We start from the raw sequence: 62,772 nt of genomic DNA on the forward strand, positions 1-62,772 counted from the left end.
TTGGGCTCTGAGGGGCTGCTAAAGGCAATCCATGGGTGAGAGGGGCACCATTACTAATGAAAAGAGTAAGAATAACCCAGAATAAGTCCAGGAGATACTATTATAGCAGAAATTGATAAAGTCTGCTTCTAATATGCTAGGTCTTATTCTTTGAAGCCCACTCAGCCATTTTCTTGGAAATGTTTCTCTTTTTCACTTAATTACATTTTGAAAATGATTATTTCTAACCAGAGCTGTACATTGCAGCTGGTGTTTGCTTCTCTGAGAAAGCACTCCCTAACGCTCCCTTCTTTTGTAAGCATTCTTTATTCCAGAAAGAAGTCACAGTGTGATAGCTTCAGTTCAGTTCAGTTCAGTCGCTCAGTCGTGTCCGACTCTTTGCGACCCCATGAACCGCAGCACGCCAGGCCTCCCTGTCCATCACCAGCTCCCGGAGTTCACCCAAACCCATGTCCATTGAGTCGGTGATGCCATCCAACCATCTCATCCTCTGTCGTCCCCTTCTCCTCCTGCCCCCAATCCTTCCCAGCATTAGGGTCTTTTGCAATGAGTCAACTCTTTGCATGAGGTGGCCAAAGTATTGAAGTTTCAGCTTCAACATGAGTCCTTCCAATGAACACCCAGGACTGATCTCCTTTAGGATGGACTGGTTGGATCTCCTTGCAGTCCAAGGGACTCTCAAGAATCTTCTCCAACACCACAGTTTAAAAGCATCAATTCTTTGGTGCTCAGCTTTCTTCACAGTCCAACTCTCACATCCATACATGACTACTGGAAAAACCATAGCCTTGACTAGACGGACCTTTATTGGCAAAGTAATGTCTCTGCTTTTAAATATGCTATCTAGGTTGGTCATAACTTTCCTTCCAAGGAGTAAGAGTCTTTTGATTTCATGGCTGCAATCACCATCTGCAGTGATTTTGGAGCCCCCCCAAAATAAATCTGACACTGTTTCCACTCTTTCCCCATCTATTTCAATAAACTGTGGAAAATTCTTAAAGAGATGGGAATACCAGGCCCTCTGACCTGTCTCTTGAGAAACCTGTATGCAGGTCAGGAAGAAACAGTTAGAAATGGACATGGAACAACAGACTGGTTCCAAATAGGGAAAGGAGTACGTCAAGGCTGTATATTGTCACCCTGCTTATTTAACTTATATGCAGAGTACATCATGAGAAACACTGGGCTGGAAGAAGCACAAGCTGGAATCAAGATTGCTGGGAGATATATCAATAACCTCAGATATGCAGACGACACCACCCTTATGGCAGAAAGTGAAGAGGAACTAAAAAGCCTCTTGATGAAAGTGAAGGAGGAGAGTGAAAAATCTGGCTTAAAGCTCAACATTCAGAAAACTAAGATCATGGCATCTGGTCCCATCACTTCCTGGGAAATACATGGGGAAACAGTGGCAACAGTGATAGCTTCAAGGTGTACCAAAACCCACCCAAGACTGCCTGATACCACTTTGACCATGAAGAAGTTTTCCAAGAGGAAAAAAGAATGCAAGCTTGCATCTGCCCTACTCCTTACCTGCAGCACTCCCTTCCCCTCCTGAACTATAAGACCCCCTTTCTGTTTTTCCCAAGGGAGGGCACAGTCCTGAGGGCACTAGGCTACTGTGGCCTCCTTTGCCTGGCAAAGAAATAAAAGCTACTCTTTTCTACTTCACTCAAAAGTCTGTCTTTGCATTTCTATTTGGCATTGGAGAACATGATAGCTTATGGTAAATGATGTCGGATTCTTAATCTCCAAAGAAGTTTTAGCTTCGGGACCACCAGGGACCAGCTTGATCACTCAAGGGCTTTTGTGTAGCAAAGTTTTATTAAAGTATGAAAAGGGACAGAGAAAGCTTCTGACATAGACATCAGAAGGGAGAGTGCAGAGAGTGGCCCCCTGCTAGTGTTAGCAAGGGAGTTATATACTTTTTAAATTAGTTATTACAATAAATCAAAAGAATCTCTCCAGGTTGTAAAGATCTTACTATACCCACTCCTGTAATTTACATTTTAAGATGACAGGATTAGCCAGAAGGTTTTCAGGAAGGAGAAACTGTCCTCAAGCAGGATACATTGTTATCATACAATCCTTAGTACAGAGTTTGAACCGAGTTGTTTGTTGTGTAATCATCAGTTCTGGGCTTAAAGGAAAAAACGTTTTATGTGACTAAGGAATGTAGAGAGAAAAAAAAAAAGGTGTTTGTCCTTTCCTACTCCTTGAGAATTCCAGACCCCTATCTCCACTTTGAGAGCCCCAGGCCCCTTTCTCCTCTTTGCAGACTCCAGACTTCTTATCAACCTGCCTAGGAATTGACTCTCTCATTCCCCCCTTTTCTTTTAGGAGAATTATGTTGCCAAGGGAAAGGGGCATCGTTTTCATTCCATAACTACTTCCTGCTGTTGAGGGGCACGGTCCCTAAATTGTTGAGGCAACATATTCTCCTAACCCTTATACTGAGGGTTTCTGATCCAGGGCCTCCAAGTAATAGTTGGAGGAGGCTGTGGCACTGGTAGGAGCCTGGACAATCATTTGTAACTTAAAAGCTTTCAAACAGTTAGAAACATATCCAGTTACACAGTTACAGATGCAGGGAGCAAACAGGAAAAACAGAACAAATAGAATGATTACGATTAAGATTGTTTTCCACCATGGGGAGCTAGTTAACGTTTCCCAAAGTGAGGTGACTGAGGCTTCAGGAGAGTCCATAGCCTGAATCATCTTGTTCATGTGTTCAGTAAAGTGAGTAGCATCAGTACTCATATCTGGTATATATGTACAACACTGGGTATGAATAATGGCTCAAGTCCCTCCTTGTGCAGCCGTCAGAATATCTGAGGCCAATCTGTTTCGAAAAACCACCTTTCTAATTTGTATTTGTTCAGTATTAAGGGCTGAAAGTTAGTCAAAGCATCAGCTGATTGTAACATCTGATCTGTAGTCCCCAGAGAGGAAACGAATATTGTAGCCAGATAATCATACCAGTGAAATACAGCTCTTGCCCAACGAGTTTTTAGGTGTAGCAGATCAGTAGGGTTCTCTGAAAACTGAAGTGAAGTCACTCAGTCGTGTCCGACTCTTTGCAACCCCATGGACTGTAGCCTACCAGGCTCCTCTGTCCATGGGATTTTCCAGGCGAGAGTACTGGAGTGGGTTGCCATTTCCTTCCCTCATGGCTCAGTTGGTAAAGAATCCGCCTGCAATGCAAGAGACCCCGGTTCGATTCCTGAGTCAGGAAGATACCCTGGAGAAGGGAAAGGCTACCCACTCCAGTGTTCTGGCCTGGAGAATTCCATGGACTATACAGTGACTATAGAGATGTGACGTTCACCTTCACTGAAAACTGAAGCCATGAGTAAAAGTTAGACCTAGGGTACATCTTCCTATCCAGCCAGGGGAAGCCACACCCATAAGTAAGAGCCACATATCCAGTAGGTCCCATTTGGAGTAAACCAGTGTGACTGAGGGATCCAATCTCAATCAGTTCCTGGCCAGGCAAAAGGAGGACCTAAGCTAGGATTGGAAAACACAGGAATGGTTGTACTGTATATTTCTTCAGGCAAACATCCCAGTTATTTGCAATCATTATAATTAAGTTGTCGGCTAACTTCTGGGGATGGCTCTATTTTTGCCCCAGCATATGGGAGCATTAGATAGTAGGTGTCCCTTTTTAGATACACAAAAATAAACTCAAAATGGATTAGAGATCTAAATGTAAGACCAGAAACTATAAAACTCCTAGAGGAGAACATAGGCAAAACACTCTCTGACATAAATCACAGCAGGATCCTCTATGACCCACCTCCCAGAATATTGGAAATAAAACCAAAAATAAACAAATGGGACCTAATGAAACTTAAAAGCTTTTGCACAACAAAGGAAACTATAAGTAAGGTGAAAAAACAGCCCTCATATTGGGAGAAAATAATAGCAAATGAAGCAACAGACAAAGGATTAATCTCAAAAATATACGAGCAACTCCTGCAGCTCAATTCCAGAAAAATAAATGACCCAATCAAAAAATGGGCCAAAGAATCTAAACAGACATTTCTCCAAAGAAGACATACAGATGGCTAACAAACACATGAAAAGATGCTCAACATCAGTCATCATCAGAGAAGCGAAAATCAAAACCACAATGAGGTACCATTACACGCCAGTCAGGATGGCTGCTATCCAAAAGTCTACAAGCAATAAATGCTGGAGAGGGTGTGGAGAAAAGGGAACCCTCTTACACTGTTGGTGGGAATGCAAACTAGTACAGCCACTATGGAGAACAGTGTGGAGATTTCTTAAAAAACTGGAAATAGAATTGCCATATGACCCAGGAATACCACTTCTGGGCATACACACTGAGGAAACCAGATCTGAAAGAGACATGTGCACCCCAATGTTCATCGCAGCACTGTTTATAATAGCCAGGACATGGAAGCAACATAGATGCCCATCAGCAGACGAATAGATAAGGAAGCTGTGGTACATATATGCCATGGAATATTACTCAGCCATTAAAAAGAATTCATTTGAATCAGTTCTAATGAGATGGATGAAACTGGAGCCTATTATACAGAGTGAAGTAAGCCAGAAAGATAAACACCAATACAGTATACTAACACATATATATGGAATTTAGAAAGGTGGTAATGATAACCCTATATGCAAAACAGAAAAAGAGACACAGATGTACAGAACAGACTTTTGGACTCTGTGGGAGAAGGCGAGGGTGGGATGTTTCAAAAGAACAGCATGTATATTATCTAGGGTGAAACAGATCACCAGCCCAGGTGGGATGCATGAGACAAGTGCTCGGGCCTGGTGCACTGGGAATACCCAGAAGAATTGGGTGGAGAGGGAGGTGGGAGGGGGGATTGGGATGGGGAATACATGTAACTCCATGGCTGATTCATGTCAATGTATGACAAAACCCACTGAAATGTGAAGTAATTAGCCTCCAACTAATAAAAATAAATGAAAAATAAATAAGTAAAAAAATAAACATTTTCAAAAGGCAAAAAAAAAAAAAAAAAAAAGAACTGCAATCAATATGTCAGCAAATTTGGAAAACTCAGCAGTGGCCACAGGACTGGAAAAGGTCAGTTTTCATTCCAATCCCAAAGAAAGGCAATGCCAAAGAATGTTCAAACTACCACACAGTTGCACTCATCTCAAACACTAGCAAAGTAATGCTAACAATTCTTCAAGCGAGGCTTCAACAGAACATGAGCCTAGAACTTGCAGATGTTCAAGCTGGATTTAGAAGGTAGAGGAGCCAGAGATCAAATTGCCAACATCTGCTGGATCATAAAACAAGCAAGAGAATTCCAGAAAAACACGTATTTCTGCTTTATTGACTATGCTAAAGCTGTTGGCTGTGTGGATCTCAACAAACTGCAGAAAATTCTTTAAGAGATGGGAATACCAGGCCACCTGACCTGCCTCCTGAGAAATCTGTATGCAGGTCAAGAAGCAACAGTTAGAACTGGACATGAAACAACAGACTGGTTCAAACTTGGGAAAGGACATGTGAAAGCTGTATATTGTCATCCTGCTTATTTAACTTCTATGCAATATATGGAATTTAGAAAGATGGTAACAATGACCCTATATGTGAGACAGCAAAAGAGACACAGATGTAAAGAACAGACTGTTGCACTCTTTGGGCGAAGGTGAGGGTGGGATGATTTGAGAGAATAGCATTGAAACATGTTTATTAACATATGTGAACTAGATCGCCAGTCCAGGTTCGATGCATGAGGCAGGGTTCTCAGGTTTGGTACACTGGGATGACCCTGAGAGATGGGATGGGGAAGGGGGTGGGAGGGAGGGTCACGATGGGGAACATACGTACACCCATGGCTGATTCATGTGAATGCATGGCAAAATCACCATGATATTGTAAACTAATTAGCCTCCAAAAAATTATTTAGAAAAAAGAAATTCCCATGAGACAGATGATATCTAAATAAGATTATTTTAAAAACTGCCAACTCTTGCTTCTACAATTTAAAAATTTTTAAATAACTTATTGCAATTGTATAGTAATCTGCATATTGAGCATTTCATATTAAATATCTGTGATAATTTTATAAAATAAGAAAAAAAACTTCTATGCAGAGTACATCATGGGAAATGCCTGGCTGGATGAAGCACAAACTGGAATCAAGATTGCCGGGAGAAATATCAATAACTTCAGATGCACAAATTACACCACCCTTAAGGCAGAAACCAAACAGAAACTAGTGAGCCTCTTTATGAACATGGAAAAGGAGAGTGAAAAAGCTGGCTTAAAATGCAACACTCAGGAAACGAAGATAATGGCATCTGATCCCACCATTTCACGGCAAATACTTGGGGAAACAATGGAAACAGTGAGAAACTTTATTTTCTTGAGCTCCAAAATCACTGCAGATGGTGACTGCAGCTACAAAATTCAAAGGTGCTTGCTCCTTGGAAGAACAGCTATGACAATCCAAGAGAGCATATTAAAAATCAGAGACATTACTTTGCCCACAAAGGTCAATCTAGTCAAAGCTATGGTTTTTCCAGTAGTCATGTATGGATGTGAGAGTTGGACCATAAAGAGAGCTGAGGGGCAGAGAACTGATGCCTTTGAACTGTGGTGTTGGAGAAGACTCTTGAGAGTCCCTTGGACTGCTAGGAGATCCAACCAGTCCATCCTAAAGGAAATGAGTCCTGAATATTCATTGGAAGGACTGATGCTGCAGCTGAAGCTCCAATACTTTGGCCACCTGATGTGAATAACTGACTCATTAGAAAAGACCCTGTTGCTGGGAAAGATGGGAAGGCTGTAGGAGAAGGGGACAACAGTGGATGAGATGATTGGATGGCATCACTGACTCAATGGACATGAGTTTGAGCAAGCCCCAGGACTTGGTGATGGACAGGGAATCCTGGCATGCTGCAGCCCATGGGGTCACAAGGAGTCGAACAGGACTGAGGGACTGAACTGAACTGAACTGAGTTCCAGCTTAGAGCCAGGCCGTGAGGCTAAGGTCGCAGGATGACAGAGAGAAAGAACACCGTCTTCTTTGGTGTTTATATTTCAAGGAGATGGCTCCTAGTCCCAAAACAAAATTATTACTGGGTTGTTTTGCTGACAGAAGGCTCGTTTACCCTTTTAAGATTTACATATGTATCCGAGGGGCAGAGGAAGGGTTTACAAATACCAATTTTCTCAAGGAAATATTCTAAGAAAAGGGAAGGAGGGAAAGGTCTCTTTCTCTTATAGCCACAGGGAAGATTCCCTGTGAGTTTCCTAATCCTGAGTTCCCACAGAGGTGACGCAGATCATCCTTGATAAATGCCAGTATGTGCACTGAGTTGCCTTACAGGAAAGGACCCTGAGCCTGGGCAACCTGCTGCCTAAGAGCAGCCTGGAAACCAGCCTTCAAGTCATTTGCTGTAAGCACAAACCTGAGAAATGCCAGGGAAAGAGCACTCGGGGCCTTGCTTTCCTGTCACACTCAGCAAGATGTGTAGGAGCACAAAAGCCCCATGGAGGAGTGTCCAATAGCCAGGGCCACTGGAGCAACATACATTCCATTGGCGGTAATCCACAGTGAGCCTGCACCCCGTGCTAGTTTTTTCCACTGGCCATACTGGGCCATTGTATTGATGCTTTACTGTCATCATCTACCTGCCACATTTTAGTCCTAATCAAGGCTGTGACTTCTTTGTCCTCCAGGGATTCTCCGCTGTTTCTCTTCAGACACCTGGGAGAGGATAAGGGAGATGCGATGGGGAGTCAATTGCACACTCTGCTGTCATCTCTCTGCACGTGGCAGTCCCTTAGTCGGAGAATTCCCTTTGGTCTTTATCCAGCATTCCTAGAACAAGCATGCAAAACACTGTCCCAGTGAAGTATTAGGTCGTGGAAGCAGCAATGACAGTTCCACTGCCCCATGAACAACGTGGGGGTTAGGGGTACCAACACCCGCTCTGAGTCAAGAATCCAAGTATAACTTTAGACTCTTCCAAAACTTCACTACTAATAGTCTACTGTTGACTGGAAGCCTTACGGTTAACATAAACAGTTGATTAACACATATTTTGTATGTTATATCCATTACCTGGGCACTAGTGGTAAAGAATCCGACTGCCAGGGCAGGAGACAAGCAAGATACGTGGGTTTGATCCTTGGGTGGGGAAGATCCCCTGGAGAAGGAAATGGCAACCCACTCTGGTATTCTAGCCTGGAAAATCCCATGGACAGAGGAGCCTGGCAGGCTACAGTCGATGGGACCACCAAGCGTCAGACACAACTGACAATGCACACTCACTCATGCCTTATATACTGTATTCTTTTTTAAAAAATAATTTTATTTGTTTTGTGTTTGTGGGGGGGGGGAGCTGTGCTAAGTCTTTGTTGCTGCATGGAGGTGTTCTCTAGTTGGGATGAGCCAAGTCCACTCTCTAGTGGCGGGCCTCACCCTTCTCATTGTGGTGGTTTCTGTTGTGGATCACAGCTTCTAGGGTTTGTGGGCTCAGTTGTTGAAGCTCTGAGGCTCTAGAACACTGGCTCAATAGTTGTGGCACACACGGGTTTATTTGCTCCACAACACGTGGGATCTTCTCAGATCATTGATGGCACCAGTCACTCCTGAATTGCCAGGCAGATTCTTTACCACTGAGCCACCAGGGAAGCCCCTAAATACTGTATTCTTAAGGTAAGCCAGAGGAAAAAAATGTTATTAAGAAAAGTCATAAGGAGACACACCTAGTATGGCAGCGGGAGAGATGGTGAAATTTGCAGCCTGCCCCTCTGGGCTTTAGTCCTTGGGCCCCTGTCCCCCCAACCCTTTGGGTGGCCAGCCCATGTTCTGGCAGAGGCCCAAATGGTAGACCTCTACACCACCGTATACAACACAGGCCATGTTGACAAGCTTCAGATGCTTCAGAGGCTGCCCAGCAGCCAGAGCAGGGAGGAGCTGGATGAGCTGATGGGCTAGTTGGCCAGCGGGGGACAGGGGTGGGGGATTAAGGTGGGGACACTGCTTGTCATCACCTCCCATTGCAGCCAGCTAGATGTGGTTGAGTACCCGGAGGACCTGAGCGGTGCCAGCATGGTTGCTGGCAGCTCCATACACTTCAATGAAGAGAGCATCGAGGGTGCGCAGCTGCCGTGGGCCACCTCGGCAGCTGATCACCTGGATGTGGTGCAGAGCCTGCTGCACTGGGGGGCCTTGGTGAGCCACAACAATCACAGCCAGAATGTCTTCACTCCTGCACATGGCAGTGGACACAGACCACAAACGAGGGCCACTTCTAGGTGGGCAGATCCCCCTCCCTCCAGGTGGTCAAGGTACCCTCGACTGTGGGGCTGACCCAGACAGCTGGGACTTTAATAACAACATGCCAGTGCACATCACAAATCAGAACAACTGCCTGGGGATCACGAATTCCCTGACAGAGGCGGGGGCACACATTGATGCCATTAGTACATTCAAGAAGACAGTCTACAAGCTATTACTGCATGAGAAGCTGCTGGCCAAGAGCACCATTCAGCCCTTCAACTATTTGACCCTGTAGTGCATTGCGACTTGCACCCTGGACAAGAACAAGATCCCATACAAGGGCTTCACTCCCTAAGAGCTGGAAGCTTTCATCCAGCTGCAAGGAAACAGCTGTGAGAGGAAAACCCGGGATGGGCAGGGCCCACACCTGTCCTCGCCCTCTCTGGGGAACACTTGTGGTTGTTGGAAACCAGGCAAGAGGGGGCCACCATGGCCCCCTCCCCTCATCAGGGAGAGGGGACAAAAATCAATGAGATGAGGGTGGTAGAAGCTTCCAGACCACGTGCTCAGAGAATTGACTTTCTATGAGTCCCTGCACTCATCCTCCACAAGAAGATGCTCAATCTCCCACACGTCCCGTCTGCCTGAGTTTCAGAGAATCTTGCCTCTGCTCTGGGGCAGAGGGATTGAAGCCATCGTCTTCCTCCCCTACTAGAAACACATGTAGAAGCTGAGAGTTGGGTTCAGCCTCTACCTCTGACCTATCAGACAGGATAGACCCAGCCACCCAGGGCAGTGTTAGAACTGGGGCCCCTGAGAGGGCAAAGTGGGAGAATCCACCTTTCCAGCACATTCTCACCTGCTCCTTCTGCCCTATTGTGGGTCCAACTCTCTGCCCCCAAGCCACCAGCCCCTTGGGTAGCTTTTGTGATCTGGTGTTCTATTTATTTACCTGGGGGAGGGGAGTTAGTGCTCACCAGGTGGCTCTGTGGTAAAGAAGCCACCTTCAAGCAAGAGACACAGGAGATGCAGGTTGGATCTCTGTGTCGGGAAGATCCCCTGGAGAAGGGAATGACCACTCACTCCAGCATTCTTGCCCAGAGAATACCGTGGAGAGAGAAGCTTGGTGGGCTACAGTCCATGGTGTTGCAAAGAGTTAGATGCGAGTGTGCACGCTTAGGCACAGGCAGCTTACGGCTGTGGTGCAGGAAGTTTTGCTGCCCTACACGTTTAAAAAAAAGATTTTGGGAGGTGGAGCTAAGATGGCAGAGGAATAGGGCGAGGAGACCACTTTTCCCCTAAAAATTCATCAAAAGAACATTTGAACGCTGAGCAAACTCCACAAAACAACTTCTGATCGCAAGCAAGGGACATCAGGTGCCCAGAAAAGCAGCCCATTGTCTTCAAAAGGAGGTAGGACAAAATATAAAAGATAAAAAGAGAGATAAAAGAGTTAGGGATGGAGACCAGTCCCAGGAAGGGAGTCGTAATAGAGGAAGTTTCCAAACACCAGGAAACCCTCTCACTGGCGGGTCTCTGGGAAGTTTATGAATCTCGGAGGGCAACCTAACTGGGAGGAAAAATAAATAAAACCCACAGATTACTTGCCTAAAAGCAACTCCCAGCAGAAAAGTACCCCAGATGCTCGCATCCACCACCAGCAAATGGGGGCTGAGCGGAGAGGAGGGGGCGGCATTGCTTAGGAACAAAGGAAGGACTGAGCAATTCCAGAGAAGAGCTAGCTGGCTGTGGACCTGCCCATCCCCCGCCAGAGGCAGGAGGCAGGGGGGAGGGGAAAGGGGCAAACTTGGCCCCAGAGAGACATCCCCTACCAAACTGCAAACAGGCTTCCAGTTTGTAACCAAAGACTTCCTGAGATTCTGGATGGTTGACATCCGCCAGGAGGGTCACAGCTAGAGACCAGCTCCCCAGAACAGACACAAGGCACACCGGACCAGCGCCAGTGGAAACTGAGGCTGGGACCGCAGAGGGGAAAAGGCACACCACACCTGGGGAGAGTGCACTCGTCAAGTTCCTGGCTGCCTGAGCTGCTTGGGCCGGGGAAGGCACAAAACGCAGGCCCAACCGAGTCTGCACTTTTGTGGAATACTCGAAAACTGGAACTGCACGCAACACAGGGCCCACTCCCTATAGAGCATCCTGGAGCCTGAGCAGTGTAGACGGGGAAAGCACACACGCTGCAAGCAGGGGCAAACCCAGTGTGGCCGGAACACTGAGTACTCCTCACACAGGCCAGTGATATTCGTCTGCAGTGCCCGCCCCTCCCCGCAGCACGACTGAAGAAGCGAACCTAAACAAGAGACCACCTCCGCCCACTTGTGTCAGAGCGGAAATTAGACATTGAAAAGACCTGCAAACAGAAGCCAAATAATCAAAGGGAACCACTTCAGAAGTGACAGGTGCAACAGATTAAAATCCCTGTAGTTAACACCGACTACACCAGAAGGGGCCTATAGATATCGAGAAGTGTAAGCTGGAACAAGGAGCTATCTGAAACTGAACTGAACACACACTGCCCACAACAGCTTCAGAGAATTTCCTAGATATATTTTTACTTTTTTTTAACTAAAAAAAATTTTTTTCCTTTTTTTTCTTTTAAAATTCCCTATTACTCCTCTATTACTCCTTAATTTTCATTTTCTTTTATTTTCTTTTAAAGGCCTCTATTACTCGTCTATTACTCCTTAAATTTCATTTTCATTTTCATATATTTTTACTTTTTTTATTAAAAGAACTTTTTTCTGTTTTTTTCTTTTCTTTTATTTTATTTTAAAGTCCTCTATTACCCCTCTATTACTCCTTAATTTTCATATTGATTTTCGTATATTTTTACTATTTTTCTTTTTATTAAATTTTTTTAATTTTTAAAATTTTCTTTTAAAGTCCTCTATTACTCCAGTATCACCCCTTAATCTTCATTTTCATTTCACTATAACCTTGCAAAGAAAAGACCCTGTTTTTAAAGCGAACTTCAAATATATTTCTTAAATTTTTTTGTTTTTGTTTCTGTTTTTAATATTGTATTTTTAAGAGTCTAACCTCTACTCTAGATTTTTAATCTTTGCTTTTCAGTATTTGATATCAATTTTTGAAATTTAAGAATCCAACCTCAGTACCCATTTTACTCAGGAGTGTGATGATTACTCTCTCCCCCTTTTGACTCTCCTTTTTCTCCCCCAGATCACCTCTATCTCCTCCCTCCCCCTTCTCTTCTCAGTCCAATTCTGTGAATCTCTGTGGGTGTTCTGGGCTACAGAGAACACTTAGGGAAAAGAGTACTGTGTAGATCTGTCTCTCTCCCCTTGAGTCCCACTGTTTCTCCTCCTGCTCATCTCTACCTCCCTCCTCCCTCTCCTCTTCTTCATGTAACTCTGTGAACTTCTCTGGGTGTCCCTCACTGTGGAAAATCTTTTCACCATTAACCTAGAAGTTTTATTATCAGTGCTGTATAGTTGGAGAAGTCTTGAGGCTACTGGAAGAATAAGACTGAAATACAAAGGCAGGAGACTTAAGCCCAAAACCTGAGAAAACCAGAAAACTCCTGACTACAGGGAACATTAAGTAATAAGAGATCATCCAAAAGCCTCCATACCTACACTAAAACCAACCACCACCCAAGAGCCAATAAGTTCCGGAGCAAGACATGCCATGCAAATTCTCCAGCAACACAGGAACATAGCCCTGAGCGTCAACATAGAGGCTGCCCAAAGTCACACCAAACACATAGACCCATCTCAAAACTCACTACTGGATGCTCCATTGCAGTCCAGAGAGAAGAAATCCAGTTCCACACACCAGAACACTGACGCAAGCTTCCCTAACCAGGAAACCTTGACAAGCCAATCATCCAAACCCACCCACTGGGAGAAACCTCCACAATAAAAGGGAACAACAGACCACCAGAATACAGAAAGTCCACTCCAGACACAGCAATCTAAACAAGATGAAAAGGCAGAGAAATACCCAACAGGTAAAGGAACATGAAAAATACCCACCAAGTCAAACAAAAGAGGAGGAAATAGGGAATCTACCTGAAAAAGAATTCAGAATAATGATAATAAAAATGATCCAAAATCTTGAAAGCAAAATGGAGTTACAGATAAATAGCCTGGAGACAAAGATTGAGAAGACGTAAGAAATGTTTAACAAGGACCTAGAAGAAATAAAAAAGAGTCAATTGAAATTGAATAATGCAATAAATGAGATCAAAAACACTCTGGATGGAACCAAGAGTAGAAAAACAGAGACAGAAGATAGGATAAGTGAGTTAGAAGATAAAAGGTGGAAATAAATGAAGCAGAGAGGAAAAAAGAAAAAAGAATCAAAAGAAGTGAGGACAACCTCAGGGACCTCTGGGACAATGTGAAACACCCCAACATTCGAATCATAGGAGTCCCCAAAGAAGAAGACAAAAAGAAAGGCCATGAGAAAATACTCGAGGAGATAATAGCTGAAAACTTCCCTAAAATGGGGAAGGAAATAGCTACCCAAGTCCAAGAAACTCAGAGAGTCCCAAATAGGATAAACCCAAGGCAAAACACCCCAAGACACATATTAATCAAATTAACAAAGATCAAACACAGAGAACAAAGATTAAAAGCAGTAAGGGAGAAACAACAAATAACACACAAAGGGACTCCTATAAGGATAACAGCTGATCTATCAATAGAAACCCTTCGGGACAGAAGGGAATGGCAGGACAATGAAAGAGAATAACCTACAACCTAGATTACTGTACTCAGCAAGGATCTCATTCAGATATGAAGGAGAATTCAAAAGTTTTACAGACAAGCAAAAGCTGAGAGAATTCAGCACCACCAAACCAGCTCTCCAACAAATGCTTAAGGATCTTCTCTAGACAGGAAACACAGAAAGAGGGTATAAACGTGAACCCAAAACAACAAAGTAAATGGCAACGGGACCACACCTATCAATAATTACCTTAAATGTAAATGGTTTGAATGCTCCAACCAAAAGACAAAGACTGGCTGAATGGATACAAAAACAAGACCCCTATATATGCTGTCTACAAGAGACCCACCTCAAAACAAGGGACACATACGGACTAAAAGTGAAGGGCTGGAAAAAGACACTCTACACAAATAGAGACCAAAAGAAAGCAGGAGTCTCAATACTCATATCAGATAAAATAGACTTTCAAATAAAGGATGTGAAAAGAGACAAAGAAGGGCACTACATAATGATCAAAGGATCAATACAAGAAGAAGATATAACAATTATAAATATATATGCACCCAACATAGGAGCACCACAATATGTAAGGCAAATGCTAATGAGTATGAAAGAGGAAATTAATAGTAACACAATAATAGTGGGAGACTTTAATACCCCACTCACAACTATGGATGGATCAACTAAACAGAAAATTAACAAGGAAACACAAACCTTAAATGACACAATGGACCAGCTAGACCTAATTGATATCTATAGGACATTTCACCCCAAAACAATCAACTTCACCTTTTTCTCAAGTGCACACGGAACCTTCTCCAGAATAGATCACATCCTGGGCCATAAATCTAGCCTTGGTAAATTCAAAAAAATTGAAATCATTCCAGTCATCTTTTCTGACCACGGTGCAGTAAGATTAGATCTCAACTACAGGAAAAAATTACTAAAAATTCAAACATATGGAGGCTAAATAACACGCTTCTGAATAACCAACAAATCATAGAAGAAATCAAAATATGCATAGAAATGAATGAAAATGAAAACACAACAACCCAAAACCTATGGGACACTGTAAAAGCAGTGCTAAGGGGAAGGTTCATAGCATTACAGGCTTACCTCAAGAAACAAGAAAAAGGTCAAATAAATAACCTAACTCTATACCTAAAGCAACAAGAGAAGGAAGAAATGAAGAACCTCAGGGTTAGTAGAAGGAAAGAAATCTTAAAAATTAGGGCAGAAATAAATGCAAAAGGAACTAAAGAGACCATAGCAAAAATTAACAAAGCTAAAAGCTGGTTTCTTGAAAAAATAAACAAAATTAACAAATCATTAGCAAGACTCATTAAGAAACAAAGGGAAAAGAACCAAATTAACAAAATTACAAATGAAAAAGGAGAGATCACAACAGACAACACTGAAATACAAAGGATCATAAGAGACTACTACCAGCAGCTCTATGCCAATAAAATGGACAACTTGGAAGAAATGGACAAATTCTTAGAGAAGTATAACTTTCCAAAACGGAACCAGAAAGAAATAGAAGATCTTAACAGACCCTTCACAAGCAAGGAAATCGAAACTGTAATCAGAAGTCTTCCAGCAAACAAAAGCCCAGGACCAGATGGCTTCACAGCTGAATTCTACCAGAAATTTAGAGAAGAGCTAACACCTATCTTACTCAAACTCTTCCAGACAATTGCAGAAGAAGGTAAACTTCCAAACTCATTCTATGAGGCCACCATCACCCTAATTCCAAAACCAGACAAAGATGCCACAAAAAAAGAAAACTACAGGCCAATATCACTGATGAACATAGATGCAAAAATCCTTAACAAAATTCCAGCAAACAGAATCCAACAACATATTAAAAAAATCATACACCATGACCAAGTCGGCTTTATCCCAGGAATGCAAGGATTCTTTAATATCTGCAAATCAACCAATGTAATACACCACATTAACAAATTGAAAGATAAAAACCATATGATTATCTCAATAGATGCAGAAAAAGCCTTTGACAAAATTCAACATCCATTTATGATTAAAACTCTCCAGAAAGCAGGAATAGAAGGAACATACCTCAGCATAATAAAAGCTATATATGACAAACCGACAGCAAGCATTACCCTCAATGGTGAAAAATTGAAAGCATTTCCCCTAAAATCAGGAACAAGACAAGGGTGCCCACTCTCACCGCTACTATTCAACATAGTTTTGGAAGTGTTGGCAACAGCAATCAGAGTAGAAAAAGAAGTAAAAAGAATCCAGATAGGAAAAGAAGAAGTGAAACTCTCTCTGTTTGCAGATGACATGATCCTCTACATAGAAAACCCTAAAGACTCTACCAGAAAATTACTAGAGCTAATCAATGAATATAGTAAAGTTGCAGGATATAAAATTAACACAGAGAAATCCCTTGCATCCCTATATGCTAACAATGAGAAAACAGAAAGAGAAATTAAGGAAACAATACCATTCACCATTGCAACAAGAAGAATAAAATACTTAGGAGTATATCTACCTAAAGAAACAAAAGACCTGTACATAGAAAACTATAAAACACTGATGAAAGAAATCAAAGAGGACACGAACAGATGGAGAAATATACCGTGTTCATGGATTGGAAGAATCAATATTGTCAAAATAGCTATACTACCCAAAGCAAGCTATAGATTCAATGCAATGCCTATCAAGCTACCAATGGTATTTTTCACAGAACCAGAACAAATAATTTCACAATTTGTATGGAAATGCAAAAAACCTCAAAAGCCAAAGCAATCTTGAGAAAGAAGAATGGGACTGGAGGAATCAACCTGCCTGACTTCAGGCTCTACTACAAAGCCACAGTCATCAAGACAGTATGGTACTGGCACAAAGAGAGAAATATAGATCAATGGAACAGAATTGAAAGCCCAGAGATAAATCCATGAACCTATGGACACCTTATCTTCTACAAAGGAGGCAAGGATATACAATGGAAAAAAAGACAACCTCTTTAACAAGTGGTGCTGGGGGAAGACCCAGAGGAATCAGGTGGAGAGGGAGGTGGGAGGGGGGATCAGGATGGGGAATACATGTAACTCCATGACTGATTCATGTCAATGTATGACAAAATCCACTGAAATGTTGTGAAGTAATTAGCCTCCAACTAATAAAAATAAATGAAAAAAAAAAAACAAATAAACTAGTGGTGCTGGGAAAACTGGTCAACCACTTATAAAAAAATGAAACTAGAACACTTTCTAACACCATACACAAAAAGAAACTCAAAATGGATTAAAGATCTAAATGTAAGACCAGAAACTATAAAACTCCTAGAGGAGAACATAGGCAAATCTCTCTCCAACATAAATCACAGCAGGATCCTCTATGACCCACCTCCCAGAATATTGGAAATAAAACCAAAAGTAAACAAATGGGACCTAATGAAACTTAAAAGCTTTTGCACAACAAAGGAAACTATAAGCAAGGTGAAAAGACAGCCCTCAGATTGGGAGAAAATAATAGCAAATGAAGCAACAGACAAAGGATTAATCTCAAAAATATACAAGCAACTCCTGCAGCTCAATTCCAGAAAAGTAAATGACCCAATCAAAAAATGGGCCAAAGAACTAAACAGACATTTCTCCAAAGAAGACATACAGATGGCTAACAAACACATGAAAAGATGCTCAACATCACTCATTATCAGAGAAATGCAAATCAAAACCACAATGAGGTACCATTACACGCCAGTCAGGATGGCTGCTATCCAAAAGTCTACAAGCAATAAATGCTGGAGAGGGTGTGGAGAAAAGGGAACCCTCTTACACTGTTGGTGGGAATGCAAACTAGTACAGCCGCTATGGAGAACAGTGTGGAGATTCCTTAAAAAACTGGAAATAGAACTGCCATATGACTCAGCAATCCTACTTCTGGGCATACACACCGAGGAAACCAGATCTGAAAGAGACATGTGTACCCCCATATTCATCACAGCACTGTTTATAATTGACAGGACATGCAAGCAACCTAGATGCCCATCAGCAGATGAATGGATAAGGAAGCTATGGTACATATACACCATGGAATATTACTCAGCCTTTAAAAAGAATTCATTTGAATCAGTTCTAATCAGATGGTTGAAACCAGAGCCCATTATACAGAGTGAAGTAAGCCAGAAAGATAAAGACCATTATAGTATACTAACACATATATATGGAATTTAGAAAGATGGTAATGATAATCCTATATGCAAAACAGAAGAAGAGACACAGATGTACAGAACAGACATTTGGACTCTGTGGGAGAAGGCGAGGGTGGGATGTTCTGAGACAAGAACATTGAAACAAGTATACTATCAAGGGTGAAACAGATCTCCAGCCCAGGTTGGATGCATGAGACAAGTGCTCAGGGCTGGTGCACTTGGAAGACCCAGAGGGATGGGATGGGGTAGGAGATGGGAGGGGGGATCGGGATGGGGAACACATGTAAACCCATGGCTGATTCATGTCAATGTATGGCAAAAACCACTACAAAATTGTAAAGTAACTGACCTCCAACTAACAAAACTGATTGAAAAAAAAAAAGCATCAATTTCTCAGCGCTCAGCTCTCTTCACATTCCAACTCTCACATCCATACATGACCACTGGAAAAACCATAGCCTTGACTATATGGACCTTTGTTGGCAAAGTAATGTCTCTGAATAGAAAAGGAGTACATCAAGGCTGTATATTGACACCTTGCTTATTTAACTTATATGCAGAGTACACCATGAGAAATGCTGGGCTGGAAGAAGCACAAGCTGGAATCAAGATTGCTGGGAGAAATATCAATAACCTCACATATGCAGATGACACCACCCTTATGTCAGAAACTGAAGAGGAACTGAAAAGCCTCTTGATGAAAGTGAAAGAGGAGAGTGAAAAAGTTTACATCAAGCTCAACATTCAGAAAACTAAGATCGTGGCCTCTGGTTCCATCACTTCATGGGAAATAGATGGGGAAACAGTGGAAACAGTGGAAGACTTTATTTTGGGGGGGCTCCAAAATCACTGCAGATGGTGATTGCAGCCATGAAATTAAAAGACACTTACTCCTTGGAAGGAAAGTTATGACCAACCTAGATAGCATATTAAAAAAGCAGAGACATTACTTTGCCATACCCTTCTAGTGCACTATATTTCCTGCTGCCCTAGCTGCCAACTCCCCTGAGTACCTGGTGCTGACAGAACACCTGTGACTCAAGCAGCTACACCACTGCCACACCTGGACCTCACAGGGGCAAACCCAAATCCTCCAGGGCAGCCTCAGGAGCAATTCCCAGTGGATGATCCACACGCAGAGGTGGAAATAAAATCATAATTGAAACCCAGGGGCAGTGTGATTAGGAAGAAGACCCAAAACCCTCCCAACAACTGTACAAGCTGAAGTTTAAATACAGAGGATCAACTAGGCAGACCCTGTGTCTATGAAATATATAAAAGGTCGTTAAGAGCTCCCACAAAAGAAAACACACTAGTTCTAATAGCTGTGGACATTGGAGACAAGAACACACAGGAGTAGGGCCAGACTAGAATCTGAGCTGCCCCCACAGCAGGTCCAGAGATCAGCACAATGTGGGAGGGCATCCTAGGGAGGTGAGGTTGACTGTGACTTCCAGCAAGGGAAAGGACTCTGACAACAGTGACTCAAGAAAAGCATTTATTATTCTTATGTTTTGACTTGTTCTAATATATCCTTTTGTATTATTTTCTTCTTTTTTTTTTGTTTTCCTTCCCCCTACTTCACCCATTGTAGTTGTCAGTTTTGTTGGCACTATGAAACCTAATTAAGCCTTTGAGCTTTTTTCCCCCCTCAATTACAGTTTAATTGCTATTATAAACCTCTGCCTCTATGTTGGGCTTTTGGAGTTCTGTGGAGTTTTCCATTTTTTCTTTCTTTTCTCTTTTTTAAATTTTTAAACCAATTATTATTTTTGCTGCATTTATTCCCTTGTTTGCCTTTCCTACTGTTCTTTTCCCCTTGCAGTTAATCTTTAATATATATAAATTTCTTTATCTATTTCCATTTAACTTTGCATATCTGTTCTCCCTTTCTTTACTTTCATTCCTTTCCTCACAACATATTTGTTAGTTTTCTTTTCATTGCTTTATTCCCCACTTGGCACCTTGCTTTACTTTTGTTTTCCAGTTTGTGCTTTAGTTAGTTCTGTTCTTAACTAGTAAATATGATATTTGATTTCTTTTGTTCGCTGGGTCAATCTACTGTACTTTATGTTAGTTGGACTGTTCTGACTTTGCTTATGGGTGTGTACGTACATGTATATATTCTATTATTTCAATTATTATTTGCCTAATTTTGTAACTACCATTTCTCTGGGGTTCATCTTTGGTTTCTCGTTTTTGGGTATTTGTTTTAATCTCACTTAATGCCATAACAAACTACTTGTGGAATCTTCATTCCTTACCAGAGATCAAGCTTTTGGAGTGGGAGCACTGACTCCACCCCTAGAATAAAGAGAACTAACCCTAGGGAGTATCAAATAGTGAGAACTCACACAAAGGAAACCACTTGAATACAAGACCCAGCATCACCCAACCACCAGTAGCACCCTGTGCAGGATGCCTCATCTAAACAACAAACAAAACAAAAATACAAACCCAATCATCAGCAGACAGGATTACCACCTCACTCAGCCTTGCCCATCAGAGGAAAAGCAAGCAAACAAACAAACAAACAAACAAAGCTCAGCACAAATCTCACCCTATACAAAGCTTATATAAACCACTGGACCAACCTTAGGAGGGCAGAAACCAAAAGAAAGAAACAATTCAAACTTGAAGCCTGGGAAAAGGGACCTCAAACACAATAATTATATAATGAAAAGGCAGAGAAATAGTACACAAATGAAGGAACAAACTAGAAGTGCAGAAGTCCAGATAAATGAAGAGGAAATAGGAAAACTACCTGAAAAATAATTCAGAATCAAGATGGTAAACATAATCACAAACCTTGAAAACAAAATGGAGAAAATTCAAGGATAAATTAACTATAACCTAGAAGAATTAAAGAATAAACATACAAACAACACAATTAATGAAATTAAAAAATACTCTGGAAAGAATCAATAGCAGAATATCTGAAGCAGAAGAACAAATCAGTGAGCTGGAAGAGAAAATGGTGGAAATAACTTCTGAAGAGCAGAATAAAGCAAAAAGAAAGAAAATAACTGAGGATAGTCTCAGAGACCTCTGGGACCATACCAAATGCACCAACATTCAAATTATAGAGGTCCCAGGAGAAGAAGAGAGAAAGAAAGGGTATGAGAAAATTTTTGATGAAATTATTGTTCAAAATTTCCCCAATATGGAAAAGGAAATAATCAAGTCCAAGAGGCACAAAGAGTCCCATATAGGAAGAACCCAAGGAGAAACAGGCCAAGACATGTACTGATAAAACTAACAAAGACTGAACACAAAGAAAGAATATTAAAAGCAGCAAGGGAAAAGCAACAAGTAACATACAAGGGAAACCCCATACTTTTAACAGCTGATCTTTCAGCAGAAACTCTGCAGGCCAGAAGGGAATGGCAGGATATATTTAAAGTACTGAAAGGGAAAAATGTACAACCAAGATTACTCTACCCAGCAAGGATCTATCCATGGCTAATTCATTTCAATGTATGACAAAAACCACTGCAATGATGTAAAGTAATTAGCCTCCAACTAATAAAAATAAATGGAAAAAAATAAAAATAAAATAAAAATTAAAAAGTATAAAAAAATTGATGCATAAATCAAATGCTTCTCAGACAAGCAAAGTTAACAGAATTCAGTGCAACGAAACCAAGAAATTACAAGAAATGTTAAAGGGACTTATATAGTCAAGAAATACAGAGAAGTAAAAAGATCTACAAAAATGAACCCCAAACAATTAAGAAAATGGAAATAGGAAATATGTATCAATAATTACTTTATTTTTTTTCATTTATTTTTATTAGTTGGAGGCTAATTACTTTACAATATTGTAGTGGTTTTTGTCATACATTGACATGAATCAGCCATGGATTTACATGTATTCCCTGTCCCGATCCCCCCACCCACCTCCCTCTCTACCCAATCCTTCTGAGGCTTCCCAGTGCACCAGGCCTGAGCACTTGTCTCATGCATCCAACCTGGGCTGGTGATCTGTTTCACCCTAGATAATATACATGTTTCAATGCTGTTCTCTCGAAACATCCCACCCTTACCTTCTCCCACAGAGTCCAAATGTCTGTTCTGTATATCTGTGTCTCTTTTTCTGTTTTGCATATAGGGTTATCATCACCATCTTTCTAAATTCCATATATATATGTTAGTATGCTTTAATGTTCTTTATCTTTCTGGCTTACTTCACTCTGTATAATGGGCTCCAGTTTCATCCATAGGCAAAACACTCTCTGACATAAATCACAGCAGGATCCTCTATGACCCACCTCCCAGAATATTGGAAATAAAACCAAAAATAAGCAAATGGGACCTAATGAAACTTAAAAGCTTTTGCACAACAAAGGAAACTATAAGCAAGGTGAAAAGACAGCCCTCAGAATGAGAGAAAATAATAGCAAATGAAGCAACAGACAAAGGATTAATCTCAAAAATATACAAGCAACTCCTGCAGCTCAATTCCAGAAAAATAAATGACCCAATCAAAAAATTGGCCAATAATTACTTTAAATGTAAATGGATTAACTGCTCCAACTGAAAGACGCAGACTGCTTGAATGGATACAAAAACAAGACCCATATATATGCTGTCTACAAGAAACCCACTTCACACCTCAAGACACATATACACTGAAAGTGAGAGGATGGAAAAATATATTCTCTGCAAATGGGAAGCAAAAGAAAGCTGGAGTATCAATACTCATATCAGACAAAATTGACCTTAAAATATAGAAGATTACAAGAGATAAGGAAGGATACTGCATAATGATCAAGGAATCAATCTAAGAAGACATAACAATTGTAAATATCTATGCACCCAACACAGGAGCACCTCAATACAGAAGACAAACAGTAACAGACATAAAGGGAGAAATTGACAGTAACACAATAATAGTATGAGACTTTAACACCCCACTCACACCAATGGACAGATCATCAAAACAGAAAATTTATAAGGAAACACAAGTCGTAAATGATACACTGGATGAGACGGAACTCATTGGTATCTTCAGGACATTCCTTCCAAATGCAGAAGAATACACCTTCTTCTCAAGCACACATGGAAGATTCTCCAGGATAGACCATATCTTGGGTCACAAATCAAACCTCAGTAAATTTAAGAAAATTGAAATCACATCAAGCCTCTTCTCTGACCACAATGCTAGGAGACTAGATATCAGCTACAAGAAAAAAAAAAAACTGTAAGAGACACAAACACATTAAACAACACGTCTATAAATAACCAACAGGTTACTAAAGAAATCAAAAGGGAAATAAAGAAATTCCTAGAAACAAATGACAATGAAAACACAACAACTCAAAACCTATGGGATGCAGCAAAAGCAGTTCTAAGAGGGAAGTTTATAGCAATACAATCCTACCTCAAGAAACAAGAAAAAAATCAAATACACAACCTAACTTTACACCTAAGCAACTGGGAAAAGTGGAAAAAAATAAAAACCAAAATTAGTAGAAGAACAGAAACCATAAAGGTCAGAGCAGAAATAAATGAAAAAGAAAGAAACAATAGTAAACATTGACAAAATGAAAAGCTGGTTCTTTGAGAAGATTAACAAAAGGGACAAACCTTTGGCCAGACTCATCAAGGAAAAAAAGAGAGAAGAATCAAATCAACAAAATTAGAAATGAAAAAGGAAAGGTTGCAACAGACAATGCAGAAATACAAAGGATAATAAGAGACTGTTGTAAAGAACTAATGGCAATAAAATGGATAACCTGGAAGAAATGGACAGACTGAATTTTCCAAGTTCCATCTTCCAAAAGGTCCATCTTCCAAGACTGAATCAGGAAGAAATGTAAATTATAAACAACCAAATTACAAGCAGTGAAATTGAAGCTGTGATCAAAATCTCCCCAAAATCAAAAGCCCAGGACCAGATGGCTTCATGGGAGAATTCTATCAAACATTCAGAACAGGACTAATGCCTATCTTAAAATGCTTTCAAAACATTGCAGAAGAAAGAAGGGTGCACTCCCAAACTCATTCTACGAGGCCACCATCATCCTGATATAAAAACCAGACAAAGACACCACAGAAAAAAAGAAAGCTACAGGCCAATATCACTGATAAACATAGACATCAACAAAATTTTAGGAAATACAATTCAGCAACATATCAAAAAGTTTGTACACCATGATCAAGCTGTGTTTATTCCAGGGATGCAAGGATTCGTCAATATATGCAAAGTCAATCAATATGATACACCATATTAAGAAATTGAAAGGTAAAAACCATATGATGATCTCAATAGTTGTAGAAAAATCCTTTGACAAAATTCAACACCCATTTATGATTAAAACTCTTCAAAAAATGGGCATAGGAGGTGGTCCTAAGATGGGGGAGGAATAGGATGGGGATACCACTTTCTCCCCCACAAATTCATTGAAAGAACATGTGAACGCTGAGCAAATTCCACAAAACAACTTCTGAATGCTGGCAGAGGACATCAGGCATCCAGAAAGGAAGCTCAGTGTCTTCAAAAGGAGGTCGCCGTTATCTCCTTCCTCACCCTTCTCTTCTATACCCAACTCTGTGAATCTCTTTGTGGGTTCTGGGCTATGGAGAACACTTAAGAAACTGATTACTGGCTGGATCTGTCTCTCTCCTTTTGATTCTCCCTTTTCTCCTCCTGGTCACCTCTGTCTCCTTCCTCCCTCTTCTCTTCTCTGTATAACTCCATGAACCTCTTAGGGGTCCAGACTGTGGAGAGCACATAGGGAGTTGATTACTGGCTAGTTTGTTCTCTCCCCTTTTGATTCCCCCTCTTATCCTGGTCACCTTTATCTCGCTGCTCCCTCTTCTCTTCTCCATGTAACTCTGTGAACCTCTCCGGGTGTCCCTCACTGTGGAGAAGCTTTCCATCACTAACCTAGATGTTTTATCATTGGTGCTATATAGATGGAGAAGTCTTGAGGCTATTGTAAGAACAAGATTGAAAACCAGAGGCAGGAGGCTTAAGTCCAAAACCTGAGAACACCAAAGAACTCCTGACTCCAGGGAACATTAATCGATAAGAGCTCATCAAAAGCCTCCATACCCACGCTGAAACTAAGCCCCACCCAAGAGCCAACAAGTTCCAGAGCAAGATATACCATGCAAATTCTCCAGCAACACAGGAATATAGCCCTGACCTTCAATGTACAGGCTGCCCAAAGTCACACCAAACCCACTGACATCTCAAAACTCACTACTGGACACTCCATTGCACTCCAGAGAGAAGAAATCCAGCTCCACCCACCAGAATACCGACACAAGCTTCCCTAACCAGGAAACCTTGACAAGCCACCCGTCCAACCCCACCCACAGTGAGGAACCTCTACAACAAAGAGAAATCACAAACTGCCAGAATACGGAAAGGCCACCCCCAAAGACAACAATATAAACAAGATGAAAAGGCATAGAAATATTCAGCAGGTAAAGGAAAAGGATAAATGCCCACCAAACCAAACAAAAGAGGAAGAGATAGGGAATCCATCTGATAAGGAATTCCGAATAATGATAGTGAAAATGTCAAAAATCTTGAAAGCAAAATGGAGTTACAGTTAAATAGCCTGGAGACAAGGATTGAGAAGATGCAAGAAATGTTTAACAAGGACCTAAAAGAAGTAAAAGAGTCAATATATAATGAATAATGCAATAAATGAGATCAAAAACACTCTGGAGGGAACCAAGAGTAGAATAGTGGAGGCAGAAGATTGGATAACTGAGGTGAAAGATAGAGCTGGAGAAATAAATGAAACAGAGAGGAAAAGAGAAAACAGAATTAAAAGAAATGAGGACAACCTCAGAGACTTCTGGGACAATGTTAAATGCCCCAACGTTCGGATTATAGGAGTCCCAGAAGAAGAAGACAAAAAGAAAGACCATGAGAAAATACTTGAGGAGATAATAGTCGAAAACTTCCCTAAAATGGGGAAGGAAATAGTCACCCAAGCCCAAGAAAACCAAAAGTCCCAAACAGGATAAACCCAAGGTGAAACACCCCAAAACACATATTAATCAAATTAACAAAGATCAAACATGAAGAACAAATATTAAGAGCAGCAAGGGGAAAACAACAAGGGGATTCCCATAAGGATAACAGCTGATCTTTCAATAGAAACTCTTCAGGCCAGAAGGGAATGGCAGGACATACTTAAAGTGATGAAAGAAGAAAACCTACAACCTAGATTACTGTACCCAGCAAGGATCTCACTCAGATATGAAGAAGAAATCAGAAGCTTTATAGACAAGCAAAAGCTGAGAGATTTCAGCACCACCAAACCAGCTCTCCAACAAATGCTAAAGGATCTTCTCTAGACAGGAAACACAGAAAGAGGGTATAAACTCAAACCCAAAACAACAAAGTAAATGGCAACGGGATTATGCTTATTAATAATTACCTTAAATGTAAATGGGTTCAATGCCTCAACCAAAAGATAAAGATTGGCTGAATGTATACAAAAACAAGACCCCTATATACGTTGTCTACAAGAGACCCACATCAAAACAAGGGACACATACAGACTGAATGTGAAGGGCTGGAAAAAGACACTCCACACAAATAGACACCAAAAGAAAGCAAGAGTAGCAATACTCGTATCAGATAAAATAGATTACAAAATAAAGGCTGTGAAAAGATATAAAGAATACTACTTAATGATCAAAGGATCAATCCAAGAAGAAGATATAACAATTACAAATACATATGTACCAAACATAGGAGCACCACAATATGTAAGGCAAATGCTAACGAGTATGAAAGGGGAAATTAACAATAACACAGTAATAGTGGGAGACTTGAATACCCCACTCACACCTAAACAGAAAATTAACAAGGAAACACAAACTTCAAATGATACAATAGACCGGTTAGACCTAATTGATATCTATAGGACATTTCACCCAAAAACAATCAACTTCACCTTTTTCTCAAGTGGACAAGGAACGTTCTCCAGGATAGATCACATCCTGGGCCATAAATCTAGCCTTGGTAAATTCAAACATACTGGAATCATTCCAAGCATCTTTTTTGACCACAATGCAGTAAGATTAGATGTCAATTACAGGAGAAAAACTATTGGAAATTCCAACATATGGAGGCTGAACTACACGTTGCTGAATAACCAGCAAATCACAGAAGAAATCAAAAGAGAAATCAAAATATGCATAGAAATGAATGAAAATGAAAACACAACAACTGAAAACCTATGGGACACTGTAAAAGCAGTGCTAAGGGGAAGGGTCATAGCAATAGAGGCTTACCTCAAGAAACAAGAAAAAAGTCTAATAAATAACTTAACTGTGGTGTTGGAGAAGACTCTTTAGAGTCCCTTGGACTGCAAGGAGATCCAACCAGTCCATCCTAAAGGAGATCAGTCCTGGGTGTTCATTGGAAGGGCTGATGCTGAAGCTGAAAATCCAATACTTCGGCCACCGAATGCAAAGAGTTGGCTAATTGGAAAAAACCCTAATGCTGGGAGGGATTGGGGGCAGGAGGAGAAGGGGACAACAGAGGATGAGATGGCTGGATGGCATCACTGACTCGATGGACATGAGTTTGAGTAATCTCCGGGAGTTGGTGATGGTCAGGGAGGCCTGGTGTGCTGTGATTCATGAGGTTGCAAAGAGTCAGACACGCCTGAGCGACTGAACTGAACTGAGCACCTAAAGCAACTAGAAAAGGAAGAAACGAAGATCTGCAGGGTTAATAGATGGAAATAAATCTGAAAAATTAGGGCAGAAATAAATGCAAAGGAAACAAAAGAGACCATAGCAAAAATCAACAAAGCTAGAAGCTGGTTCTTTGAGAAGATAAATAAAATTGACAAACCATTAACCAGATTCATCAAGAAACAAAGGGAGAAGAATCAAATCAACAAAATTAGAAATGAAAATGGAGAAATCACAACAGACAACACAGAAATACAAAGGATCATAAGAGATTACTATCAGTAACTATATGCCAATAAAATGGACAACTGGGAAGAAAAGGACAAATTCTTAGAAGAGTATAACTTTCCAAAATTGAACCAGGAAGAAATAGAAAATCTTAACAGAACCATCACAAGCATGGAAATCGAAAGTGTAATCAGAATCTTCCAGCAAACAAAAGCCGAGGACCAGATAGCTTCAGAGCTGAATTCTACCAAAATTTTAGAGAAGCGCTAACACCTATTCTACTCAAACTGTTCCAGAAAATCGCGGAGGGAAGTAAACTTCCAAACTCATTCTATGAGGCCACCATCACCCTGATACGAAAACCTGACAAAGATGCCACAAACAAAGAAAACTACAGGCCAATATCACTGATGGGCATAGATGCAAAAATCCTTAACAAATTTCTAGCAAACAGAATCCAACAACATATTTAAAAGATCATACACCATGATCAAGTGACTTTATCTTAGGGATGCAAGAATTCTTAAATATCCACAAATCAATGTAATACACTACATTAACAAATTGAAATATAAAAATAATGTGATTGTCTCAATAGATGCAGAGAAAGCCTTTGACAAAATTCAACATCCATTTATGACAAAGAAAAAATCCTCCAGAAACCAGGAATAGAAGGAACATACCTCAACATAATAAAAGCTATATATGACAAACCCACAGCAAACATTATCCTCAATGGTGAAAAATTGAAAGCATTTCCCCTAAAGTCAGGAACATGACAAGGGTGCCCACACTCACCACTACTATTCAACATAGTTTTGGAAGTGTTGGCCACAGCAATCAGAGCAGAAAAGGAAATAAATGGAATCCAGATTCAAAAGGAAGAAGTAAACCTCTCCCTGTTTGCAGATGATATGATGTTCTACATAGAAAACCCTAAAGACTCACCAGAAAATCACTAGAGCTAATCAATGAATATAGTAAAGTTGCAGGATATAAAATTAACACACAGAAATCCCTTGTGTTCCTATACACTAACAATGAGAAAACAAAGAGAAATTAAGGAAACAATTCCATTCACCATTGCAATGAAAAGAATTAAATACTTAAGAATATATCTACCTATAGAAACAAAAGACCTATATATAGAAAACTATGAAACACTGATGAACGAAATCAAAGATGACACAAATATGGAAAAATATACCATTTTCATGGATTGGGAGAGTCAATATAGTGAAAATGAATATACTACCCAAGATAATCTATAGATTCGATGCAATCCCTATCAAGCTACCAACAGTATTTTTCACAGAACTAGAACAAAAAATTTCACAATTTTATGGAAATACAAAAAACCTCGAATAGTCAAAGCAATCTTGAGAAAGAAGAATGGAACTAGAGGAATCAACATGCCTGACTTCAGGCTCCACTACAAAACTATAGTCATCAAGGACACTATGGTACTGGGACAAAAACAGAAATATAGGCCAGTGGAACAATATAGAAAGCCTGGAAATAAACCCATGCACCTATGGATACCTTATATTTGACAAAAGTGGCAAGAATATACAATGGGACAAAGACAGCCTCTTCAATAAATGGTGCTGGGAAAACTGGACAGCTACATGTAAAAAAAAAAAAAAGAAATTAGAATGCTCCCTAACACCACATACAAACATAAACTCAAAATGGATTAAAGACCTAAATGTGAGACCAGAAACTATTAGAGGAAAACATAGGCAGAACACTCCATGACATAAATCAAAGCAAGATCGCCTATGACCCACCTCCTAGAGTAATGGGAATACAAACAAAAGTAAACAAGTGGGACCTGATTAAATGTACAAGCTTTTGCACATCAAAGGAAATTCTAAGGAATGTGTAAAGAAAACTCTCAGAATGGGAAGAAAATTATAGCAAATGAAACTGACAAAGGATTAATTTCCAAAGTATACAAGCAGCTCATACAACTCAATACCAGAAAAGCAAACAACCCAATCAAAAAGTGGGAAAAATTCCTAGACAGACATTTCTCCAAAGAAGACATACAGATGGCTAACAAACACATGAAAAGATGCTCAGCATTGCTCATTATTAGAGAAATGCAAATCAAAACCACAATGAGATATCACCTCACACCATTGAGAATGGCCATCATTAAAAAGTCTACAAACAATAAATGCTGGAAAGGGTGTGGAGAAAAGGGAATGCTCTTGTGCTCTTGGTGGGAATGCAAACTAATACCCTCACTATGGAAGATGGTACAGAGATTCCTTAAAAATCTAGGAATAAGACCACCATATGACCCAGCAATCCCACTCCTAGGCATATATACTGAGGAAACCAAAATTAAAAATGACACATGCACGTCATTGTTCATTTCACCACTTTTTACAATAGCTAGAACATGGAAGAAACCTAAATGTCCATGGACAGATGAATGGATAAAGAAGTTGTGGTACATACACACGGTGGAATATTCAGTTCAGTTCAGTTCAGTCGCTCAGTCGTGTCCGACTCTCTGCAACCCCATGAAGCGCAGCACACCAGGCCTCCCTTTCCATCACCAAGTCCTGGAGTCCACCAAACCCATGTCCATCGAGTTGATGATGCCATCCAACCATCTCATTCTCTGTTGTCCCCTTCTCCTCCTGCCCTCAATCTTTCCCAGCATCAGGGTCTTTTCCAATGACTCAGCTCTTTGCCTCAGGTGGCCAAAGTATTGCAGTTTCAGCTTCAGCATCAGTCCTTCCAATGAACACCCAAGACTGATCTCCTTTAGGATGGACTGGTTGGATCTCCTTGCAGTCCAAGGGACTCTCAAGAGTCTTCTCCAACACCACAGTTCAAAAGCATCAATTCTTTGGTGCTCAGCTTTCTTTATAGTCCAACTCTCACATCCATACATGAGCACTGGAAAAACCATAGCTTTGACCAGACGGACCTTTGTCAGCAAAGTAATGTCTCTGCTTCTTAATATGCTGTCTAGGTTGGTCATTGCTTTCCTTCCAAGGAGTAAGCATCTTTTAATTTCATTGCTGCAATCACCATCTGCAGTGATTTTGGAGCCCAGAAAAACAAAGTCAGCCAGTGTTTCCACTGTTTCCCCATCTATCTGCCATGAAGTGATGGGACTGGATGCCATGATCTTCATTTTCTGAATGTTGAACTTGAAGCCAACTTTTTCACTCTCCTCTTTCACTTCCATCAAGACGCTCTTTAGTTCTTCACTTTCTGCCATAAGGGTGGTATCATCTGCATATGTGAGTTTATTGATATTTATCCCGACAATCTTGATTCCAGCTTGTGCTTCCTCCAGCCCAGTGTTTCTCATGTTGTACTCTGCATATAAGTTAAATAAGCAGGGTAACAATATCCAGCCATAATGTACTAGATTTCCTATTTGAAACCAGTCTGTTGTTCCATGTCCAGGTCTAACTGTTGCTTCCTGATCTGCATACAGGTTTCTCAAGAGGCAGGTCAGGTGGTCTGGTATGCCCATCTCTTTGAGAATTTTCCACAGTTTATTGTGATCCACACAGTCAAAGGCTTTGGCTAGTCAATAAAGCAGAAATAGATGTTTTTCTGGAACTCTCTTGTTTTTTTGATGATCCAGTCCACTTTGGCAATTTGATCTCTGGTTCCTCTGCCTTTTCTAAAACCAGCTTGAACATCTGGAAGTTCAGGGTTCACCTATTGCTGAAGCCTGGCTTGGAGAATTTTAAGCATTACTTTACTAGCATAGGAGATGAGAGCAATTCTGTGGTAGTTTGAGCATTCTTTGGCATTGACTTTCTTTGGGATGGGAATGAAAACTGACCTTTTCCAGTCCTGTGGCCACTGACGAGTTTTCCATATTAGCTGGCATATTGAGTGCAGCATCAACTTTCACAGCGTCATCTTTCAGGATTTGAAATATCTCAACTGGAATTCCATCACATCCACTAGCTTTGTTCGTAGTGAAGCTTCTCAAGGCCCACTTGATTTCACATTCCAGAATGTCTGGCTGTAGGAGAGTGATCACACCATCGTGATTATCTGGGTCATGAAGATCTCTTTTGTATAGTTCTTCTGTGTATTCTTGCCACCTCTTCTTAATATCTCCTGCTTCTGTTAGGTCTCTACCATTTCTGCCCTTTATTGAGCCCATCTTTGCATGAAATGTTCCCTTGGAATGGAAAGGTTGTTGTTGATTGAAAAGACACCAGGATTCTTGGCATCCAGAGAAGAATTCAATCTGGGACCAGAGACGAGGCTTGATCGCTCAGAGCTTTTGTGTAACAAAGTTTAATTAAAGTATAAAGAAGATAGAGAACGCTTCTGACATAGGCATCAGAAGGGTGCAGAGAGTGTACCCCGCTGCTAGTCTTCAGCTGGATGTTATATAGTCACTGGCAGTCTGTTAATGAGAGAAAGGAATGTCTTAAAACTCAGAATGGCACCAGGCCCCCCCATCCATAAGATGTATTTTGGGATACTCTTGGCACCAGATGATTCATCCCAGGCCATAAAACAATTGGCTTGAATCTAGTAGAAGGGCAGATTACCATACAAATAGTTTCATTTACATAGATTAGGGGAGCAATATCTGAGTATAACATAATGGTTTGTCAAGTAGGTTCTGAGCCATTAGGTGGAACCGACTTGAAGACAGAGCCTGGAGTGAATGCATAATACATTGACATAATTTAAGACAAACATTTCCATAAGAAACATGCATTGGTTAACTCAAGGTTTGAGAATAGTTAACTTCAAGTGAAACCAGGTGTCATTATGGCAACATAGTATTTTAAGAGAAACCTCCTTTTAAAATTTGTATAGAGAAGGGAAAAATATTGCTACTTTGTTTCCTCCTGCCGCTTGGGAGAGATAAAAATGTCTGACACATGCACCCTATTTCCTCCCTTTGGAGACCCCTGGCCTTCCTGCCTGTTACCCTCTCAGTATCTCTAATTTTCTTGAAGAGATCTCTAGTCTTTCCCATTCTTTTGTTTTCCTCTATTTCTTTGCCCTGATCGCTGAGGAAGGCTTTCTTATCTCTCCTTGCTATTCTTTGGAACTCCGCATTCAAATGGATATATCTTTCCTTTTCTCCTTTGCTTTTTACTTCCCATCTTTTCACAGCTATTTGTAAGGTCTCCTCAGACAGCCATTTTGCTTTTTTTGCATTTCTTTTTCTTGGGGATCGTCTTCATTCTTGTCTCCTGTACAATGTCATGAACCTGTATCCAGAGTTCATCAGGCACTCTGTCTGTCAGATCTAGTCCCTTAAATCTATTTCTCACTTCCACTGTAGAGTCATAAGGGATTTGATTTAGGTCATACCTGAATGGTCTAGTGGTTTTCTCCACTTTCTTCAATTTCAGTCTGAATTTGGCAATAAGGAGTTAATGATCCAAGCCACAGTCAGCTCCCGGTCTTGTTTTTGCTGACTGTAGAGAGCTTCTCCTTCTTTGGCTGCAAAGAATATAATCAATCTGATCTCGGTGTTGACCATCTGGTGATGTCCATGTGTGGAATATTATTCAGCCATAAAAAGGAATGACTTTGAGTCAGTTCTAATGAGGTGGATGAAACTAGAACCTATTATACAGAGTGAAGTGAGTCGGAAAGAGAAAGATAAATATCATATTCTAATGCATATACATGGAATCTATAAAAATGGTACTGAAGAGCTTTCTTACAGGGCAGCAATGGAGAAACAGACATAGAAAATAGACTTGCGGACTTGGTAAGACAGGAGGAGAGGGTGAGATGTATGGAAAGAGTAACTTGGAAACTTACATTACCATATGTAAAATAGATAGCCAATGGGAATTTGCTGTATGGCTAAGACACTCAAACCAGGCTCTGTATGAACCTAGGGGGTGGAATGGGATAGAGATGGGAGGGAAGTTCAAAAGAGAGGGGATATGTGTATACCTAGGGCTGATTCAGGTTGAGATTTGACAGAAAACAACAAAACTCTGTAAAGCAATTATCCTTCAATAAAAAAATTAATGAAAAAATAATGTGAAAAAGAAATTCCTATTTATTTACAGCTATGATGACCAATGCACTGTTAATTAAGAAGCAGCAATATCATTGCATTATGGTAGCCTCATGTAATCAATATGATTGCTTCATGGTAGTTTAGCCTATACACTAATGAATGAACTTTTAGAAACTTTTTGTGGCATACAGTATTACAGTCATAGTCTTAATACATTTTTGGAAGAATTTTTACTTAAAAAAAACACCTCTGATAACAGACTCATATGCAGTTTCTCCATTTACAAGAGAGTGAGCGAATCATACTGTACAATACTGTAATTCTTTGATAGCAAACTTGTGAAACAGTAAGAAAACTAATGCACTAATAATTTTATATTGATTATTGCTCATCTTATGCCTATTTGAGGATAGGCTATCCACTGCACTACATCTTGCCCACAATATTCTATATCATGCATACTTAGGAGATGAGAATGACACAAAAACATCTCCGTATGTTTCTTGTCATACAGGTATTAGATTTTCACACGAAGACACTCAGAACACATACACATCAGATGTGTTTGATAAGTATAGGGCATGATGATTCTTTGCTAAAGTGAGTGTAGATCATCATGAACGTTTTCATGCTTGTCTTTCTGTTGAGTAGGTTGGAGAGGTGGAGGAAAAGGAGGAGTTGGTCTCTCTGTCTCCAGGGCAGCAGAGGTGAAGGAAGTGGAAGGGAAGACAGAAGAAGCAGGCACACATGGTATAACTTTATGGAAACACATCATGATCTCTGAGTTCTTTTGCTTTTTCATTTTTTCAAAAATGTTTCTATACTGTACCAACACTTCTTCCACCATTTGCTTTAGTTTCACTTCCTGTATCATAGAAGATTCCCTGTTATAAGAGAAGTCAAAAGTAGTCTAGAGGAGTCAGAACACTTCTGCAGATTGTCTAATGTCAGTTTGTTTTCTGACTCTGCTTCTTCTACATCTTCTTCCTACTCTTTGTCAGGAACTGGTTGGAAAACTCTCATCTCTATCAAGCAGTCTTCTGTGAATTCCTCTGGTGTGGTGTCTATTAGCACTTGAATTTCTCTAAGATCTGTATCTTGAAACCTTTATCACCTGCCTTTGTGCGTGTGTGTGTGTGGCATCCACAATCTCTTTCTTGATTTCCTTGATGGGCTCTGTCATAAATCCTGTGAAGTCATACACAACATATGGAGACTTTGCTCCCACAGAAGTTTATTGTTTCGGGCTTGGTGATTTTCATGGCTTTTTCTAAAACAACAATGGCATCTTCAATAATGTAATCCTTTCAGACTTTAACGATGTCTTCTCTATTGGAGTTCTCTTCCATAGTGTTGACAATCCTTTCCATAGAGGACTGTGTGTAATGAGCCTTAAAAATCTTTATGACCATCTGATCTAGAGGCTGACCTAGAGATATACTGTTTGGGGGCACTTGAATCACTTTATCACCTTCAGTGTTGAACAGCTGGAGTTCTGGGTGGCCAGAGGATATTGTCCAAGGTCAAAACAACTTTAAAAGGCAGTCCCTTACCAGCCAAATATTTCCTGACCTCAGGGACAAAGCATCAATGGAACCAATCCAGGAAAAGAGTTCTGGTTCTTCAGGAGTTCTTGTTGTACAATCAAAAGACCGGCCACTGGTGTTTATCTTTTCCCTTCAAGGCTTGCCTTGTGGCTCAGATGGCTAAGAATTTGTCTGCAATGCCTGAGACCCATGGTTGATCCCTGGGTCGGGAAGATCCCCTGGAGAAAGAAATGGCAACCCACTCCAGTATTCTTGCCTAATAAACCCCAAGGACAGAGGAACCTGGAGGGCTACAATTCATAGGGTCGCCAAGAGTCAGACACAACTGAGTGACTAACACTCGGGGTTCAAGAGTTAGCATCTTTATAGATAAGGGCAGTCCAGATCATAAACTCGACTGCATTTGAAGAAAACAGTAGAGTTAGCTTATCCATCTCTGCCTTGAATTCTGGTGCTTGCTTCTCTTCCTTACTAATAAATGTCTTTTTTTTTTTCACATATTTCTGTCAGAATAGGGCATGTTTAACTGTATTAAAAACCTGTTCAGGCAGCTATCCCTATCCCCAGTGATTTTTCTACATGGTATCTGGAACTCATCTGCTGCCCCCTGGTGGGTACAAGCTGCTTCTCCTCTTCTCTTGACATTTTAAAAGCCAAACAAACCTCTTTCTTAAAAATTATCAGACCTTTCTTTGCTGACATTACATTCTCCAGCTTTAGATTCTTCACCTTCCTTTTGCTTCAGGTTGTTGTAGAAAGACTTTACTTTTCCTTGAATCATATAGAGAGACTTTTGGTATGCCTTTCTCAGAGAAATCCTTCATCGACATTAGAGCTGCATTTTCAAAATTTGATACAGTGTTTCACAAAACGTGCAAGGTTTTCAGGCCTGTTGGTATAGCTGCAATGACAGCTTCACCAATTTCTTTTTTTTAAAGCAATATTCAGAGCTCCAAACCTGAGTTGCTGGAGCAGGCTCCGGGCTGCCGCGCGGCCGAGTGTGCTTTATGGACCATGTGCTGCTATGTATGCCTGAAGTACTTGAAATGCAAATTTGGAGAGACTTTGCCATCTAAATGCTTGGCTGGATTAAACGCCTAATTAGGATGATTTTTCAACAGGTTGGAAGCATGCAATCGGCTTTCAGGTATAGCACTGAAAACAGATGGATAGTTTTTCTCTTTAAGGAAAGAGCATATACTTGGGGCGAAGTTTCAAGGTTCTTTGGTCTGGGAAGCCATATGGGTCATCTCGGAGTATTGTAAGGAAAATTGGTACCAATTTATCTCTGATCCAGTGTCCAAGAGTTCAGTTTCAGCTGACCAGCCCAACGACAGAATGGAGCTCCAGCCCCCCGGGAGAGGATGCAGTGGTGTCTTTTGCTGATGTGGGATGGGTAGCTGAAGAAGAAGGAGAGTGTTCAACAAGACAAAGGATAGAGGTCCCTCGGTCAAGGCCAACCCTTCAGGATGATCTTCCTTTCCTTGAGAAGCCCCACAGCAGGCAGCCGTCCTTACCCACCCTGTCTCCAGAAGAGCCTCCGGTGCAGACCTCGACACTGGCCAGTGAGGAAGCACTGCAGAAGATCTGTGCCCTTGAAAGTGAGCTTGCTGCCCTCAGAGCTCAGATTGCCAAGATCGTGACCCTCCAGGAACAGCAGAACCTCAGTGCAGGTGACTTGGAATCCACCAGGCCCGCCGCCACAGCACCACCCTCAGTCCCGCCAGCGCCCCCGCTGCCGCCCCCGCCGCCTCCCCTCCCACCCCCGGGGCTCCTGCAGAGCACTTCTGCTATTGATCTGATAAAAGAACGGAGAGCGAAAAACGCCTCTGCTGGGAGGACCCCGGTCAAGAGCAGTCCAAAGAAAACCGACCTGCCCAACATGCTGGAGATCCTGAAAGACATGAACAGCGTGAAACTGCGCTCAGTAAAAAGGTCAGAACAAGACACGAAGCCCAAGCCGGCAGATGCTGCTGACCCCGCTGCCCTCATAGCGGAGGCGCTGAAAAGGAAGTTTGCTTATCGGTATCGAAGCGATAGTCAAGGTGAAGCTGAAAAAGGAATCCCAAAGTCTGAATCAGAGGCCACCTCCGAGAGAGTGTTGTTTGGTCCACACATGTTGAAGTCTACTGGAAAAATGAAGGCTTTAATTGAAAATGCTTCAACTTCCTAATAGACAAAGAGCTGAGAAAGACTATCTGAAGTTCAGCTGTTGGTTTATTAGGGCTGTTCGGCTAGTAGATATCAACACTGTTTGGTAAATACCTGAATTTAGTACTTATTAGTGGTCTCCTTTTAGGTCTCATTAGAGGATAATGCTATAACAAAAGCACTCTAAGTTTGTTTGCTTTTAAGAGAAGATCAGTTCTGAAGTTTTCCATAGCATATGTACATTCCAGCATGTTTTTAATGTGTAGCCAAGATGTTTAGGTTTCCAGTCTGGAAAACAATTACGTAGATTTCAGAACAAAGGAAGGACACTTGGTAGATGTGGTTTTTAATTAACACTAATTTATCTGTACACATATTTTATATGCATGTATTTGGATATACAACAGGACATAAGATTTAGCAATGGCAGTGACAAGGCTGCTGGTAATCATTCCTACCCAGTGATGGAGCAGCTGGTATATCCAAATTGTTGAAGTGAAATGTTCGAGTTTGGAATTTCTTCTTGCCTTGAACAGAACTTTTAGATTGTCTCTCACGTTTTCTTGGAGATGGGGTTTGATTAGGAACCAGATAATGTTCGCTGCTGAAATTCCGTAATACTTTCCTTTAAAGGGAAGTCAAGGATTATGAAAACTGTTTTCCACCTCAGTGCCATCCAGTTCTGAGGAAGAATGTAGTTTTCAATAGTGAGCAATCAAACTATTGAATTAAATCTGTTTTAAAGTAAAAACTAGAATGTACCATCTTTTTCTTTCAGTTTAATAAAATGGCATATCATAAAGATGACTTCTTGCTAAGTTAACACTTCTGGAAATGTCAGCATTAATGGAGTTAAAAATTTTTTCAAATACTGGTCAAAATAATAGCTTTATAATGAAACACTGAATAGGTGGCAGAATTTCCTGTAAGCTGCTTATCATCCGTCATGCTGCTGAGCTCCAGCGTGTACAGCATAACCCGTAGGTGCTGTCAGGAGGTGGAGAACCACCTTTCTCATCCAGGACTTCTAAGGAAGTTGTCATTTCTAAATGCTTCATGTATCTTCTGTACTTCTGTTAAACTCAGCTTATAGTTATCCAGAATCTCCTACTATGATAGTAGGACTCATTATTTAAATATAGTGGGAAAAAAGTTCCACTTCCCAGGGTGATTAGGAGATATGAAGACGATACATTCACTTTTAAGTTACTGAAACTATGTGCAATGTTCTAAATGATAGCAGCTAATACTAGTTGAGGTAATTTTCATGGTTTGGCTGTTTAGCTTAAATTTGAACTGTGGCTTAATTTTACACATGTTGTTGACATACATTGTTTCTAATTGTTTTCTATGGTTTAAAAATTCTGCCTTTAAAATAAATTCAGGAAATTCACCTGATATACTTAAAAAAAAAAAAGCAATATTCATTATGATGGATTCATTTGTCTTGAAATGGTGGGAAACCACAACTGCAGACCTCAGCTCAGTTCAGTTGCTCAGTCATCTCCGACTCTTTGCAACCCCATGAACGGCAGCACACCAAGCCTCCCTGTCCATCAACCTATAGCATATATCAAACAATTCAACTTTTTGTTGTAATGCAGTGGCTTTTCTCTGCTTCTTGGGAGCACTTCCAGCATCACTAGTGGTTTGGTTTGGTTCATGGTATTATTCAAGGTTTACAATATTGCACTAAGCATGATGAAAAATACATGAAAACCATGGGAGATGGCTTATTACTTCAACACACAATTTTTTGGAAAAACAAACTGCTCACACAGAGATGATTAATATCACATGGTGTTTTAAGTGGATACCTGCATGTCTTGAGCTCATTGCAATTGCAAAAGGAGCTGGCTATGAAATGATTACAGTAATAGGTATGGACTACAGTTAAATTTATGCAGTTATAATGTCCTACTGACTTTTTCCATTGCTTACATTTCTCTTGACTGTTAACAGAGCTGTGTACTGTACATGTGTGCTTGAAGTTTTGATAAATTTTAACTTTTTATAATAGATTTGTGTATATTTTATGGTAGTAAATGCCTAAAAGAGAACGTTATCTACATGTATTTTATAAATTCAGGATGTACCTAACATTTTCTTAATTTTTTTGATATTTCTAGGTTACATGATTCATCTGCGAATTTTTCAAATAAATTGTTACAAATCCCAAGAATTTTTTCAGTAGATTTTTTGAAAAAAGTATATGCATTATTGGACCCATACAGCTCAAAACCATCTTGCTCAGGGGCCAAGTGTATGTTGAATTAACTTAACAGGGCGACTTTAAATTCCTTTTCACTTATCCATACCTCAACCCTATCAGCTGAATCTGGGTGCTCTTTCATCCCTTGAGATCAGATAGAATGGTCTAGGTGCATGTATCCAACAGATCCTTGAAAGTCCAAGTCTCTCACTTCTCCAAAGTTCTCCAGAATACTCAGAGGGGGGTGTATGGCCTTTGGTCACTCTTGGGAACAGGGAGCCCCTGTTCCACCCCAATAATTGCTTCAAAATGGCCAATTTCAGAATACAAGGGAAGGGAGGGACAACGTATAGAGTGAGAGTGCCACTCTATGCCAGAAGGCAAGTCTTTACCTTTATGTTTAGTTTTGAACAATGCAACAGCTGCTTGGGCCTCAACCAAAAGATCTCATGTTTTCAGTATGCCCAGAGCTCTGTATCAGATGGCAAGGTCCTTGTGACTGATGCCATCTCTTTCAGATTTGAGGATGCCTTGATTCTGCAGCCATGGCCATATTGCTTTCTAGCTGTGCCCATTGGCTAGCTCAGGTATTACTAGTGCCGTTGTTCCTATTGTTCAGTCACTAATTCATATCCAACTCTTTGTGATCCCATGGACTGCAGCATGCCAGGCTCCTCTGTCCTTTACTATCTCCCAGAGTTTGCTCAAATTCATGTTCATTGAGTCGGTGGTGCTATCTATTCATCTCGTACTCTGCTGCCCCCTTCTCCTTTTTTCTTCAGTCTTTCCCAGCATCAGGGTCTTTTCCAATGAGTCAGCTCTTCGCATCAGGTTGCCAAAGTATTGGAGCTTTAGGTTCAGCATCAGTCCTTCCAATGAGTATTTAGGGTTGATTTGTTTAAACATTGACTAGTTTGATTTCCTTGCAGTCCAAGGGACTCTCAATATGGTGTATGATCCCTGAAGGGAACACTAGAGCAGTAGCAACTTTTAAAGATGTTCACTTTAATTCAGGGCATGTGCTACCCACTTTCTTTACAGTGGGGGAAGAAAAAGGTTTTCTTGACTTCTTAGGGTCCCTGGCTGAATTGGAAACTTAAACTGACAGAGACAGATTAAGAGAAGAAAAACATACACATTAGTTTGTAAGTTTTACATGGTGTGGGAGCCTTGTTAAGGGAATGAAGACCTGAAGCAACACTTAGACCTGAGGAGTTCTATGCTGGGTTAGGTGAAGACTGGATGGTTGTGGAGGAATATGATAAGTCAGAGAGTATGACATAAGTTTAGTAGCTGGGAGAGACAGCACAAACTGTGTCTAAGGGTCCCTTTGTTTTCTGAGATAAGGATGCTCTTTTAGTCTGCGTGTAGCCAGGGAACCACTCACCTGGGGGTTCAGTGACCTGCTTCAGGGAAGAAGAGCAGGGGGGAAGGTCGGAGTGACCTCACTGCTTCCGCTGTTTTCTCAAAGTCTTTCAGCTTAGAGTATTCTATACACCACGGTGCCATGTTTGGGGGTAGCACATCCTGAAGCCCATCTATACCTCTATATCTTAAGTTTTCGCTCACTTAAAAGGTAAAGGCTAGGGAAAATTTTCAGGTCAGTGGGGCTGATCTCAAGAATTTATCTAGAATTTTGGGGGTCAATTTCTCTCTTGGCAGTAGGTCGTCTTCATCAGCATTATAGATCCAGTATGGAGCAGTAGAGCCCGGATGCCAGTCATTGCCTCATCTGTGGTTTCCTACAGAAGTTTGTCTTGGTGAAATCTCCCCAGGAAGCTCAACTGTAGCAGGCAGGATCTACTGCAGAAACCTCTGAGTCCTTTGGCTGTGGTTTCTCAATGAATCTGAGGTAGGCATGGTAGACTGTAGATGGACTGAGCCGTAAAACATTTCAGCTTCTTTTGCAACAAGCTTCACATTCCCTCCTGCTCCTTGCTCAACCAACCAGCCAAAGCTGTCACCATGTGCCTGGCTTCCGCCCATACTGGTCATGAGTTTCTCTCCTTTTTCCCTCAGTATAGATGCTCACCTCTGAAACTATTGTCTGAAGAAGTGTTGCGAGCCACATCTGCCCTCCCCCAAATCTTAATACAGACTCCCCTCATTTTACTTGTGCTTTGCTTTATTGTGCTTTACAGATATCACGAGTTTTTTCTTTTTTGCAATTGTTTTCCATTATAGTTTATTACAAGATATTGAATATAGTTCCCTGTGCTATATAGTAGGTGCATGTTGTTTGTCTATTTTATATATGATAAGCTTTTTTTTTCAATTTTTATATTTATTTTAATTCGTTGATTGCTTTACAATATTGGTTTGATTTCTGTCATACATCAACATATATTAACCATAGGTATACATATGCCCCCTCCCTCTTGAGTCTCCCTCCCACCTTCCACCTATTCCCACCCCTCTAGGTTATTACAGAGCCCCAGTTTGAGTTCCCTGAGTCATACAGCAAATTCCCATTGGCTATCTATTTGCATGTGTTACTGTATATGCATCCATGCTACGCTCTCCATTTATCTCACCCTTTCCCTCTTCTCCCCCACCAAACTTTTTTTTAATTTATTTATTTCAGTTGGAGGCTAATTACTTTACAATATTGTAGTGTTTTTTGCTATACATTGATATGAATCAGCCATGAGTTTACATGTGTTCCCCATCCTGAGCCTCCCTCCCACCTCCCTCCCCATCCCATCCTTCTGGGTCATCCCAGTGCACCAGCCCTGAGCACCTGTCTCATGCATCCAACCTGGAATGGCAATCTGTTTCACATATGATAATGTACATGTTTCGATGCTATTCTCTCAGATCATCCCACCCTCACCTTCTCCCAGAGAGTCCAAAAGACTGTTCTGTACATCTGTGTCTCTTTTTCTGTCTCGCATATAAGGTTATCATTACCATCTTTCTAAATTCCATATATATGTGTTAGTATACTGTATTGGTGTTTTTCTTTCTGGCTTACTTCACTCTGTATAATAGGCTCCAGTTTCATCCACCTCATTAGAACTGATTCAACTGTATTCTTTTTAATGGCTGAGTAATATCCATGGTGTATATGTACCACAACTTTCTTATCCATTCCTCTGTTGATGGACATCTAGGTTGCTTCCATGTCCTGGCTATTACAAACAGTGCTGCAATGAACATTGGGGTACACATGTCTTTTATATATGCTAATGTACATCTGTTAATTCCATACTCTCAATTAACACCTCCTACTTTTGTAACCATTAAGCTTGTTTTCTGTGTCTATGAATCTGCTTCTATACTATGGGTTTTTTTTTTTTAAACAAACTGACAGTTCGTGTGCAACCGGACATTCAGCATGTCTGTTGGCACCATTTTTCCAATAGTATTTGCTCACTGTCTGTCTCTGTGACTCATTACAGTGATTTTTGCAATATTTCCAACTTTTTCATTATTATTGTACTTGTTATGATGATCTATGATCAGTGATCTTTGATGTTTCTACTAATCCATGACTCTAGATTGGCAAACTTAGATGATAAATGTATGTGTTCCAACTGCCTTGCTTCCTGTCCCACTCCCTCTCCTCAGGCCTCTCTTTCCCTGAGACATAATAATATTGAAAATTAGGCCAGTTGATAAACTTACAATTTAACTCTCTAAGTGTTAAAGTGAAAGGAAGAGTCTCTCACTTCAAATCAAAATCTAGAAATGATTACACTTAGTGAGGAAGGTGCATCAGAATTTGAGGCAGGCTGAAAGCTAGGCCTCTTATACCAGTTACTGAAGTTGTGAATGCAAAGGGAAAGTTCTTGAAGGAAATTAAAAGTGATGCTCCAGTGAACACATAAATGATAAGAAAGAGAAACAGCCTTACTGCTGATATGCAGAAGGTTTTCATGCTTTGTATAGAAGATCAAACCAGCCACAACATGCTCTTAAGCCAAAGCTTAATTCAGAGCAAGGCCGTAACTCTTCTGTTTTGTGAAGCCTGAGAGAGTTGAATGAGGCTGCAAAGGAAAAGTCTGAATCCAGCAGAGGTTGGACCATGAGGGTTAATGAAAGCTGTCTCCAGACCATAAAAGTGCAAGTTGAAGTAGCAAGTACTAATGTAGAAGCTGCAGCAACTTATCCAGAAGATCTAGTTAAAATAATAAAAGTGGCTATACCAAACAACAAATTTCCACTGTAGTGAAACAGCTTTATAGCAGAAGAAGATGTCATCTAGGACTTTCATAGTTAGAGAGAATTCAATGCCTGACTTGAAAGTTTCTAAAGACTAGTTGGCTCTCTTTGAGGGGCTAATGCAGCTGGTAACTTTAAGAAAGAAGCCAATGCTCATTGAGCATTCTGGAAATCCTAGGGCTCTTAAGAATTAGGCTAAATCTATTCTACCTGTCCTTTGTAAGTGGGCTTCACTGGTGGCTCAGAGAGTAAAGAATCTGACTACAGTGAAGGAGACCTGGTTTCGAAGCCTGGGTAGCGAAGATCTCCTGGAGAAGGGAATGGCAACCCACTCCAGTCTTCTTGCCTGGGAGAATCCCATGGACAGAAGAGCCTGGTGGGCTACAGTCCCTGGGGTCACAGAGTCGGACACGACTGACAGACTTACATTTTCACTTTCACTCTACCTATCCTCTGTCAGTGGAACAACAAAGCCTGGATGACAGCACATCTGTTTACTGTATGGTTTGCTGAATATTTTAAGCCTGTTCTTCAGACATATTGCTCAGAAAGATAAAAAGATTACTTTTGAAATATTACTGCTCACTGGCAATGGACCAGTCACCCAAAAGCTCTAATGGAGATGTACAATGAGATAAATGTTGTTCTCATGCCTGCTAACACGCCATTCATCCTACAACTCATGGATCAAGGAGTATTTCAGCTTAAGTCTTATTATTTAAGAAATACTTCTCATAATGCTTTAGCTGCCATAGGTAGTGACTCCTCAAATAGATCTGGGCAAAGGCAATTGAAAACATTCTGAAAAGGTTTCACCATTCTAGATGCCATTAAGAACATTCATGATTCATGGGAGGATGTCAAAATATTGACATTAACAGGAGTTTGGAAGAAGTGGGTTCAACTCTCCTGGATGATATTGAGGATTTCAGGACTTCACTGAAGGAAGTAACTGCAGATAGTAGAAATAGCAAGAGAATTAGAATTTGAAGTAGAGCCTGAAGATGACTTAAGTGCTGCTATCTCATTGTAAGCTTGAATAGATGAGCAGCTGCTTCTTATGTGTGAGCAAAAAAAAATAGTTTTTTGAAATAGACTGTACTACAGGTGAAGATGCTATGAAGATTGCTGTATATGACCTAAGCTTAGTGGATAAAACAGGGTTTGAGAGGACTGACTCACATTTTGATAAAAGTTCTACTGTGGGTAAAATGCTATATCAAACAGCATCAGATGCTGCAGAGAAGTTGTTCATGAAAGGAAGGGTCACTGAGGCAAACTTCATTTGTGTCTCATTTTAAGAAATGACACAGTCACCCCAACCCTCAGCAACCACCATCTTAGTCACCAGTACCCATCAAAATCAAGGCAAGACTCTTCATCAGCAAGATGATTACGACTCACCAAAGACTCAGATGATGGTTAGCATCTTTGAGGCCTAAGTGCTGTTCTGTGCTCAGTCATGTTTGACTCTTTGGAACACCATGAACTGAAGCCCTCAAGGCTCCTCTGTACAAGGAATTTTCCAGGCAAGAATACTGGAATGTGTTGCTATTTCCTACTAAAGGGGATCTTCCTGACCCAGGGATCGACCCAACGTCTCTTGCATCTCCTCTGCTGGCAGGCAGATTCTTTACCACTGTGCCACCTGGGAAGCCCTTTAGGAATAAAGTATTTCTTAATTAATTAACTTGCATTGCTTTTTAAGATACAATGCTGTTGAACACTTAAAGACTACAATATGATATAAAAGTAACTTTTATGTGCACTGGGAAACCAAAAATTTGTGTCTCACTTTTTTGTGATACTCACTTTATTGCGGTGGTCTGGAATACCCACAATATCTCTGAGGTGTGCCTGTACATAAGAGGCATAATGAGGAAATTTCACAAGGCCTGCACAAAAAGAGGCTTGAGAGTGTGTACAATAAGTTACACTTGAGACTGACCACAGTTTGTTCAGGATATCCCCCACCTAGAAGAATTCAGACCAACCGTACGTAACACTATTGAGGCAGCTGTCTTTAAACCTATTTCATGGTACTTCGTATGCAATAACTTCTCCCGTTCCTCCTCACTGACTGGCAGTAAAGTGGAGGACCATTTATTGACCATACAATTTGATCAACATTTCCACTACTGATTCCAGAGACTTCTCTCAAATCTCCTTAATTTGCCTCTGTCCGTTTTCTATCATTCCTGTAACAAACTGCCATAAACTCTGTGGCTTAAAACAACAGAAAGTTTTAATCTTGTAGTTCTGAAATCTTAAATGACTCCCACTGGGCTAAAGTCAAGATGTTGGCAGATATGGGTTCATTTTTTAAATTTCATTAATTTTGCCTGTGTTGGGTCTTCGGTGGTGCGTGCACTTTTCTCTAGTAGCAGCGAGTGGGGGCGACCCTGTTTCTGTGTGTGGACTTATTGTGGAGGCGTCTTTTGCTATAGAGCACAGGCTCGAGGTGTGTGGGCTTCTCGAGTTGCAGCAGTACTTGTGGGCTCAGTACTTGTGGTTCCCAGGCTCTAGAGCGTGGGCTCAGTAGTTGTGCGACATGGCCTTAGTTGATCCGTGGCATGTGGGATCTTCCCAGATCAGGGATCGAACCTTGTCTCCTGCATTGGCAAGCAGATTCTTTACCACTGAGCCACCAGGGAAACCCAGATGGGTTCTTTTCTGAAGGCTCAACAATCAAGAATCAATTGCTTTGCTCTTTCTAGCTTTTAGAGGTCACACATATTCCTTGATATGGTTCACGTCATCCTTAATACCAACAACAGCAGGCTGGATATTCTCATATTACATTACTCTAGCCCTCTTGTCTACCTCACTCCTACCCTTTTAAGGACTGTTTTCATTGGCCCCACCCAGAAAGGCTAAAATAGTATCCTTGTTTTAAGGTCAGTTGATTAGCAACCTTAATACCATCTGCAGCCTTAATTCCCCCTTTGCCATGTAGTATAACATATCCACATGTTCCAGAGACTAGGATGTGGACATCTCCGGGGCAGGGACGTCCAAGAGTCCCTTATATTTCCTTTTCCAGAAAGCCACATATCTGTGCACAGCACATCCTAATCACCAAAACTTTCAAGAACTGTGAAAGGTCTGAGATTCTGTCCTACATGTAAGCTGACAAGTTAGCTGGCCACGGTGTTATGGCTGCTGATAGAAAACACAAGACTCCTGGGACAGAGTTCAATGACTTGAACAGTCATAGCATTAGTGGTAGCCAGAGTATGAACATTTTCACCAGTTCCCCAAGCTTCAGTTCCCACAGGGTAATGCAGAAGATCAGATGATACCTGCATGTGCATCAGGTTCCATCACAGGAGAAGCACCCCTAGCTTATGGACATCGATCGAGTCTTTCATAAAGGGTAGTAAGCCTCCCTGAATCTTGCCTTGAGGAAGAAATGTCTTGGGCATCATTTCTAGTATAACCTGCCCTTTGCTCTAGAGAGGGTGACTCTATCTTCTAAGGCTGTTCACTATATAAATATCTTTGAAAATATAGTTTGGAAAAAAGGCAATCTTGGGTCTGCTCGAAAGATATACAGGAATTGAGATTTGTGGAGAATTCTCTCGCAATAAACTCTGAAGTCCCTTTTAATCTGGAACTGATCTAATGGGCTCTACCCCGGTTACATTTTTGTTGAAGCAACTGGGCCATTTGCCCTGAACTATGTTCCACCTTTTGGAATTTTCTAATTGTATTCTTGTGGTGTTATTTCATAGTTTCCATGTTCCTATGTTAATTTGAACTGATAATTTTAGAGGCTTGATCAAAACAGATTCAATTTTTAGGCAAACGTACTTCAGAAGTGGTATTGAATGCTTGTTAATTCATCCCTCCAGATGGTACATAATGCCTGCTTATCTCTCTTGGTGTGTTGAAGTGTTGTCAACCCAATCCACAGATTTTAAATCTATGGATTTGAATTCTATTTCCTTAAATCCATTTCCTTCTCCAGGGGATATTCCCGACCCAGGGATCTAAGCAGGGTGTCCTGCATTGTGGGCAGATTCTTTATCATCTGAACCATCAGGGAAGCCCCACATATTTTGGATATTAACCACTTATCAGACATACAATTTGCAAATAATTTTTCCCATTCAGTATGCTGCCTTGTCATTTTGTGGAAGGTTTCATTTGCTATGCATAAACTTTTTAGTTTGGTATATTCCCACTCGTTTATTTTTGTTTTTGTTGCCTTTGATTTTGGTGTCAAATCCAAGAATTTATCTCCACGCGTTATGTCAAGGAGCTTACCGCCTATGATTTCATCAGAACTTGTATGGTTTCGGGTCTTATGACCAAGTCTTCAATCCATTTTGAGTTAATTTTGATGTGTGGTATAAGAGAGTGTTCCAGTTTCATTCTATTGCATGTGGCTGTCCAGTTTTCCCGAACCATTAATTGAAGAGATTGTCCTTCCCTTTTCATTTTCTTGGCTCCTTTGGTATAAATCAAAATCAATGTGTGGGTTTATTTCTGGATTTTCTCATCTCTCCCATTGATCTGTATGTCTGTTTTCATACCACAATCAAGTTCATCAGCACACTCATCACCTCGCAGAGTTACTTTGTGTGTGTGTGTGTGTGTGTGTGTGTGTGTGTGGTGTGAACACTTAAGTTAATTTTTGTATATGGTGTGCGGTGTGGGTCATGGTTTGTTTTCTCTTCCAAAATGTTTATCTACTTGTTCCAGCACAGTTTTTAAAAAAGGCTTTCCTTTTCCCCATTGAAGTACTTTGTCACTTTTTTCATAATTGGTTGTTCATATGTGTGCAAATCTGTTTCTGAACCTCTATTCTGTTTCATTAATATATGTGTCTGAACTTACATCAATAACACACTGAATTATTGTAGATTTAAGGTAAATGTTACCATTACATAATAGAAATCCTCCATGATAATCCCTGCTTTGTGTATTCTAGTTCCTTTGCATAGAAATATAAATTTCTGACATCTCCATTTCAGTTTTCACCAAAAAGATGACAAATAATTGGTTGAACAAGTAGAAGACAAATGAGTAAAGTGTTACAAAATTTCAGCAGCACTCAATCAAGTTGACATATATTAAAGAACACTGCACTCATTCTTGGCTGAATATGCATTCTTCTCTTGGGACACATGAAACATTCTTCCAGATAGACCATGTGTTGAAATCAGGCAGAGTACATTTCCCACCTCTTCATGGCTTCATAGTCAACAAAAGTGTCCAAAATGCAGTATTTGGGTACAGTCTCAAAGCAACAGAATGATCTCTGTTTGTTTCAAAGACCAGCCGCTCAATATCACAGTAATCCAAGTCTAGTCACCAAGCAGTAATGCTGAAGAAGGTGAAGTTGAACAGTTCTATGAAGACCTACAAGATCTTCTAGAACTAATACCCAAGAAAGATGTCCTTTTCATTATAGGGAACTGGAACGCAAAAGCAAGAAGTCAAGAAATACCTGGAGTAACAGGCAAATTTGGCCGTGGAGTACAAAAATGAAGCAGGGCAAAAGCAGAGTTTTGCCAAGAGAACACACTTGTCATAGCAAACACCCTCTTCCAACAACAAAAGAGATGACTTCACATGGATATCACCAGATGGTCAATACAGAAATTAGATTGATTATATTCTTTGCAGGCAAAGATGGAGAAGCTCTATATGGTCAGCAAAAACAAGACTGGGAGCTGACTGTGGCTCAGATCAAAACTGCTGGTTGCCAAATTCAGACTTAAATTGAAGAAAGAAGGGAAAACCACTAGACCTAAATCAAATTCCTTATGATTATACAGTGGAAGTGACAAACAGATTCAAAGGATTATATCTGATAGAGTGCCTGAAACACCATTGGAAGGAGGTTCATGACATTGTACAGGAGGCAGTGATCAAGACCATCCCCATGAAAAAGAAATGTGAAAAGAGCAAAATGATTGTCTGAGGAGCCCTTACAAATGGCCGAGAAAAGAAGAGATGCTAAAGGCAAAGGAGAAAAGGAAAGATATACTCATTTGAAGCCACAGTTACAAAGAATAGCAAGGAGAAATAAGAAAGAGAAAGAAAGAGATAAGAAAGATAAGATAAGAAAGTGATCAATGCAAAGAAATAGAGGAAAGCAACAGAATGGGAAAGACAAGAGATCTCTTCAAGAAAATTAGAGATACCAATGGAACAATTCATACAAAGCTGAGCACAATAAAGGACAGAAATGTTAGGGACCTAACAAAAGCAAAAGCTGTTAAGAAGAAGGGGCAAGAACACGCAGAAGAACTACATGAAAAAGATCTTAGTGACCCAAATAACCACAATGGTGTGATCACACACCTACAGTCAGACATCCTGGAAAGTGAAGTCAAGTGGGCCTCAGGAAGCACCACTACGAACAAAGTTAGTGGAGATGACGGAATTCCAGTTGAGCTATTTCAAATCCTAAAAGATGATGCTGTAAAAGTGCTTCACTCCATATGCCAGCACATTTGGAAAACTCAGCAGTTGCCACAGGACTTTAAAAGGTCAATTGTCATTCTGTTCCCAAATAAAGGTGATGCCAAAGACTATTCAAACTGCCGCACAGTTGTACTCATCTCACACACTAGCAAAGTAATGCTCAAAAGTCTCCAAGCCAGGCTTCAACTGTACATGAACAGTGAACTTCCAGATGTTCAAGCTGGCTTTAGAAAAGGCAGAGGAAGCAGAGATCAACTTGTCAACATCTGTTGGGTCATTGAGAAAGCAAGAGAGTTCCAGGAAAACATCTACTTTTGTTTATTGACAACACCAAAGCCTTTGACTGTGTGGATCACAACAAACTGTGGAAAATTCTTCAAGAGATGTGGATACCAGACCACCTAACCTGCCTCCTGAGATATCTGTATGCAGGTCAAGCAGCAGCAGTTAGAACTGGACATAGAACAACAGACTGGTTCCAAATTGGGAAAGGAGTATAACAAGGCTGTATATTATCACCCTGCTTATTTAACTTGTATGCAGAATACATCATGAGAAATTCTGGACTGGAGGAAGCACAAACTGGAAACATTGCCGGGAGAAATATCAATAACTTCAGATAGGCAGGTGACACCACCCTTATGGCAGAAAATGAAGAATTAAAGAGCCTCTTGATAAAAGTGAAAGAGGAGAGTGAAAAAGCTGGCTTAAAACTCAACATTCAGAAAGATTAGACCATGGCATCTGGTCCCATTACTTCATGGCAAATAGATGTGGGAACAATGGAAAGAGCGAAAGGCTTTATTTTATTGTGGTCCAAAATCACTGCAGATGTTGCCTGCAGCCATGAAATTCAAAGATACTTGCTCTTTGGAAGAAAAGCTATGACCAACCTAGACAGCATATTGAAAAGCGGAGACGTTACTTTGCCGACAAAGGTCTGTCTAGTCAAAGCTATGGTTTTTCCAGTAGTCATGTATGGATGTGAGATTTGGACTATAAAGTGAGCGCTGAAGAAATGATGCTTTTGAACAGTGGTGTTGGAGAAGGCTCTTGAGAGTCCCTTGAACTTCAAGGAGATCCAACCAGTCCATGCTAAAGGAAATGATTCCTGAATATTCATTGGAAGGACTGATGCTGAAGCTGAAACTCCAATACTTTCACCACCTGATGTAAAGAACTGACTCACTGGAAAAGACCCTGTTGCTGGGAAAGATTGAAGGTAGGAAGAGAAGGAGCCGACAGAGGATGAGATGGTTAGGTGGCATCACCGACTCGATGGATATGATTTTGAGCAAATTTCAGGAGTTGGTGATGGACAGGGAAGCCTGGTGTGCTGCAGTCCATGGGGTCACAAAAGAGTTGGACATGACTGACTGACTGAACTGAATTGAACATTTTCCAACAACTATGGAATTAAGTTATAATTGACCCAGAAAAAAAGGTATCAAGAGAAAATGCCTGTATTTTTGAAGGCAGCAGTAGTGGGAGCTATGTAAATTGAGAAAAAAGTGTTGATGCTGGGCTTTCCTGGTGGTCCAATGGTTAAGAGTCCACTTGGCAAGACAAAGGCCTCCTGTTCAAGAGACCCTGTGCACTAAAACGACTGAGGCTGCACTTTAGAACCCAGCAGCCAAACTCAGATCCTATGCACACCAGCCGCTGAAGCCTGTGTGCTCCAGAGCCTGTGCTCTGCAACAAGAGAGGCCACTGCAATGAGACATGCTCACATTGCACCTGGATGGTAGCCCCACTTGCCACAATTAGAGAAAGCCCATGCACAGGAACAAAGACCCCACCACAGCCAATGATAAATAAATAAATAAACTTTTATACAGTGTACATGCCTTCTTCAAAACAGAATAAAACACAAATTCCCCATTAACATGAGCAACAAAATAGAATAAATTTCAAATCCTGGACAAAATTATTTTTCCCCTTTCCATGTCAATGTATGGCAAAAACCACTACAATATTGTAAAGTAATTAGCCTCCAACTAATAAAAATAAATAAAACAAAAACAAAAACATCAATTCTTCGGCACTCAGCTTTCTTTATAGTCCAACTCTCATATCCATATATGACTACTTGAAAAACCATAGCCTTGACTAGATGGACCTTTGTGGACAAAGTAATGTCTCTGCTTTTTTTTTTTCCATTTATTTTTATTAGTTGGAGGCTATTTACCTTACAATATTGTAGTGATTTTTGACATATATTGACATGAATCAGCCATGGATTTACATGTGTTCCCCATCCCGATCCCCCGTCCCATCTCCCTCCCCACCCCATCCCTCTGGGTCATCCCAGTGCACCTGCCCTGAGCACTTGTCTCAGGCGTCCAACCTGGGCTTGGTGATCTGTTTCACCCTTGATAGTATACTTGTTTCAATGCTATTCTCTCCAAACATCCCACCCTCGCCTTCTCCCACAGAGTCCCAAAGTCTGTTCTGTACATCTGTGTCTCTTTTCCTGTTTTGCATATAGGGTTATCATTACCATCTTTCTAAATTTCATATATATGTGTTAGTATGCTGTATTGGTGTTTATCTTTCTGGCTTACTTCACTGTATAATGGGCTCCAGTTTCATCCGTCTCATTAGAACTGATTCAAATGAATTCTTTTCAATGGCTGAGTAATATTCCATTGTGTATATGTACCATAGCTTCCTTATCTATTCGTCTGCTGATGGGCATCTAGGTTGTTTCCATGTACTGGCTATTATAAACAGTGCTGTAATGAACATTGGGGTACACGTGTCTCTTTCAGATCTGGTTTCCTCAGGGTGTATGCCCAGGAGTGGGATTGCTGGGTCATATAGCAGTTCTATTTCCAGTTTTTTAAGGAATCTCCACAATCTTCTCCATAGGGCTGTACTACGTTGCATTCCCATCAACCGTGTAAGAGGGTTCCCTTTTCTCCACACCTTTTCCAGCATTAATTGCTTGTAGACTTTTGGATAGTAGCCATCCTGACTGGCATATAATGGTACCTCATTGTGGTTTTGATTTGCATTTCTCTGATAATGACTGATGTTGACCATCTTTTCATGTGTTTGTTAGCCATCTGTATCTCTTCTTTGGAGAAATGTCTATTTAGTTCTTTGGTCCATTTTTTGATTGGGTCATTTATTTTTCTGGAATTGAGCTGCAGGAGTTGCTTGTAAATTTTTGAGGTTAATCCTTTGTCTGTTGCTTCATTTGATATTACTTTCTCCCATTCTGAGGGCTGTCTTCTCACCTTGCTTATAGTTTCCTTTGTTGTGCAAAAACTTTTAAGTTTCATTAGGTCCCATTTGTTTATTTTTGGTTTTATTTCCAATATTCTGGGAGGAGGGTCATAGAGGATCCTGCTGTGATTTATGTTGGAGAGTGAGTTGCCTATGTTCTCCTCTAGGAATTTTATAGTTTCTGGTCTTACATTTAGATCTTTAATACATTTTGAGTTTATTTTTGTGTATGGTGTTAGAAAGTTTTCTAGTTTCATACTTTTACAAGTGGGTGGCCAGTTGTCCCAACACCACTTGTTAAAGAGGTTGTCTTTGTCCATTATATATCCTTGCCTCCGTTGTCAAAGATAAGGTGTCCATAGGTACGTGGAATTATTTCATGGACAAAGGAGCCTGGTGAGCTACAGTTCATGGGGTTACAAAGAGTCAGACAGGACTGAAGTGAATTAGCACACAGCACTGGCCAAAGAACCTAGCATGTCTGCTACCTACCTGTTTAAGAAATGAATTCTAGGTAGTTTCTAAAAGAACTAGAAGATTTAGAAAAGTTAATTTAATCTTAATTTCTGAATAATGATTTACTGATTGAATTTAACACATGATGAATAAGAGAAATGAATAGCTTTTGATATTTTTACCCTGCACAATGTTAGGTATAACTAGGTATTTAATAAGCATAGCATATCATGACAAAAATCATTAAAGACAACTAACTTCCTAGTTCTCTTCCATCCAACCCCCAGTGCTGACCATGTCACCTTGAATGGGACTGTATTGTAACAGGGGTCATCGAGGACGTCACTGTGGACTTCAGCAGGGAGGAGTGGCAGCACTTGGACCCTGTGCAGAGGTGCCTGCGCCAGGATGTGACACTGGAGACCTACAGCCAACTGTGCGCAATGGGTCAGTAAGCACGGCTGCCCTCTGCACCTTCCAGGGGCCTCAGAGAGGCTGCTTCCGTTCTCAGCTGCTGAATGCTCTGGGGCATCTGAAGTGTATAATGGTGTCATCTTTGATTTGCCCGAATACTTCAGTCCTTTTACACTTCTTTATTACTCTATTCCCAGGGAAATGGGGTTACTTTCCTGAAGAGCAAATAGGAGCGTGGTTGAAAGGCCCTGAAACCCAGTTAACCGGACCCAATCCCGTATCATGTCCTGTTCACAGGGAACCAAGCTCCCAAACCAGAGGTCATCTTCAAGCTGGAGAAAGAAGACGGCCCATGGACACTGGAGGAGGAAACCCCACATCACGGCTGCTCAGATGTGTGACCTGAGTAGCTGGGGGACGTGGAGTAGATCTGTTTTTCTAGGACAGGCTGATGCCTTTGAAAGGCTCTGCAGATAACCTGTCTTGAAGGTTCTAAGAGCGCCCGGGATTCCTTTCCCAGAGTTCTCCGCGCCATGACGCGCCCGCCTGGAACTCGGGGCACTTTGTGTTGGCTGCAGCCGTTATAACAAGATGGCAGCGCCGGCGGAGTGACCAGGGGTCCCTCCTGGCGGGAGCCGGTGGCACTGGTGGCCATGGTATCGCCGCCATAACTTCACGGCTCCCCTTTACCAGCCCCCGAAGTCGCCGCGGAAGCGAGGCCACGCCACCGCCAGAAGCCAGAGGCTCAGCCGGCTAAAGGTGAGAACCCCCTCAACGGTCTGTGGGCTGGTGAAAAGACATCTGACAGTAGCGGTGGTCAGGTTTCCCTTGGCCGATTCTGGGCCCTGTAACGCTGAGAAACAGCCAGTGTTTCCTGTTTCCTGCCTGCCTTCACAGCCTTGCTCCGTGGACGAGCCCGAGGGGCGTCCATCGTCCCCTTAGAGGTGTCGGAGCTTAACCCCAACCCCATCTTTGTCTCTCAGGATGGCGAGTAGCAGCGGACCCAAGGCCGATTCCATTGTCGGAGGGAGATATAAACTGGTACGGGAGATCGGGTGTGGCTCCTTCGGGGACGTTTATTTGGCGATAGACCTCACCAACCACGAGGAGGTGGCCGTAAAACTCGAATCACAAAATGCGAAGCATCCCTGGTTGGTACATGAGAAGGAGCTCTATAATATTCTTCAAGGTGGGGTTGGCATCCCCCAGATACGGTGGTATGGTCAGGAAACGGACTGTAAGGTGCTAGTCATGGACCTTCTGGGACCCAGCCTTGAAGACTTGTTCAATTTATGTTCAAGAAAGTTCACAATGAAAACTGTACTTATGTTAGCTGATCAGATGATCAGTAGACTCGAATATGTGCATACACACAATATGATACACAGAGACCTTAAACCAGGTAACTTCCTAATGGGTACTGGGAAGCACTGGAAGGAGTTATTCCTTATCGATTTTGGTTTGGCCAAGAAGTACAGAGACCCCAGCACGGGGCAACACATACGGTACAGAAAGGGTAAAAGCCTCACTGGCACACCTCTGTATGCTAGCATCCGTGCACATCTTGGTAGTGAACAGAGTCGCCGAGATGACATGGAATCATTAGGATATGTTTTGATGTATTTTAATAGAGGCAGCCTGCCATGGCAAGGACTAAAGGCTGCAACGGTGAAGCAAAAACGTGAAAAGATTAGCGAAATGAAGAGGGCCACACCTGTTGATGTTTTATGTGACGGCTTTCCTATACAATTTGCCATGTACTTAAAGCATTGTCGTGGGCTGTCCTTTGAGGAAGCCCCGGATTACAGGTATCTGAGGCGGCTATTCCGCCTTCTTTTCAGGACCCTGAATTACCAATATGACTATGCATTTGATTGGATAGTGTTAAAGCAGAAAGCAGAACAGCAGGCTGCCTCTTCAAGTGGGCAAGGTCAGCAGGCCCAATCCCCACCCCACCCAGGCAATCAACCTGAGAAAACCAAAAGTGAAGCGAAAGGTTCCAAAGCATGAATCAAGGAACAGAGGACGCAGAGCAGAAGACTGGAGCACCAAATTCATTTCCCTATAAACTGGCTCTGGTCAGCAGAGATATTCTCTCCTGAGTTGAAGGCTCTGTAGTTAGTGAAACATGGTATCCAGTTTTCTGTTTCACTTTTTCGAGTGGAAAAGTTCACTAAATGCTTCACACACACAAATGGGTGGGAAAATTGTGCCTATGCCAATTTTAATTAAAATCTTTTATTTTGAACTATACTGCTTTGAGAGGTCTCATTGCAGTTGCTATGGTTGTTAATGCATTCTGAGGGTTTATCCATCCCTGGGGTTTGCAAGTTGTTCACTTAACACATTCTTAAATTGATTGGCTACTTGTTTGCAAGTCAGCTATTATGGAGGCAATCAAAGATTCCAGTGTTTGATCATATGAAAGACTGTGCCTGCTTACCTGTGCTAGAAATAACAGCCTCTTAAGTGAAGACTGAAGAAAAACTTAGTGACTACTAGATTGTCCTCAGGACTCTGTATTAACTCTCTAATGTTCTTGGTGTTTAAGGAAAAGCATATTTGTCACAGAATTTTAGTTAACATCTTACAACTGAACCTGTATATATGTTTAAATCCATGGCTGATTCATGTCAATGTATGGCAAAAACCACTACAATATTGTAAAGTAATTAGCCTCCAACTAATAAAAATAATTGCAGAAAAAAAAAAACTTTCTGTAAAAAAAAAAAAAAGTCTCTAAACTTTTAGAGTTGCTTAGGCAGAGTTGACAGAAGCCCCTTTAATACTTAAATGCCATCTCCTAGTATGACCCTTGCCAGTACCCATTGTCTTCTTTGGCTTTCTGGCAGGAGAGTATTCTGCCCTTCTCCCCCCATCCCTGTATTCTAGATCATATGCCACACTACCGTCTCAAGCACCTTGCTTTCTTAGTTATTTTTTTCCTTCCCTAATATTTTGTGCTTCTTCTGTCCTGTCCCCCACCACCACCACCATACCATTTGTCCTTATGTAATTGGATTTCATGGATCTGCTTCCTTGCAAAAGAACCAATTCTGCCCTTGCTCCTGCCAATCCCTTTCCATTTCCTCTCCAGCTTATCAATGTCATCTAAGACCAACCTCATTTTGTTTTACATATGTCAACTCTGACATCAGATCCTATACACTTGCTCATCACCCTATACCTCATCCTCAGCTGCTAACTTCCTGGTGTTTGCGCTTCAATTTCTCTTATAATCAGCTACTTTGAATGTTAATTGTATCTGTTATCCATGTGGAATTCCATTCTTTGGGGTGCTTGTTCTTATTGTTCTATCCATTTGTAACTGTAGAGTTTTTGTGTTCTCTTTGTTGATGAATACCTTGTTTTCTTTTTACAGACTTTTTTCCTTCCATTCCCTCTAACCGAAGGGCCCTGTCTACTGTCCTCTGCTCTTCCCTTCCTTAAGGGAATCTCCCATCCATTCTGAACACGTTTTATTTTCCTATTCTACTGACTCATATAGTGATACCTTCAGTCCTTGCATTACGACTGTACCCTAGTACCAGAATTTACCTGTGTAGAGTGACATTTCTCACAGCTGTGCAGTTCCTTCATTCTAAATATATTATCAACTGGAATCATCATTGCCCAAATCAGATATTGTTCTCCAATATTCTTCACTCTGCAATTCCTCTTTATTTCTCTTTTGGAAAGTGTTATTTAAATGACCCCCCTTTTTCTAAGTCCCATCTATGTCACCACAAATCAAGTCCACATTGTATCCTGATTGGATTATTCTGTTCTTAATGGGATAGCTAATTCCATTTTTTGACAAGTTCATTTTAGGTGCTACTGACAGATTTCATTGCCTAAACCATGACATTTATCTTGTACTAGCCTTATGAAATAAAATTGCAGTTACTACCTATTATGTAGCACATGATAATTAAACTTTCCTCTTAATGACAGCAGGCCCCTTATTGCCAACTCAAACGTATATCTGTGTATCTTCCACAACTCATGTTTAACTCCAGTTTTCTTTTCTTTATTTATTTATTTATTTATTTTTTTTAGTGGAGTGCAGTTTATTACACTGGTGAGCCCAAGCAGAGTCTCCTCTTAGCCAAGGACCCTGACCAGCATTTGTGAAAATCTTTTATACCCATGTGTACGTGTCCAAACCCACCAGCCGAATTCCCTTGAGCCTTACAAAGGAAGTGTAAATTACAATCACAATAACCCCATCATTCAAGTGTTTTGTGTTCAAACAGTTAATAATCAATAAGCCCTCACGCAGTTACATTCCAACCAGTTAATAACCAATAAGCCTGTGGTTACATTCTGAGAGATAGTGTCCGGAGGCAGGGTTTATTAGTGCCTGTTTTCTCTTAGGCAATGAGTAACCTGGATGTGATCTTCAAGATTACCCTGCCCAGAGGGTCTCTTATCCTTCCATTGTCATTCCCACAGGCGCTAAGCACAGAGTTCAGAGTCCATTGGAGAGGTGGCCTAGCACGATCAGCAGGGACAGGCCTGAGATGGAGTCCAGACCCTATGAATTCCTTATTCATTCCCCCCTCTTGATGTTCTTAGTTTCCATAATGAGCATCATTTATTGAGATATATGGTACCTTAGCCCTCCTGCCACCCACGTGAGAGAATGCTATCAACCTCTGGGTTACAAAATTCACAAGGCATTGTAGGAAGCAGGGTCCACAAAGCAGTATGCATAATCTGTTCTTCGTTCAAAGCTTGAATGGCTTTAGTAGTCTAAGAGGGCCTGTTTAGTGAAATTAGTTAAGGCCTCTACCTTAACCATGATATCCGTTGTCCCTACAGAGGGTACAAACAAGGCAGCAAGATAGTCATACCTTTGGAACACGGATCGTGTCCATCTTGCATGCAGATAAGGCAGGTTTACTGGAGGCTGGTGTAGGCTGGGCTTAATACTGCCATGGGTGAAAGCAAATCCTAATGTGCAATGCCCCACCCAGCCAACTGGTAACCATGGCCATAAGTTAAGCCCACATAGCCACTGGGTCCCATTGGGGGCTACACAGCGGATTCCAGGATTATATTTCCATTCGGAACTGGGCCACTGAGCAGACTGATTGGGGTGATAGGTAAAAATTCTTTTGGGTCTAGAGGATAGCCTCCAAATCCAACTTTCTGTTCTTTTTGTTCCCAGCAAATAGTAGCAGGGGCAATCAACTGTCCTTTCTGAGGAGTCATCCAGAAATATTCATCCCAGACCTGGTAGTATTGCTCAAGGTACTGGGAGGCCTGTCCTCCTTTTGTAAAGGAGCCCTTTTCCTCTTTAATTTTCATATATGAGGCATAAGCCTTTGTTATCTCCGTAAGGCTGGTGTTCATGTTAAATATAACCCTATGTCCCTGGCCCATTGATGGCTTCTTCTTACACCAGGAGAGCAAAGAAAGGTTATGGTTGGTGAGAGAGAGGAAAGTTCCTTTCTGTTGTTCTAAAAAGGAGCACAGTGGTATAAAGTCCCCATAACAGAGTGGCGATACCCACCAGGGGAGTCTGTCCATTACTGACAGGGGGATAGCCCCACATACCCAACAGTTGGAGGAGTTGTGGAATGTCACGTAAGAATGTGCCCACGAGATGAAGACGTTGTCCTGTGCAGGAACAGCAGTCAGGTTCAGAATTGCATTGGTGAGGCCGAGCAGCAGGAGTCGCTTACCCAGCTCCATCCTGTAGAAGGCTCGTCCGGGACCTCGTTTTCTTCTTCCTCCTCAGAATGATCTTGGTTTCCCGTGCGTCGGTGGGGGTCCTTCTGGGTGGTCCACTTGGCGTCCTTCGGGTTAGCATTGTATGCCCTCTTCGCTCTGGTGTGATGGATCAAGGGACAATACCTGCAACTTTAACTGCAGTAGGGTTAGTTAGAATAACATAAGGGCCCTTTCACCAAAGGGCTAGCAAATCATGTTTCCAATCTTTGACCCATTCTTGGTCACCAAGTGTAACCTCATGAATCTGTTCCCCAAGGCGGAATGGCACCCTTTCTTGTACAAACTTAGTTACCCGATATATTACCTTACCCAGTTCCATCTGCTGTGAAATCCTATCCCCCCTTACCTAAGGCAAATTTGTTGACACCTGTTTTATTATGGGAGGAGACCTCCCATACACAATTTCGTATGGAGAATAGCCTTGGGACTGTGGGGTCATCCTGAGTCTGAGTAGAGCCAGTCCACTCAGGAGCTATCAGTCTCTCTGATGCACTTGGAGAGTCTCTTTAAGTGTCCGGTTGGTTCATTCCACCATCTCAGAACTCTGGGCCTATATGCAGTGTGCAGTTTAACTATTTCCCTAAGCAGGCACCGGGCTACTTCTGATGCTCTTTCAGTCCAGGTAGGAAAAGCTTTTACCCACCTCAAGAACGTACATACCATGACCAGCAGGTAACGGTAGTGTCGGTGAGGTTTCATTTCAGTGAAGTCCACTCCCAGGTGTTCAAGGGGCAGCGTGCCTTTCAGCTGAATACCCGGAGGTTTTTGTCTGAATACCTGAGAGGCAGCATTAACCTGTGAGCAGGCAGCATGGCCTAGGTGGGTCGCTTGATGTGTTTGGCTTACCAGAGTGTGCGCCAGCTCCTCCGGTACCAGTAATTTGCCACTTGGAAATTCCCACCCTCTCTTTTCAGTCTTGATGGCCCCTTCCGCTTTGGAATACCCGAGAGCTGTTGTCCCTGTTTTATCAGGCTAGTGCCATCAGTATATAGGACCCAATTAGGGCCTGGAACCTTGAGCCTTTCTTTAAAACAAACCCCAGATACCTTACCTCCTCTTTGTAGATCTGTGCCTTCTTCGACACTCAGTAACCTGCTTCCATCAACAGCTGGAGCAGTGCATTTTTCCATTTCCAGCATTTTTCCTTGGTCTCAGGCAGCCAGCAGCAGGTCATCCCCGTACTGTAGGAGCTGACATCCATACTCTTCCGGATGGAATGAGTCCAGATCAGAAGCCAAGGCTTCCCCAAAGATGGCTGTGGAGTTAAGATGTTATTTGGTGCTCCCGACTGGATCTTCCCATTCAAAGGGGCTGTGAGGCTGGGGCGAGGTGTATGCAGAAGAAGGCATCCTTGAGATCTAGGCAAGTGTAAACTTTAGTCCTCGGCAGGAGGAGGCTAAGTTCTAACCGGGACGGTGCCTGCTTTGAGTTCTATTATCACTGGGGCGTGATGTTTAGCCAGCCTGGGGGGAGGGGGGGTTGTCTTCCACCCAGACCTCAGGGAATAATTGAGTTAGCTCCCTCATGCTCTTCTGGCCCACCCGGTTCTGCCTTCAGAGGCTCATGCAACCTCCACTCATCTTGGGTTGGTATTGAGAGAGAGGGCAAATAAGTCATAGAGTCCGTCCAGAAGGTGGGCCTCTCCTCAGGGGAGAAAGTCACTTGTGCTCCTAGTTTGGAGAGCAAGTCTCTTCCCAACAGGGGTACTGGGCACTCAGGAATGTAGAGGAATTCATGAATCACTTGGTGCCCCCCATCTGACATTTTCTGGGCTGGCAGAACAATTTAATCATCTCTTCTCCCGATACCCCAGTTACATCAGTAGTCTTTTTGGACAGTGGTGCCACAGGTTTTATTACTACCGACAGTTCTGCTCCTGTATCCACCATGAAGTCAATGTTTTGGTCCCCCACTTTTATGGTTACCATGGGCTCTCAGGGACCTGATATCTCTGAGCCCTGGCAGCCCTAGTTATTTTCCAAATCAGCAAGCCCTACAACTGCGGGAGCTTCCTCTTCCTTCCTTGCCTTAGGGCATTCATCCTTCCAGTGGCCAAGACCTCGGCACTGGGCACACTGGTTTGGCTGTAATGGGCCCAGGGCCTCCCTTGGGACCAGTTGAAGGACTGTCCTGTCCCTGGGGCAGATGAGGTTTTCCGGAGGGCCCGAGATAGACTTTCCCAGAGCAGCAGCTTGCACTGTAAGTCTCTTGTCTGTTCTCTTACATTCCCTCCAGCTCTCTGGCAGAGCGCAGTCTCTGCTTAATTCCAATGTCTCCCTCCGCTTCTTGTCAGTACTCACTGGGAGAGGCGGGTATAGCTTGGGCGGTTCGGTTGGAGCCGGATCCTGGAAGTGTTGGCCAGAGGCTTCTGT

The 62,772-nt window shown here is 41.4% G+C and overlaps 2 protein-coding genes and 1 pseudogene across 2 annotated transcripts; 2 read left to right on the top strand and 1 right to left on the bottom strand.

The window, feature by feature from the left end:
• Positions 1 to 2,448: 2,448 nt before the first annotated feature.
• LOC110148472 (endogenous retrovirus group PABLB member 1 Env polyprotein-like) lies at positions 2,449 to 60,528 on the bottom strand (annotated as a pseudogene).
• Positions 36,550 to 39,139, top strand: MTFR1 (mitochondrial fission regulator 1). Its single transcript, XM_070462087.1, has 2 exons — positions 36,550 to 36,734; positions 36,815 to 39,139. The coding sequence occupies exons 1-2, from the start codon at positions 36,672 to 36,674 to the stop codon at positions 37,766 to 37,768; spliced, it is 1,017 nt and encodes a 338-aa protein (XP_070318188.1). The 5' UTR covers positions 36,550 to 36,671; the 3' UTR covers positions 37,769 to 39,139.
• On the top strand, positions 55,646 to 56,817 carry LOC110148474 (casein kinase I-like). Its single transcript, XM_020910489.2, has one exon. The coding sequence runs from the start codon at positions 55,646 to 55,648 to the stop codon at positions 56,669 to 56,671; it is 1,026 nt and encodes a 341-aa protein (XP_020766148.2). The 3' UTR covers positions 56,672 to 56,817.
• Positions 60,529 to 62,772: the final 2,244 nt, after the last annotated feature.

Source organism: Odocoileus virginianus, chromosome X (genome assembly GCF_023699985.2).
Source record: "Odocoileus virginianus isolate 20LAN1187 ecotype Illinois chromosome X, Ovbor_1.2, whole genome shotgun sequence".
Lineage (NCBI taxonomy): Eukaryota > Metazoa > Chordata > Mammalia > Artiodactyla > Cervidae > Odocoileus > Odocoileus virginianus.

What these genes read in the sequence shown, in the direction of transcription:
- MTFR1 (XM_070462087.1), top strand. Translation starts at nt 36,672, where the DNA reads ATGCTTGGCTGGATTAAACGCCTAATTAGGATGATTTTTCAACAGGTT. An exon ending in AGGTTGGAAGCATGCAATCG is followed by an intron (nt 36,735 to 36,814) that starts GCTTTCAGGTAT and finishes CGAAGTTTCAAG; the next exon opens with GTTCTTTGGTCTGGGAAGCC.
- LOC110148474 (XM_020910489.2), top strand. Translation starts at nt 55,646, where the DNA reads ATGGCGAGTAGCAGCGGACCCAAGGCCGATTCCATTGTCGGAGGGAGA.